The sequence below is a fragment of the Rhododendron vialii genome, chromosome 8a, assembly GCF_030253575.1.
Source record: "Rhododendron vialii isolate Sample 1 chromosome 8a, ASM3025357v1".
In the NCBI taxonomy this organism is placed as follows: domain Eukaryota; kingdom Viridiplantae; phylum Streptophyta; class Magnoliopsida; order Ericales; family Ericaceae; genus Rhododendron; species Rhododendron vialii.
The window spans coordinates 14,290,001-14,349,803 of record NC_080564.1 but is presented as its reverse complement, the minus strand read 5'-3'; the positions used below and the strand labels follow the sequence as shown (position 1 = coordinate 14,349,803).

Here is a 59,803-nt window from a genome sequence, read left to right as displayed (position 1 = left end):
AAGAACACTACATATCTCAAGAATTATGGCTATAGGTCAAAAAATACTAAACACTTACTCTCTCTCTCTCTCTTTTTCAACAAAAAAAATGTAGGGGGGATGAGCTATATTTCTGGAGGGAGGGACGAGACTACATATTTTGATAATAATTTTTTTCCCAATGTAATCGTAATATTTTTTAGAATCATGGGGGACTGTTTACATCCAAAAATATAGCACCCAATAAGAAAATTACACATGGCACCGAACAGTGTGTGGAGCAATCAAAATATGTTATAATTATGCCCGAGATATAGAGAATCGAAGGGTTTAATTACGATGTTATTTTAGTACTATACGGTATCGTTTAGATTGGAAATGACCACGTTTGGCCACAAAGTGACAAATATTAGGATGATAATTAAGCATAACCATTGATTATCCCTTTAAACCATCGAACAGTGTCATTAGAGACTCGTTTTATATGGGGAATCAATTATGTTTTACTCATAAATCATCAGGGTAACCTATTTCGAAGCCTAACCCATGATTGCACAAAAGTAGGAAGCCATTATCCATGTGTTTAGCCATGATCTACAACATCATATCAAACATGGGAAGAAGAAGAGTTTCTGGAGAAGCCAAGTCAACAGTAGTTCGAAGGCAGTTACAACCGTTCTTGGAGGGAATTATGGCGTCTCAAATCAAATTCAAATGCAGACTCAGACATTCAAGGAGAACGTGAAGAGCAAGAGCCATAGACAAACCCTTTGTCTATAAATAGAAGAAGAAAGCGAAGAAGAAGCTCCCTACAAAAATCATCTGACATCCCATACAAAAAAATGGTTGTTTAGAGATCTAAAGTAGTTTAGGACTTAGGAGTTAATATAGTTGTAGTCTAATATTTTGCAAAGTTTGAAGACTTATTTTGAATGTAAGCTTACTTTTGATTAAATTTAAATCATCTTACATCATTCTGTCTTGTTCTTGCTAAAAGAATAATCGCATATAAGCTTGCTTTCGATTAGATTCAAGCGTGCTATATTTTTGTTTTGTTCTTGTCGAAGTCTTAAAAGTAATCGTGTATAAGTTCGCTTTTGATTAAATTCAAGTTTATGTATATTCAATTATCTTTTTTGATTTCCTTATTTGAATCATGTCAATTCAATTTAATTGATCCCTTTAGAAAAATCCTCTTAATTGAGGTAATCGAATGGATAATCGATCACAATCGCTTGATTAAGTTAGTCATTTTGAGTTAATTGGAAAAGGATAATTTCTATTCTTTTCTGGCATGCCTACATACAATCATTTTGCCAAAGGTTAAGCTAATTTAGCATAAACAGGGGCGACCGCCCCTACTAGCCCCTCTCTGATTCCATCCTTAGACTTTGAATTACATTTTAAAAGGCACTTAATTTTTTTAGCAATAAAAAATGTTATTATCAAACCTACTAAATCACTTATTATTTAATTCATTAAGTATTAAGTGCTGAATCTGAGTTATCAAACAACCCCTGTGAAACTCTTCCAAATAGTTGTATATGTTCTTTTGGGTATGTAATGCTCGAGCCTATGTATGATTGTGAGAATTAGAGGTTTGGCTTCGTTATATTTTTCATATTTATGGTCAATATATATAACTTTAATTAATGTTTCAAAGATCAGGGCTTTTCAAAGAAAGAGTCTACAGTCCTGCTGATGATGGTGCTAACGGTGTGCAAGCAGGGGTTTGGGGACACACCTCCCAATTATCCCATTAGTTCTACTATACTTTTTGTTTTGTTTGTAAAAGTCATGAAGATGGCTCCTCCATCACAAGCTAGCCTAAGTCAATTCATGTAGTGTTTTCGTCTAAAATGTATGGTGATATAATTCACTTTAGTCTTTTTAATTAACTAGTGTTTGCCCGTGCCTACGGCACTACCCACTCTATTGGAATTGGAATTTCCCTTTGAATCTTAATAGTGGGGCATTTTTGTAATATATTTGTAAGAATGTGGGTGCTTTCTTAAAAAAGTTGGAGAACACATATCAGCCATTGGTTCAAATCAATCTCAGTTCTTGGATTAACTTATCTTGTGTGGAGGCCCACACCCTTGTGTTTTATAATAGAGATTATTGTATGCAAGCTGAAAATGTACTTCACAATGTTCAATTTTGGTTACTTATTGCATATTTAATCAACTCTTTTTTTTTGTCGGCAACAAAATTTTTATTTAACTCAACAAATGGTACATCAAGAAAGAAGCCAAATCCAGAACCCAAGAGATGAGCCGAGTAGGTGGCCGAACAAAGGTATTCAGCGAAGTGCTGAAAAAGAAAGAGGTAAAGAGAGCTAAACAATGGAGTAATATCTATTTCAATTTCAGTTATTCGTTATTAATTTAGTGATGAGATATTGTTATTAATTTGTGAATACATGTGATTTGGTCCCTCCATATTAAGAATTTTGTGTTCACCACCGACTCCTGCCGAAGTTAAAATGTGCGGACATGCCTGGACTTCGATCAATAGTCTAAACTTGAGAGAATCAGGTGGTGAGCTTTGTAAATCTAACTAACAAAATAGGGAACGGTATGCAACTTAAGGGTGAAGTTGCTTGATCCTTTTTTTTTCTCAAAGGACTAAAGATCTTCACAATTTATCAGGTTTGCGAATGGGAAAACAAATTGCAAGCATCAAAACCACTAGGAATTTTATTGATTAATTGCAGAAGGAAAATATAATATTCCAGTTAGCAACTGAATTGTCAAAGGAACGAAAGACATTAATGTTTGCAAGCTTCGAAATTGGACGAGTGTTTGAGAGTGAAATAAGATTAACACGTTGACTTCATGTTTTTGAAATTGTGTTATTAGTCTAAAAATTTGAACTAGCTAGCTAGGCCAATACAGCCTATTAGTCTGGGTTTTGTTTCTTTTTGACATACTTGTCTATAAATTGACAAGTCCTTACTACTACACAGCAAATTGGCCTAAGGTCCAAAATGACAGGCGCCCAATAAGGCATTTAGTCCACCTTAAGTATTTGTAGAGTCTAAGGTTCTTGAATTGACAAAATTGCTCTAGGGTAGGGTAGGGTAGGGTTTTAGGGTACCCTAGAATTTTAAAGTGCCTTACAATTTTAAGTACCCTAGGGTTTTAGACACTTTTATAGGCTTTTAGAATACCCTATAATCTTAGGGTCTCATAGGATTTTAGGGTACCCTAGGGTTTAGGTACTTTTATAGGGTTTTATGGTGTACTTTCCTATTATAGGATTTTAGTGGTTTAAGCACTTTTATAGGATTTCCTAGGGAGTAGACTTGACACCTTACAAAACTAATAGGTGAACGTGTGAGCTTATAAAATCTCTATAGTGGATCTTTCACCAAATCAATAGGCTTTATTGGCCTAGCTGCCCAGCACAACTTTTTAAACTAACTTCCGCCCCGTTTTTACTAACTAAAAACTTAATATATTTTACTATCTCGTTTTCACTAATAAAAAAATAACTAAAAACTTAATACATTTTATCATATCATTTTCATTAACAAAAAAAGTTTCAGTATTTTACCATATTTTTTTCACTAACAAAAAACACTAAAAACTTAATACATTTTACCATCTCATTTTCACTAACAAAAAAACACTAAAAACTTATTACATTTTACCATCTTGTTTTCACTAACAAAAAAAGTTACAGCATTTTACCATCTCTTTTTCACAAACAAAAAAGTTTTACCAGCAACTTTTTCTCAACAATTTTTTCACTCACATACCCATCAACAATTTATTCACTATCCGAAATAACTTAACAACAATTTATACTTCCAGTTAACGAAGCCTTGGTACAAAAGAAGGTGCCAGTGGAGCTGTTATGTCCAATTTGTGGTTTGGAAATTGGAACAATTTCTCATATGTTGTTTGGTTGCGACAGAGCATGCAGAGTGTGGCTGCTATCCCCTTTTCGGTTCAGACCAGAGAGGTTGAGTACAGCGCAGCTTGGGGGAGGTATGGAAGAATTTAGTAGAGATTGGTTCTCGTGCAAGTGGCCTAGAGTCGTAGGGTCTTTTTGCCATCATTGGGTGGCATATATGGAAAGCACGGAATGATTGGGTTTTCAATAAAGGTTGGATGGGAGAAACTCAGATTATTGCCAATGCGATCGATGAGCGAGTTCACGGAGTATGGATTGGCATTTGGCAATAGAAAAGGGGGAAAGGAATAGTGAGGAATCACAAAGGGCTGAAATTCCAAAATGGCAGCCTCCGGCTCCGGGTTCACTCAAAATCAATGTGGATGGAGCTTTTGATGCTAGCAGAGGTAGAGGTGGAGTGGGGTTAGTGTTGCAGGATGAAATGGGTCAACTTCAGAAAATTGTTGCTATTCCTCCTATAACCAATACTACATCAGCTGAATTAGTAGAAGCTTTGGGTTTTCGCGGGGTAGCAAGCTATGCAAGGGATGGATGGGGAGATGATCTTATTTTGGAAGGAGATGCGCAAGGGATAATTCGGATGCTGCTGGGAGTTCAATGTGCCAAGTCTCAAATAGCCGTTATTATCACAGATATGCTTAATTTTATTAGTTCTTTAACTTTTGTTTGTTCTTTTTTGTTTTCGTTTTCGTTTGTTCGTCGAGATTGTAATTGGATGGCTCATGCTATAGCCAAATATGTCCTATCCATGGAGCTACCTTCGATCTTGGAAGGAGATTTTCCGAACTGGATTCGTAGGGAAGCTTCTTTAGACTTTTTTCAGATTCAGTGATGAATAAAGTATTTGCCGATTGACCCAAAAAAAAAAAATTTATTAACAACTTATTCACTACCAGAAACACCTAACAACTTTTCAACCAAAAATAAAAATTTACAAATTTTTCATTACCGGAAACACCCCTAATAATACAACCATTTGGTATTTGCACATATGTATAGTCTAGACCTTGCAAACTGTAGTATTTGTAGAGCTCCAATGTAATTGTATTGCCGTTCTTCTGTACCATTAGGCCTTTTGCACCATTTCAGCATGACTCCTTGAAATATGACTGTTGATCGAGCCCATGTTCAGCATCCAAAATGCTTGGACTGACACTTGTCTCATGACTAGCTAGCTCAACAACCGACTAATTGAGCTCAAGACCACTACATGTGCCGTGAGGAAATGTTTGGACACTACGTGGCAGGGCCCTTAGAGCATCCCATTGTAATAAACAAATATGTGTGAATAAGTAAATTTAACAACAATGCTTAAAAAATACTCCACATTGTAATAAGCAAAATTATAAGTCTTTTAACAAATAACCAAATTTCACTCATTCCATATCTAAACTTAACAACTTTTACCAATAACAAAAACTCAATAACAAAACTCAAAACTCAATAACTAAAAAACACCCCATATTGAAATCGTCTCATTGAAACGAATAATTCAGTGTGGTCGGGTGCGTAATTGGAACTCGTTTGCGATTGGACAAATGTGCATTGTGTATAGTGGGGATCTAAATGGATAATCAAATGCTGACGTGATATATTTCGGTTATTGGTTTTAATTTTACCATTGCAGATGCTCTTATACCACTAAAAAATTTTCCAAATGTATGGGCTCATGGAAGCACTCTCCAAGTTTTGGGGATTTGTTGTACCAAATACATCCAGTCGCATCATAATATATACAGTATACTAGTTAAGCTATGAAATCACCAATTAGCAAAATGGGCCGCACTAGAATATCCATTAGGTATTGGTTTACTTGGTCTTGAACTTCTGGGCCTATTCGGCCAGCTGGATCCCTATCACATGTCAACCTCTGAAACTCAACACTGTACGTGTTCTCGAGATGTATCCTCTTCATCAAGGCAAAGAATTTTCAACACGATCATCATTTTTCATCATATAAGTTAAGCTTGTATATACCGTTTCATCCGTACAGAACATTAACTTGGCTAGTGTGTGCACTCGCATTTACTATTTCACATCATCGAACCAGGAAAATTTTAAAATAATTGATGAGGGAAGCAAATTCACAGTGCCACTCAGCACAGATCGATGATGCAAAAAGTCTTTTGAGAGTCATTTCTTTTGAGAAGTATTGTACAATAGGTGAAAAAAAATGTTGCAAACTCGTTGAATATTTTGTGTCAAAGACTACTAGTAAATGACATAAAGTATATATGGTTCTCGTTAATTCACAGAGATACTATAATTACAAAAACGATGCTTATAGTAATTCGGCAATGTTAGAGAATACATAAATGGTGATCAGTGGTGCGCTAAAAGGTATCAAAAAAATGTAAATCTAATCAAGTGAAGCGCTCTGTTAGTCCTGCGCGCGATGGAGGGGAATAATGGTGGTGGTGGAGAAAATCGATGATATGCTGCTACTTGAATGTTTAACCAACATACTGTGATTGACATTTAGTTAGCACGTGTGTAGTATATGTGTGCTAACTCTGGTGTGTGTGTGTGTGTATATAAATGGTGTATCTATACATATCTTTAGAATTTTTAGCTCATGACAAATTTTTCCTGTTGGAAATGCAAACAATTTCATTGCAAGCAAGGCAAAAATTATTTGCTACGTACCCAGATAAAATCAAGTAATCTTTAATCGAGAAGAGAAGACCTAACATGAGAGAGAAGAGTCGGTTAGATTAGCCAAGATGACCTGCCTGATAACCAAACAAGGCCTAAATACATGTTGCCACGTACATCTCCTTGGATAGGAAGGAGCAGACAAGTCATTCTTGGCTACCAAACTAGGACTCTTACCTTCATGTAAGACCCCTCTTCTCCTCTTCTAAACAATTCATTTATGCTCCAATCCAGGTGCCAGTGCTATGGCCTGCTTGCCTCTCTAGCTATTTATATGGAGTGGCATACTTGAGAACTATATATATATATATAGCTGCAATTTAGGTTTCCAATTAGCTTGCATGTGGCCAAGAAAGAGGCCTTTTTCTCTCTTATTTTATTTCTTTTTCTCTGCCACCCCAAGACTGAATCAATGCACCCGCCCACTAGGGAATCGATTCTGTTCAAACATGCAACTAATCTGTGTAGATACGGTTCTCTCTCTCTCTCTCTCTCTCTCTCTCTCTCTCTCATAAGCAAAATTTTATTAAAAAACGTGGAGAAGAAAAGGGAAATCGAACAAAGAAAACTCTTTAAAGCCAAGGGGTGATTTGGTGGTCAATATCTAAGAGTCTCGAATTTAGAATTTTTGGGGTGCTATCAATTTTTTTTGGGGTTAGGCCATAAGAATAATTGTTCTGACTTTAATTGGGCTCCTGCAAGTGGGCGGTGGAATTAAGTCCCATGATTAATTAATTGAGATGCGCGTAAGTTGATTCGGACACCTAAATTGTCAGAAAAAGGAAGAAAAGGATACGGTTCTCTTGGCCTTCCATCTAGATGAGGCACATGGAATTTTCATGAATGTCAAAGAAAAGAGATTGGAAGGGTTGATTTTGTCAGATCTTCGCTATGTAAGACATTCATAGAGAGAGAAAAGAAAACGGAGAGAGAGAGAGAGAGAGAGAGAGAGAGAGAGAGGATCAGATCCCGCGCCTCTTGAATGTGTATTTTGTCGTTGTGCTCCACTCTAATGCAATAAAATGAAGGTTTGAGGTCTCCATTTTCTCTTTAGGTAGGGTCAGCTCGCAAATCGCATTAGTCCAACTTGCACCGAAGTCAACTAACTTTGAACTTATTATTCCAACCATGCATGGTCAGCCGCCTCACCGACTTGACTCGTTAAAATGTCTGAAGCAACAGTAGTAGTAGTAGTAGTATAGGAGTACATTTCAATTTAGAAGACACAAAGAGAACATTAGATAGAAACTCATCAATCCACTCAAATCGGGCCGGTCAGTCCCACATTATCACTCATTTGGTTCACATCTGATATCTATATCCCAACATATACCCGGCCATTAGCGTACATGCATGCATGTCTCTTTTGTTGCAGTATTTATTTGCCGACATAGATAGGTGATTTTTTAATGTAATGGATTTTATAAAGAGTAGTGTTAATGGTACCAACGGATACCATACCGATCGGGGACCGACAACTACGCTGGGCCAACTCCAACCACCAGATTGCCGATCCGAGTCGTCCAAAAATTCTATAAAAAAAAAACCCGAGGAGACAAGAATTAATAGCATCCGATGTGTGTCAGTGTTCAATCCAAACACCCCATATCGGATGCCGTTGATTCTCGCATAGGCTCCCTTGTTTTTTTTTTTATAGAATTTTTGGACGGTTCGAATCGACCGTCCGATGGCTGGAATTGGCCCGATGCGGCCGTCGGTCACCAGTTGGTATGGTACCCGTTAGTACCAATAGCTTTAATATTGTTTTATAAATTGCCTAATCTGACAATTGGGCATCTCCTATTCCAAAGAAGGAAAAATAGGCATCTTTTAACCAACAGGAAAAAAAAAAAAGGCATCTAGATCTTATTTTACTTTTTTCTTTTGTTTCTTTGGCCTTCCCTATTCGATTCTTTGACTTTTGACTTCCACAAAAGCCTCCGATAATCAAATAATAACAGAATTGTACAAATTTCTTCCACATGGGCCGGCCAACTGGCAAAAAGTACGAATGACGGGGAGCGGATCAGTGTGAATATTGGAATAATCGTACCCGATTCCCGAAAGTTTTTTTTACCTGAATCCTCCCCGATACCCGTCTGGATCGGACTCGAATTCTCTCCCCATATCTCCCTTCTCACATCTACCACACATTTTCACTAAAACATGCTCCAGATCATCAATGAATCATATGGACGGCCCATATTAACTTGTAACCCCAAGATTTGAGTCCTTAAACGTTACGCGATGTCGTTCTTTGGTATTTCCTCCAAACAGGAGCATTAGGCCGTTTCAGAGGCGGGGGGCTGCTGTCCCCTTGCTGGGCCCAGTTTCTGGGCTCACTCCGGTCTCGTTCCGATGATCGGAATCGTTTACTTTGTAGAGCTTGTCGAGTAAAACAACCATGCAAAAAATCAGCTTAATTGGATATCGTTAAGTGCCTGATCGGAACCTTTTTATCTTGAAAAGAATGGATCCGAAACACTGGATCAAATCCACTATAACCCATGGACCGAGAGTTATATGGGTTTTTTATCTTGAAAAGAATAGATCCAAAACACTGGATCAAATCCACTATAACCCATGGACCGAGAGTTATATGGGCTCTGATCAGGCACTTAACGATATCCAATTAAGCTGATTTTTTACATGGTTGTTCTACTCGACGAGCTCTACAAAGTGAACGATTCCGATCATCGAAGCGAGACCGGACTGGGCCCAGAATCGGACACAGCAGCACCCCGCTGTCCCCAAGGGGACAGCAGGCCCCCCGTTTCCAGGCCGTTTCTTTCTCTTATATTTTGTTTGTATGAGTTTTTAAGAAATTTTGTAGGGTTATGAATGGAGAGAGAAATTAGAGTAATGATTGGAAGTAAAGATAACAATTAGAGAAAGAAATGAAAGTAATGATTGAAAGTAGAGATAATAATTGAAGATAAAGATGAGTAATTATTAGAAGTATGAATAATGAGTGTTTTTTAGTTGAAATTTGTCTTTTAAAAAACAATCCAAACAAAGCATCAGTCTACCAAACTCGACCTTCTTCTTTCTCAAACTCAAAACAAATCTCAACTACTCCATTTGATCAGTCTGGGAAACATCGGTCCAGCCGTGGAGCGAGGCCACGTTGAGCAGGGTCCAGTTGTCATCGTCCCTGGCGTGGACTGTCGACGGATCCACCTCCAGCAGCTTCCGCACCACCACCACGTCGTTCTGGTGGGTGCCAGAGTATCAGCGACGTCTTGCTCACCCTCGCCGTCTCCTCCTTCTTCTCCATCCCTACCGCCGGCTAGGAATCCGCCCCGGCCGAGTGCCCTGAACTCCCTTCCGCTTCGCTGCCACTCATTCCGTACAAACTGATTCACTTGTGCGCAGGAATGAATTCAAAAATATCGTTTAGTGGGGGCACCTTATTAATCATAGGGGCAAAAATTTATTTTTCTAGTTAACCACAATAAGATCGTTACATAATTACGGCATGCAAAACAAACTACAAAAATATATAACACACACTTTCACTTAAATTATATAAAAATAAGCACAAAATCTCAGACAAAATTTGAGAGTATGTTTTATATAAACATCGACAAGTTTTAGAATGATCAATATAGTTTTATTAATGATATTATTTTAAAATATTGCTCTTAGACGGTTAAAAATAAGTATAATTAAGAAAGAATCGATCCAAGTAGATAAATAGTTCGAAAATCAACAAGTATAAATGCACCATATGATAAAATTGAAACATAAAAACTAATTTTATATGTATATTTTCAAGATATATGCACTTGTTTATGTGTAGTAACACACTTAATTTCATAATTATGCAAAATATACAAAAATATAACAAAAATATTTTAATTTCGAGCGGAGGCACGTGCCACCCTTTCCCTCCGTCCCTGCTTGTGCGTGCATTTGTGTGTATTATTACTAGCAGTATGTTTGAATTGGGAATCTACACTGGAATCTGGTTTTACGTTGTCAAAATGAATCTATATATATATATATATATATATATATATATATATATATATATATATATATATATATATATCACATCACCAGCAGTCTCCGCAACATAAAAAAGGGGAAATTGCATATCAGTGGAGAAAGGGGTAAATAATGCCCAAGTGATGAAGAGGTTTTTTCGAAATTGCATAAATATGGAATAGAGGAAAAAAAATTCCCCATACATGAAACGGAGGAAAAAATATTTCCCATACATGGAGTCCGAATCTGGGTTTCCTAAGTTGCCCCTTCTATGAATTTAAATTGCCCATTCTATAGACCTAAGTTGCTCATTCTATGAACCTAAGTTGTCCATTCTATGAACTTTCTGGGTATTCAATTTCTTGAGCATTTTTTCAATCTCCTTACCATTTCCATTATTTTTTGAGAAATTTGGAATCTGGGTGATTTGTAGATTTACATGAAATGGACCAACTGAAATTCTCCATGCATGAAATGGATGAAATTTTTTTTTTTTCAAAACATGAAGTCGGTTTGTAGTCAAATCTGAGTTTGAACCTAAGTAGTCCCTTCTATGAATTTAAGTTCCTCTTCTATGAACTTAAGTTGTTACTTCTATGGACCTAAGTTGTCTCTTAATTAGCTAGTAGCATAACTTCTTCACATTTTCAAGTAAAACCAAACAATAAATTTCAAGTGGCAATTCCTAGAATCTAAAAGCAAAAATATAAAGTGGATGTTAGAAAACATACATCTTATTTTCTCTATCATTTCTCTTTCTAAATAATTATCCAAAATATACTAATCTCAAAATACTTTAAAAACTCAAATCTGCAAGTAACCTAGATCTCAAATTTCTCAGAAAATAAAAGAAATGGTAAGGAGATTAAAGAAATGCTCAAAAAATTAAATACTCAGGAAGTTCATAGAAGAGGCAACTTAGGTTCATAGAAAGGACAACTTAGGTTCATAAAAGGAAAAACTTAAATTCATAAAAGGGGCAACTTAGGTTCAAACTCAGATTTGACTACAAATCAATTTCATGTTTTGGGAATTTTTTTTCCTCCGTTTCATGCATGAAAAATTTCAGTTGGTCCGTTTCATGCAAATCTACAAGTAACCCAGATCCCAAATTTCTCAGAAAATAATAAAAATTGTAAGGAGATTGAAGAAATACTCAAGAAATTGAATACTCAGGAAGTTCATAGAATGGGCAACTTAGATTCATAGAATGTGGCCTTTCAAAAAAAAAAGTTTCATAGAATGGGCAATTTAGGTCCATAGAAGGGGCAACTTAAATTCATAGAGGGGGCAACTTAGGAGATCCAGATTCGGACTCCATGTATGAGGAATATTTTTTCCTCCGTTTCATGCATGGGGAAATTTTTTTCCTCCTTTCCATATTTATGCAATTTCGAAAAAACCTCTCCATCACTTGGGCATTATTTACCCCTTTCTCCGCTTATATGCAATTTCCCCAAAAAAATATATACTTCCTTCGTTCTTAAATAAGTGTCTAATTGCACTTTTTCATATTATTTTTAAATTAATTACTCCCTCCGTCCTTTAAAGTTTGGCACTTTCACTATTCTAGCTAAAAAATTAACTATATCTTTTAATCTGTAATGTTTTTTATAAGTAATATAGATTTTAATTTGTCTATTAAACAAAGTTCAAAAAAGCGCCTAAAATATTACGGATTGAAAGATATATTCAATTTAAAAATGACACTCATTTCTGAAAATGCCAAACTTTATGGAACGGAGGGAATAATTTATACCATTTTTTTATAATTTTCAAAACTTTCTCTAATAGAACCAATTAACATCTATTAAATGAGATATATATTGCAAATAAAAAATAATATATTTTACAAGATATAAATAATTTTTTAAAATATCCAAAATAGTAACATGGACATTTATTAAAGGATGAAAGGAGTAGTATTTTAGAACTAATGAATAGACCATAAATTGTGAAATCCAGCAAACGAGGAAAATCAGAAATTAGATCTATAACAAAAAAGTCACTGCGACAAACACTACGGCAGTAGATCCAGCAACGATGACTCTGTTCAAAAGGGAGAAGAAAGGAGATACATGTTGAGATCATCGCCGCACTTGGCGGAGCTGCGGTTCAAAAGAGAGAAAAAGCAATTGCGTCGAACTTGAAGTTTTCAGAGACGATGTGGTCCGAAGGGTTTAATTGGAGTTGGGCGACGGCAGCGTCTCGATCGGCAATGGAGATGACGCCACCAATGGTTAGGGAGAAAGTATGAAGGTGGTGTTGGTGGAGTGACGGTGAAAAAGGTGAACGAAGTGTCTCAAAATGTGAACTGTGAAGTGAAAAGTAAACACTAAACCCTACTTTCTCTCTAAATCCTATATATATAAACATCAGGAATGACTTGATTTGAGCAGTTTTTTATTGAACCGTTCAATAAAAAAACTATTCAGATGAAGTCTTTTTCGATCATTTTTTTTGTCGATTTCTCGCGGATACCTTTAAAATCACGTTCTGATCACATTGAACGGCTTGGATCATCGAAATTGGATCGGAAGAAGGGAGGTGCGGACCGGAAGAGGTGCGGACTTGATTCAAATTGTGTGTGTGTGTATATATATATATATATATATATATATATATATATATATATATATATATATATATATATATATATATATATATCGGGACGGTTAAAGGAACACCCAAAAAAACACCTAAAAAAAATCCAAAATTTCAATCTCATAGTTCCCGATCGAATTTTTATGATCCGAACTGTTCAATGTATGCAAAATGTGATTTTAAGTGTGCTTGCTAGAAATTAGCAAAAAAAATGACCGAAAAATGATTGATTTGAGCAGTTTTTATTTAAACTGTTCAATAAAAAACTATTCGAAACTGTTCGGATTAAGCCCTTCCCGGGCTTCCTTCTCTCTAAACTTTCTCTCTCTAAACTTTTCAGAAGATAGGGTTTGTGCTTGCGGGGTGGGGCTGCCGCCTCCCACCTCCACCCCCTCCTCCCTCCTCCGGTCACCCACCCTCCTCCACCATACCGCCCCCTCAAAACCCTCTCCTTGGCCGCTTTCCTGCCCTCCGCTTCTACCTCCCTCACTCGTCCTTCGTTTCCCCTCTCAATCCCCCTTTCCCGCTTTCTTCTTCTCTTCCGTGGCTCAGGTTGGGTTCAGATCGGGCGTTGTGGTGTTGCTAGGGTGGCTTGGCTTCTCCTCCAGCGAATAAGTTGCAGGTTCCGTGGCGGCGGCTCCGGCTTCATTTCTGGCTACCAGAGGTTTTTTTTTCTTATTTTTAGTTTTTGTTCTGTTTTTTACTCTCCGATTTCGAAGAGGGTTGTTCCCTGTGTGGAGCTTTTGCTACCCTTTGTGGGTGTTTCTGTTTCCGTTGAGAGTTGGTCGGAGAAGAGGACGGTGAGGCGCATCAAATTACAGTTGCCGTCTTCTTCTCCGTTTGCGTGTACGTCCACTCCCTGCGTGGAACTTTCTCTACCACTTTTGGGTAGTGTTTTCTGTACTCAGAGTATTCCTATTCAAACCATATGGATTACCCTTATCGTGGGTTTGTTCCTATCGATGGGCTCCGATTTGGGGTTTGTAGCCCTTTGGGCGGATTTTGAGTAATCAAAATCTTCTGAGTTTGTTCAAAAAAAAAAAAAAAGCTTTTTCCGGTCATTTTTTTTGTTGATTTCTAGCGGGTATCCTTAAAATCACGTCCTAATCACATTGAGCGGCTCGGATCATCAAAATTTGATCGAAAATTATGAGATATTTTTATAGATGTCCCCGGAACCGCCCTGATATATATATATATATATATATATATATATATATATATATATATATATATACAAATTATCCAATAAGGGATCCCTTACAATTCTACCATGTAGACCTCCCATTTTTCGACCAAATTTTGATGATCCGAGCCGCTCAAAGTGTGCAGACGTGATTTTATGCGTATTTACTAAAAATCAGCAAAAAAAAGAGACCGGCAAGGGCTTGATTTGAACAATTTTTTATTAAACCATTCAATGAAAACTGTTCCAATCAAGCCATTTTCAGTTATTTTTTTTGCCGATTTCTCGCTAGTATTCTTAAAATCACGTTCTGATCACTTTGAGCGGCTCGGATCATCGAAATTTGATCGGAAAAGCGAGGTGTGCACGGTAAAATCGTGCGGGATCCCTCACTGGAATATATATATCGGGGCGGTTCCGGAGAAACTCAAAAAAATACCTCATAGTTCCAAATCAAATTTTGATGATCCGAGCCGCTCAATGTGATCAGAACGTGATTTTAAGGGTATCTGCGATAAATCAGCAAAAAAATGACCGGGAAGGACTTAGTCCGAACAGTTTCGAACAGTTTTTTATTGAATGGTTCAAATAAAAATTGCTCAAATCAAACATTTTTCGGTCATTTTTTTTGCTAATTTCTTGTGGACACCTTTAAAATCACATTCTGCATACATTGAACGGTTCAGATCATAAAAATTTGATGGAAACTATGAGATTAAGATTTGAAATGTTTTTTTGGATGTCTCCGGAACCGTTCCGTATATATAAAGGGAGTGTGAATGTCAATTTCTTATATATGTATATATACTAATGGTGTATTTGTAATTTCACTACTTCGGTTCAGTTCGGGTATTACTCGTTCCGGTAATAGCTAAATCATAACCGAACCGAACCGAACTCGTTCGGTTATACCAACAACTCTATCGTTTTCGCCCACAGGAAAAAATCGGTTACGGTTTGAGGATAGAGTGGTTCGGTTCGGGTACCCATCAATTCGAGACAAATTGTCATCTCTGCATCAAAGTAAATTATGCTACGTCAACACTAAGGGTGAGTTCTTGTAAGCTTAAAAAAAAATTAAGTTGTTTTGTCCTTATTTGAATTTTTTTTGCATTGTTAATTTTGCGCCTAACTTTTGAGGATTATTGATTCGTCTCAACGAGAAGAATCCAAAAAGTAAATTTTGTTTACTCTTACCCAAGTATTTTTATGAAATAACCACTGTTTAGCACCCGATTAATCTAGGGAAAGTTGCCACTATCTCATGCAAAAAGACAAGGGACATGCTGCCTTTGTCTCTTCTGTCCTCCTGCTTCTTCCCTCACCCCTCTAGGTCACTCCTCTTTTTTCTTTACTAATCATTAACTAATCGCACCTCTAGCTCACGTAGATTTCCACGTCAGCTACTCGCGCGAGATTTACAAACCTACACATACTTGTCTATAAATTGGCAAGCCTTTTCTAATAGCTTTGGTGTTCGGACAAATAAGTCAAAGTGACTTATTTTTTATTTTTATTCAAATTTTTTTCGCATTTGTTAGTTTCTCGTTAATTTTTTGGGGATTATTGTTTCTTCATGACAAGAGGAATCTAAAAAATAAAAAATTTCGATCAAGACCTAATTTTTTTGAATAAAGACAAAAAATAAGCCAATAAGCCAATTTTTTCGTCTTTATTCAAAAAAAATTGGATTTTGATCGAAATTTTTTACTTTTTAGATTCCTCTCGTCATGACGAAGCAATAATCCCCAAAAAATTGACGAGAAACTAACAAATGCGAAAAAAATTTGAATAAGAACAAAAAATAAGCCACTTTGACTTATTTATCCAAACACCATTGGCCCAGCTGCCCAGCACAACTTTTTAGACTAATAAAATACAACCATTTAGTATTTGCACATATGTAGTCTAAGCCCTTGCAAACTGGTATTTATAGAGCTCCAATGTAATTGTATTGCCGTTCGATCTTCTGTACCATTAGGCCTTTTGCAGCATTTCAGCATGATCTCCTTGAATATGACTGTTGATCGAGCCCATGTTCAGAATCCAAAACGCTTGGAATTACACTTGTCTCATGACTAGCTCAAAAACCGACTGAAAACCGAACTCTTGAGCTCAAGACCACTAAATGTGCCGTGAGATTGCAATTATGGTTTCTAGTTGATAAAGTTGTAATGGCAGATGGTGTGTATTTTCTTCCTATCTTATTTGCTGTCAATTATTTGTTATTCTCAACTGCAAAACCTGCTACTTTTCACTGTTAGATATTTTTTGGTCTACTGCTAATGTTGAAACTTGAATTAAACATACATATCCAGGAGTAGTTACAGAATATTTCTTCTTAGCATGCATGGGCTGGTGGGATGCGTATCAATCTTACTGCAGCTGATACCTGTTCCACAAGGGTTGGCCAACTGGTATAAAGTAGGGATGACAACGGGACGGATCAAGACGAATATTAGAATAATCGTACCCGATCCCCGAAAGTTTCTCTACCACACTTTTTCACCAAAACATGCCTCCTCATTAATGAATTAATGGATGGCCCAGATTAAATCGTAGCACCAATTTTTGAGTCTTTTTTTTTTTTTTGATAAAACAGACAATTTCATTGCTCAAAAAGAACAAAAAATTGCCCAAAGGCTATAAAATCCCAAGATCCAAAGCCTGTCGTTAGGTACATGGACCTCAACGACTGGGTTACAAGGCGTTGGGTGAGCACTCACCTATGCACATGAGAATAAGCTCCACATAGAGATAATACGCGAAGGATAATGAGGACGGTAGCGATAATTTGACCAGCCTCACTGTCCTCCCTTCATGCAACTCACTGAGAGAACAGAAACACCCACAAAGAGTAGGATAGGTTCCATGCAGGGAACATAACTCTCCGAAATCGGAGAGGATCCAAAACAAACAGAAACTAAAAACAGGAAACTAAAACTCCGGTCACCGTCTATGTCACCAGAAATGCCGCCAACTACTTATTTGCCGGAGGATGAGCCAAGCCACCCTAGCTACATCACTTCGCCAAATCTCTGAGCTGCGAGTAGGTGGTGGAAGAGCCGAAGAGGGGAGGAGGGTTTCACAAGAGGAAGACGGAGGAGGGGGTGTCCGGAGAGCGGTAGTGGAGGAGGTGGGGGTGAGGAAAAAGGGTCGCGAGAGAGGCAGGCTATGTGTGGAGGTTCTGAACCAGTGGGAGGAACAAGGCAGAGGAGAGGGTGAAGAAGAGGCGGCGTGGTGGAGGAGGGTGGCCGGCTAGAGGAGAGAGGGGGAGGTGGAGGTGGGAGGCGGCAGCCCCACCCCCAAACACAAACCCTACTTGGAGAAAAATTTAGAGAGAGAGAGAAGAGAGAAGGCCATTTATTCAGTACCTCAAACGTATATGATACATTCTTAAGTTTTGAGTCTTCACTATTTGCTTTTAACGGAAGCTAACCACCACCGTTTCTCCATTCCCAAACAAGAGAAAAACTTTCCCATGGATTGAGTCAGCCTGGAGAAAACCCTCAAGACAACACAGTCGACATATTTGCATTCCAATAATTCAAACGAAATTCTCATTGGCCAAACTTTTTTGTTTTTTGTTTTTTGTTTTTGAAGTGTTCATATAAAAAACTCGAGAGATGGAGCTGCGGTACAAAAGAGAGAAACGACTACGTCGAGGTTCAAAAGAGAGAAACGACTGCATCGAACTTGGAGTTTCCAGAGACTGTGTTCCCGGAGGGTTTGGAGCTGGGCGACGGCAACGTCTCGATCGGCGATGGAGATGACGCCACCGATGGTCAGGGAGAAAGTATGAAGGTGTCGGTGGAGTGACGGTGAAAAAGGTGAACAAAGTGTTTCAAAGTGAAGTGAAGTAGTGAACACTGAACCCTACTTTCTCTCTAAACCCTATATATATAGTAATGGCATATTTGTAATTTCATTGCTTCAGTTCAGTTCAGGTATTACCCGTTCTGGTAATAGCTAAACCATAACCAAACCGAATTGAACCCGTTCGGTTATCCCTACACCTTTACCAGTATCCGTGCCCATGGGAAAAAAATCGGTTACAATTTGGGAGGAAAAGAGCGGTTCGGTTCGGTTTGGGTACCCATCAGTTTGAGGCAAATTGTCATCCCTACATCAAAGTAAATTATGCTACATCAACAACTCTTTGTTGTGACGTTAAAAAGAAAAAAAAAATCTCTTGATGAGATGAAAACCCAAGGTACAGTCTAATTGCTGGAGAACTGCTCTTTTACCGTGCTTTATATTTGAACCTGACCAGTTTCAAAAGCGAAAAGCTTGTGAGCCTTAATGCACTGCTTTGCCAGATCTTTTCTAATACGTCATCTCCATTTGCACAATGGATACTGGGATATGCAAAATGATCCTCATGGGGTGCATGCCCAACACACAGGTGATCTATTCTGCGATTACTCGAGAATAGCAACAAAATTGGATGCTCGTAGCCTCATATATTTACACTGGAGCTTCAGCTATCTCAAACTCTTTGATCCAAAAACAAAAAGCTATACACAATCAAAATTCAAACTCAAAGACTGATGCTTCTTTTCCTTTTCGCTAACCTCAGAATGCCAAAATCTTGTTCCAATGCAAGTTAAAGAAAATCATTATCTGCAATCTGGTGTGCATAGGACTTGAACTGCACTCTAGCCTCTCCATGCTATATAATGACACCTGATATCGAAAAACAGGCTGAAGTTTTTCTCAAAGAGCAAGATTGTAAGATTAGTATTCGCGTACATTGCCTAAAGAAAGAGGTTATATAGAGAAGAACAGTGTCATGATCAAAATCAGCTTCAGCTGCATTCGTTCTGAAGAAGGAAAAAACACATTTCTGTAAGCAACTTGAATAAGGATAGCACAAGTACTAACACCATATGTCCAAAAAAAAGGGATTCCCGACTTGAGCAAAACTTGGGATGAAGAACAGAGAGTTGAACAAGAGAACCACTCATTAGGGGATAGCCACCAACATGTTCCCTGTATATACACCCCAGAACAAGGAAAGCAGCCAATGAATGGCTAAGAGAGAAAAATGAAACCGATGCCAGAAGGCCACCATCTAATGCTTTGATGATTCAACCCAAAATATCTGGGTTTTTGAAGGCATCACACAAGGAATGAAAAAACCTCATTTTCCTTCCATTAAATAATTCTGAGGCAAAAGACCTAAGCTCCAAACCAATAAGATATTATCGTGCCATGGATGACAACATCAGACCCTGTATAGATGCATATGAAAGCGGATATCTGTCCTTTGCCAACTCCAAGCATTTGATCAACTCCTTTATTTGATGTGCCAACATGAAAACTTCATCAACTTCGTTTTTTGTCACCCATTCTTCTATCATTCTGCATAAATCTCAGATTCCAATTTATCTCATCAAATAGCGTGGACAAAAAATAAATGCTGTATTAGATCAATAGTTCATGAATTTAAGAATTCACACCAGCCACACACTCCCACCAAAATAAAAACACAAAAACAAAAATTAGTCCCTTCCATATTTGGGATGTCCGAAAATGCAAGTCGTCCTTGCAAAGTCAAAAAGAAACTTCTACATTTCCAGTACTTCTTGGCTATGAAGCACCGACACCTCTAGAGGTTGACGTATTGCAGTGTCGGACACGGGGACACGGCTGAGACATATGGGACACGCCACCATAATTTAATTTAAATTTTTGGGAGGGACACAGCTGGGGACACGGGAGGGACACCGATGGGGATGCGCGGGTTCAACTGTAATTTTAAAAAAAATTGGGGGTCAAACTGTATTTTTTTAAATTTGGGGGTTAAACTGCAATTTTTTTGAAAATTTCAGGGGTCAAACTGTAAATTTTGTCCCCGCCCATATCCCCAATGATTGGGGACTAAATGGGTTCTGTTTTTGTTGTTGTTGTAAGGGTCAAACTGTAAATTTTCAATTGGGTTATATTGAACTTATGGATGTCTTGTTTTGTTTGAATGGTATTGGAACTATAGATTTTTCGTTTTGTCCACATTTTGCCTTTTAAACTTGGGTTAAAAATGAAAAACAAATATAAATAAATAAATATACACGTGGCGAGTCCCCCGCCGTTTCCATGTCCTCATTTTTTTAGAATTTCTGTCCTCGTGTCCGTGCATCATAGCTTCCTGGTATTCCCTAGTGATGTGTGTACATCAAAAGCTGGTAAATAAAAGCGTACTATTGGAAATCACTGCATTGCAATTGGATTCGAGTGTAATACTTGCATGTCTCTTTAAAATGTTCAAACTCCCAAAAGGGATTTAACATTACGGGATGAAGGGGAGTAAAATTGAACACACCTGACAATGAAGGAGCGCATTGAGGAAAATATTGAAGAGGCCAAGTAGTGATCAGCTTATTTTACTAAGTTACAAAGAAGGGACAAGTTATATTTTGCCATCTCTACTCTTGAATGAACTACCAATTCATGAAATAACTATGTGATTTCGTTGGATGTATAACAAACAAATTAGGAAATAACAGCATCAAAACACAAGATTAACGACTAAGGAACATGCTCATAATGATGACAAGGTGAGAGACATTTGCTGTCCTAAGAACGAAACAACAAAAAAGATATTCAGAAACGAAATGAATTACGAACGAGAATTTGAGCATAAAACTTCACAAAATCTGAGAACCTCAAGTTAATGAAGTAAAAGCTAATAAGACAGACTTATTGACTCGTAGGTAGATGAGAAAGAAGCTGAATAGATACAAACCTGAATTCTGATTTATTACTGCTGCAACAGTCAGAAAATAGCACCTTGACAGAAGGGAACAAAGCTACCTGTGCAACTGGTTCTGTAGTCTTTTCTGTGCCCAAACAGTATCCACTACAGCACCATGAACTAGGATTTAAGACAATAATCTGCAGCATAGCAGACCTCGTTTGCAAATCCCGCACCACAGTTCGAAATGATAATTCATCTTGTGCATTTTCCAGCAGCTGATTTGTGAACATCCGTTCCAAGGAATATTTCCTGTTCATCGAGACGAACATAGTTTGCATATCAAACCTATGTCTTCTCCCCAAATGCATGTTGAAGCAATAAAAAGAACAATAAGAACAATGCACAGAAAAATTCCTTGTCTTCACTCTTTCTTAAATAAAAAAAAAGAAAGATGAACAGGCCTTAAACTCGTATTGTGCACCCTTTCCTGTGTCCTCCTGAAGCTAAAGCTCCTGTGATATAGCAGATACAAACTACCAACCACCTACAATTGGAACATCAATAGTAGGTCTAAACCACAAACTACTAACCACCAACAATTGAAAACTCTAAAAGTACTTTCAGCTCTCAAACACTAACTCGAGTACTTCAAAAATAAGTTTTTATGTTTCCAAAATGTTTATCATATGAAATAGCACTGCACCTTTTTGTGCTTGACAGCTACACAATAGAGTCCAATGAAGAAGGTAGTCTACAGCAGATAGGCACAGCAAGATGACGAAAAGAAATCTTTCAGACATCGACAGAATGGAAGGTACTGCTGTAGAGAACCTTTTTTTTTACCAGTATGTTTTGTAGGGCATTTTGTGGTTACCTAAATAAATCATTTGATCCACCAACTGGCAGACAAGTCGAAATGTAACACTTGAAGAACCGAACTCCACCATCCAATGGTACATGATCATTACCAGAAGGGTATGCGCCAAGAAGAGATGAACACTGAGGACACAAAACTTCAAACCACTGAACATCTTTTGAGAGATTGGAGGATCTAGCCATGAAAACATCTCCAAGGAAACCATTAACGAAAGATTTCTGATTTTCTAGGAGCTCAACATATGTTGCAGTCTTGTGTTCCTTTGGAAGACTTCCTGACACTTGGGATGAGCAGCAGTCTCCTATCTCATTAGTTAGCTTATGGCCTGTCATATCGACAGAAAATCCAGGTGCAGAAACAAAATCCTTGGAGAATTCTAATGCTTGAAACATGCAGGATAAAGTTTCAACATTAGATTCTTTCTCAGAAACTTGGATTCCTAAATTTACAGCCAGCATACCTTCGTCACGGTCACTGCAGCTTAAATTTTCATCAAAACGAAGCATACTGTCCTTATGATAGTTGTCACAACCTGCCACCCTTTCCTGATTACTTCCGTTATCTAGCATACCTTTTAAACACTTATAAGCAGTGACAACTGTTTCAGACTCATGTTGTTCATTTCTATGAGAGAGAAGAAATTTACAGTCCACCAAGTCATCCTTGCAAAGAAGGACAAAAGTGGTACTTAATAGGCACACGCCTGGTGGAGAGCCGTAGGAAGTTGCATAATTTATCACTAACTTTTCACTTACACCTCCAAATGAACAACAACAAGCCCCAAACCAATTGTCTGCCACCTCACGCCAGTTGGTTGACGGCATTTCTGAAAACAATCTGCATCCACAGAAAACAATCTGAAGTTAATTCCAATAGTTGGATGAACAATAAAAACTCAGAGCAGCATAAGCAAGAGCACTGCCTTGTATTATCCAACAATCCCACTGAAAGGAGGGATATATTAAACTTCACAGTTACGGTATTTGTGGATCAAAAAAAAAAAAAAAACAGTTACGGTATTTTTGTAAGTTTACAGAAAAAGAACAGATTTGTATTACTGATTGAGATACATAATACAATGTTACCAAATGTTTAAATAGAGGAAAACCTAGAAAGCAAAAGATTATATCCAACCTTCAAGAAGATAACCTATCCTAAGAGTTATGATCACGGTACGATTATGATACAATCTATGCCTAAAATAGAAGTTATGAGATCACAATCATATACATTCACAATTTTCCCATACTTTTATTTATGCAACTCCATCATTTTCTTTCCTGAACATCAGAAAGATATTTGTCATATCAGAATGCTGTAGTGACTATGAAACAGGTGTGGGGCGGTAGAGGTGGTATTGTCCTAGTGCAGCCGACTCAAGTTAACAGCAAGGTGATAGTAGCTAGGATTTCGAGCGGTAAAAGTGGCCTCAGTAGTGGTATGGGAGCCAATACCATTAAGGGTCTTTGCGTAGTTACCTAATATTACAGCTAGATTCTCTCCTATCAGTTTAACTTTTTTTGCTCGGCCTCTCCTGTCAGTCGTTATAGTCTTCATCTTAGTCTGCGTTACACGAAGTGTACTTGTTGATGCTTGTTTAGTCTGACAGTCTTCTCTGGTCTTTTGTATAAGTGAATGACCCTCCGGGTTTTGTAATTTCTGCTCTCAATTTGGATGATGATTACGGTCAGGAAAACAGTTTTCCTATTACTCAAACAAGGAGATCATAATTCATGCAAAATCCAAGGAGTACTATGTATTGATTGTCACATGATTATGAATTATTAGAGAATGGATTTTAGAAAACTGGAAGTTGAGATAGTTTTCCAGTAAGGTAACCCTTTCCTTGCAGGTTTAGAAATGATATGGGGCTCGTTTTGCTATAATAATTGTCTAAGAAAGGTGGGCTGTCCAAGAAGGAACATATCTTGGACTCGAGGAATTACCAGCTGCACGATATGTTGCAGACAGCTTGCAATTAGCAGCAAATTTTCCAGGTGTGTGAGTGGCGAGTGCATATGTATCATACAGACCAGTGACCAACCCAATGAAAAGACTACAAGTGGCCCCCATTCACTCTGACAATGCAGCGATTCTGTGACCGACGACCTATGAGAAGGCCATGAGGTGCCATGGCCCCAATGCACTCCAATTTTGTGCCATATGGTTACTCTATAGACAGCCATTTAATTTCCTTTCCACTCACCCGAGAAACAAAATATGTGTATCAGAAATAGCCCCATTGCGTGGGATAAATGTAAAAAATCATTTCCACAACTTGATAGCATATAGAAGTATAGGTAAGGATGATAATGAAAATGAATAGATCCTCGATCTTATCCATGTATGAACTGACTTTTATTGAGTTCACAAGGATAAATACATACTTGTGTAGGAGGGTTATCCCGAAAAGTACGAATTAGAGCCGATCCAATGGCTGAAACGTGAGCAATAGGAGAACACCACATGATGGTTGGACATACCGCCGAACTGGGAATTGGTCGGCGACACCATGAGGAGGTGCGCAGAAACATTACCCAGCACCTGTACTCAGGTATAGCGTGTTTCCCGAACAAAGGGGAAACCCTAGCAATAACTGCCCTAGCGGTAAGGTCATTCTGGAACAATCTAGAACAACTGCACTACGTGATAGCGCAGGATCCCGCGATTATAGGAACTGATTATGTTTCCTAACAGAGATTGGACTACAGTTAATGGAGAGGAATTCCGTAAGAGCTAGGTTTCCAAGACGAGATAGGAAACGTAAGCAGAATGGGTGACTTGGTGAGCAAGTTGGCTAAACATCTATAAATACAACATAAGATCCATGATGTACGGTACACTGTTTATTGCTATCACATTGCTGTCCTATTGATAATTAGGGTTTTCTTTGAGTACGTGAGACTAACTTAGGCATCGGAGGGCCTCTGCTCTGCTGACGAGAGGCAAACGTGCGCTCGCCGTGTTTGTCTTGCAGTCTAGGATTCCGGCGAGGAAGCACGTGAGGTTGATCTGAGAAGTTGTCTAAGCACTACGTGGACTTGTTTTAGTTTGTGTTTATTAATTTAACGTTGAATCTTAGCCCCATTTATTTGCCTGGATTAAACCATCAGATTGAACTATAAATCCATGAGAATCACATTTTCGGCGTCTAGTTGGAACTGGGGCAGTCATGATTAATCGTATATGAAATCTTCCAACCCTAGGAATTAGGGTAACCAATACCTTGAGTATACGGATCATCAATACCTTGCAGATATGGTATTATTAATCCCCTCATTATTAGTTCGATGAGATTACTTATCATATGAGATTATGTATTTGTCCTTGAAGCAGAATATCACAGATTAAGAATTAGTCATGTGTCGGCCCCAGAATCATGGAGTCTAATTTTTCTGCATATCTAACAGCCAAGAAAGCTGCTTCTAATCATGATGCCTGTTCTTATTTTTTTCTTTTCTGATGTAGCTCTCCTCTTTGTGTTAGATGTTTTGGCAAACAATCTAATTGGAATCAGCCTCCACAGATTCTTCTAAGTTCTAATTGATTTACAAGAAGGAATTAGATCCTTTCTGTTACGATTCTAAAGTCCCACATCGCCTAAGCATGAGCTTGGCTTAGTGTATATAAGCTCTTGGGCACCCACCCCTTGTAAGCCGGTTTTCAAGGGTGAGTTCTACCCACGAGTTTGTATCACTTTCTAGTCCCTTTGAGGGGATGGACCATCTTGCCCTTGAAACAAGGGAGATTTTTCTAGTTTCAAGTTTCAACCAAAAAATTCCATGTCTTAGCAATTATAATTCAGCTTCCGCCATGGTGATATTATTTTTCTGTCCTTTTTAACTGAGATGCGATTTCCCCTCCATTTTGTTGTGTTGATTTTCTCCTGTAATGCGATGTATGCCTCCCTTGTCCTTGGTAATTTGAGTGTTATTTCTCTGCTATACTCATATATTGCCATGATAGATAACCTTCCTATTTCTTTTAGAAAAGGTCCACCGGTAGAACACAATAAAAAGACCAAATAAAATCTTTCTAAGCTGAAAAACACTATCATTGTCTGACGCAATAACGCATTCACAGTTACAAAACGATTGGCATCAACAAGAATGTACTTTTCATACCTGAGGGACCGGGTGAGCTGCGTTGAGCAACTCCTGCAGTAGAACTGCACCTCTCCCGCAGACGATAAACTCTCAACATCCGACTCCATCGATAGTGGTCGCGAATAATCCGGAGACGGACTCTCTCGACGACGAGACTCATCGTCAGATAAATTGAGCACGGAATCCAAGCTCGTAAGGATAGGATGGTCAACGGGAAGGAGCAGAACAAGCTTAACTTCGATATGATCATCCAGTGCTCTGCACTGGAGTGGAGATTCGGGGTCGACCAAAACCCTAGGAATCGGAACCCTAAGAGAAACCTCGGCTCCGGCTTCGAACCAAGTAAGTGTGAGTAGAGATTGCTGGAGAAGTAAGTTCACTTTCAAGTCGTGGCATTGAGTCGAGGGTTTGGTGTTGGTGTCGGGGTTGAAGAGGAGTAATTTGAAGGTAGGAATTTGGGATTGGGCTTCCCAGGTGAATCGCCATTTTCTAGGGTTTCCAGCGTCGCCAAGCTCAGACGACATTCTCCCTCCCTCCCCTCCCTCCCGCTCTATGATTTGGAGGCAATATGAAAAAAGGCAAATGCTACAAAGCGCTATATTGCGCTCCATATGTGGGTCCCTTTCGGCAGAGTTTTCCTTCTTTCCAATGCAAAATCCAGAATAATGATATCACAAAAGCACTTTTTGGTGATTTTACAAGTTTATCCTTATTTTTGTAAGTAATAACAAACAAACCATTAGAAAACAATTGGCGGGTCCTTTTTCTACTTTCTGGCGCCATTTCCCCTTTAACTTTTCACAATTTTCACCGCCATTTTCCCTCCACCCTTTCACAGTGCAGATGAAATTTTTGTGTCGCACGTCTAAACTTTTAGAGTGGATGGGCATGTTTGTGTAGCTTTTTTTGGTGGGGTTTAGTTTTTGTTTTGACGCGGGTACATGACTATCATATGTTCTAAACTTGTTTTTTGTTCTTACATTTTGTATAGTCATTGTAATTGCTCATACAATTTGACTTTGTTGATGGGCAACAAAAATAGATCAATGCCCATGTATATTTTTGTAGTTGTGGGTTGTTGAATGATTCTTGATATGAGGTCATAATACCTTGTCTTTTTGGAATTATGTCATATGAAAATGAAACTTAGTAGGAACATGATGGTTTATGAAATTTTTGGCGTTGTTCGAGTTCTTACTTAATTACACACTTACAAGTTGATTTATTTGTGGCTTCAGGTGTTTAGGCATTTCTATGCACTTTTGGAGTTATTAAAGTTCTAAAATATAATATTTGGATTCAGGTGTTTTTCTGATTTGTGTAAATTTAGCTTGGAAACTCTGACTTGGACTTGTCCACTACCTCAAAAAGAAAAGTAGCTGTGCTAGCTTACCACATGGTTTTATTGCACATTTGTACTGCATGGCTAGTGAGATCCCATTTTGGATTTCACAAAAATACAAAAAAATATCCATAAATTTAAAAAAAAATTATGGGGCTTTGTAAAAAATCAGTTCCAATGGATATCAGTAAATATTTTTTTTCTAGATTCGTAGAAGCAAAATTTTTTATATTACTCTTGTCGATACAAATCAATAATTTAAAAAAATTGACACAAAACTTTAAAAGAGAAAAAGCGACGAGGTAATAACGTGCTTGAAAAATGTATCTAAAATATAGTAGCAGGTGAGAATATAAAGAAAAACTAAAAAGAAGGTTAAATTCGTCAATTCAAGTTAGAGTGAGAGACAACAAGAAAATGATTAGTATTAAGTCTGCCAAATACAGCAAAAGCTGATGCAGCTGACAGGAAATATCTGACTTTTTCCTCTCTTGTCCGGCGCTATAGTGCGGTCATTAGCTGGACCGATGAAAAAAAAGGAAGGCAAAATTACCGTAAAAATATACTCCATAATTTATGCACGAAGGAACGGATGAAACATGGACCCACACATTATTATTGTGGACTCCATGTTTGATGTGAAACAGTTTGTGTGGTTATTGTTTTTTAAAAACTATATTATATATAAATATACACATACATATGAATAATATATACAAATACAATATATAATTAATATCCATAAATATGTATCTAGATAATTACATGAATTGTAATAAAAAATTATTGAAAAATATTTTATAGCATTTTATTTAAAGGCAAAATCTAAATCAGTCTTATTGGCTGACTATAAAAGGTCCATAGTGCCTTTCACGCGCTTAAAAGGGAAGTGAGGACAGTCTTTTTTACTGCCAATCTCAATGCAAACAGGCAGCGTTTCTCTCCCCTATGTTGAAGTGATGTATGTTAAGAAGGGAATTGACAAAATTAACCCTACCACCATTTTCCCTAGTCTAAAGTGGGCCTTCACCCCTTCCCCCAAAAATGATTTCCATATATTTTTCTGATAATTCTAACATCACACCTAAATATACACTCAATCAAACATCCACACTTATAATAGGAGTGGGTCTTACTCACGCTGAGTGTGTAGTGTGTGCGGATTTCACTCCTATTATGAGTGTGGTTGTTTAAGTGATTGTGTGTTTAGGGGTAATGATAGAATAATTATTTTTTCTGATGACTTTCAGTTTCCCAAGCTCCCTCACCAAATTCACCACATTTGTTTATCTGATGCGTTTTCTTAAATGTTTATCAAATTCATGCAAAATTTTGAGAATTAATTATTCATTTAATAAATAAAAATAGAAAGTTATTCATTTAAGAGATGGATTTTTAATGTCTTTATCATTGTTTTATATGATTTTCCTGAACCTTAATCCATGTATTTATAGAATTTTTTCATCGAGACATCAACCCAAACAATTAATTCAATAAGAAATAAAAAGCACTGAACCCAATTATACCCACCGTCTTCAATAACTATTCATTTGATCGAAGAAATGAATAGAAAAAACACGGGGCTTATTCGGTTGAATTTTGAGGGAGGTTTTTTGAAATAATCAATGAAGAGAGATAGAAAGAAAAAAATTATTGGAGACTCTGCGCACCAGACTATTCAGAAAAAACTGAATATTTGAGTTTTTCTTGGATATTTTCAAAAAACCTTGAGTAAAATTCATACTCCACTTTTTTATTCTTCCGATTCATCTTGTGTATCGAGATGAATCAATAAACCACAAAAGTTTAATGCAAAACTAACAAATGCAAAAAAAATTGAATAAGAACACCAAAAAAGCACAGAAAGCAAAGGAGTACAATACCTAACTATTGAAAAATTGGATCAACTACTTTCAATTATCCAAACTTAAAAAAAAAATTACGAGGCCACTTAGAAAATAATTTAAAATTTATGAACTGCTTGAATTATTATTAGGGATCCCCAAAGTTACCCCACAAAGCAAGAAGTACGTAATCTGGCCTAGTTTCCTAAAAAAAAAAAATACAACTTGCCTTCTTGTTTTGTCTACGTAATCTGGCCTAGTTTCCTAAAAAAAAAAAAAATACAACTTGCCTTCTTGTTTTGTCCTTATCTTTTTTTTTTTCCGTATTTCTTAGTTTTAAGTCAAGCTTTTGTAGATTATTAATTCGTCTCGAGAAGAAAAATCAGAAATGTAAAAAAAAATTACGAATTTTACAAAATTTAGCTCCAAAAGCCCATCTTTTGGGCTAAATCTTAGATATATCCAAAAAAAAAGGATATAAGTCATATTTTTATTTTTCGATTTTCCTCATCGAGACAAATCAAATTCACAAAAGTTTAACGCAAAATTTAAAAATACGATTTTTTTTTGAATAAGGGCGTTTCCACCAATGAATAAGTTTTGAGAAAAAAATTGTAGCAATCAAGTTGTTAGATTTTTTTGGTAATGAATAAGTTGTTGAGAAACGTCAAGTTATTTCTTGTAGTGAATAAGCTGTAAATGAGTTTGTGAGTAAAATTACTGCAATGTGAATGAGATGATAAAATACTAAAACTTGTTGATTATTACTATATGAACGAGATGAAAAAAACGCTTGAGTTTTTTCCTTTTTTTTGCTGGTGGAAACATAGTCCGCATAGTAGTAGAAAAAAAAATCCCAAAAAGTAAAAACATAAGTAACCAGTAGGAGGCGTGAATTCCCAAGTGCACAGGCCAAAAAATAGTCATTGATTTCTAAGGGCAAAGTAGGCAATTCAGTAAAAATGCTAGGGGACCTCTGACATTTGAAACTAGAAGTACGGTCAACAACAAAAAAAACAAAAAAACGTGACACGTGGAGAAGACATCTGTCAACTTAATGGGCGGACGGTAAATGAACCGTTATTTAAATATAATGGATAGATAATAGGTACATGAACGCATACATAATCAAATAAAAATGTCTATACTATGAACATATAAATTATATGTATGAAATAAACATATAAATTATATGTATGAAATAAACATATATGTATATAAGTAAATATAATAATAAAGTAAATGGTTAAAATATGATGAGTATGTATAGTAATTAAATTTATGTTTACAATTAATAATACTATTACAAAAAAAAGATGATAATAATAATAATAATATAATAATAACAAAATTGGTAGAGTCTGCTGGAGTGCACATTCGATAACTCGATAGCTCATCTTTCAAATTTGTAGAAAAGTGGCAAAGTACAATTTTGAAACTAGTTTTTGTAAATTCTACTGGAGATGTTCTTATATATCTAATTCATATTTAGTCCTAGCCTTAAATATGTCCTGGCACCATCTTGTAGTTCTAATCCTAAATATGACCCGGCACGTACATCTTTTAGTTCTACCCCTAAAAGATGATTTAGGGATATAACTACAAATATGTTCTTGGCTCATTCAGATGGAAAGTAATACGTCCTCGGATTATTCCCTCATCGAGTGTCTGCACAGACTAACCCAACGACCGAACACAATTTACTGCATCTTCTGGACTTAATCCCAAGTCGAGTGTCTGGATGTCATCTCTCACGTTTGGATGCATGCCCCTAAACTAGGCTTTACACTACAACTTTTAAGTGGACTCAGGACTATTCCAGGTATATTAAACCTACATGGTGTGGATCATATGAATACTTCTTAATGGATTGGGCCTGCAAGCATATGGAGAAAATCTTCATGGATTAGACTCTTAACAAGTAGTATCAGAGTTAGGTTGGTGATCCTTGGGCTACTCTCCCAGACCATTGATATTGGTGGGTTGCTAAAAAAGGAACTCGTGAGAGCAGATCCTAGTGACTCTTGATGGAGCAAGTTACATGTGGCATGGTGACACACAGTAAGGTGTCTATCAACGGAGTAAGAGGTGGATTGCTCGGTGGAGTGGGTGCGGTCAGGTTCAAGATTGATTAAATTAGTATGTGAGAGTAAAAAATCATGGATCAAAGGAGAGTGAAGCGAATCAGATTAAGAAGAGTCTGTCCCAATAACTGATTTCCATATGAGGGGGAGATTGTTGGAGTATGCGTGAAAGATTTGAGTCCCACATCCAATAAACAGAAAAAGAATTGAACTTTTAATATACAATTAGGTGGCTCAATACTTAACAAAGCTCAAGCTTTTAAGTGGGCTTGGCTCACTTAATCTATGGTAAATTTTAGATATAGTCCATCTAATTTGTATGGAATCTCAATTTTGTCCCTCTAGTACAAATTGTATCAATTATAACCTCATAGTTAACATTTCGTCTCCATTTGGTCCCTTTCACTGACAGCGTCATTGCAATATACATTATTCACGAAAAAAATTTGTCATTTCTCCTACTAGAAGGACGAATTGAGATTTAATGCAAACTAAAATTTGCCTTTACTTTCATTTTTGCAAAAGAAAATAATCGTATGCAGTATACTTCTCGTCTCAATTTTTTTTTTACTCAATAATCAATTTTTTTCGAGATTGGAATACTCGAAAATTGCAATTGGTTATTTAACATTCCATGGTGCTCCAATTCTTAAAATGATTAGAAGATTTAACTGAATGGCTTTTGGATAATATTTTTTAATCGGGTGAAAAAAATCAAAGAGATTATAAAAATCAAAGACAAAACAATTGAAAAAGAAAATACGATTCAAAACATTTAACCAAGGGTTTGCATATGCAATTTCCTAACATACTAATTTGTAATACATAATAAACTAAAATTTGCAATTTCCTCAAAATAATTTGATTATTAAACTAAAAAAAATTGAGGTGATAACTGTATCGTGTATGGTGGTTGAACGTCAAAAATAAAATTTTAATAATAATTCCTCTAGTTTGCATGAGATCTCAATCTCGTCGCTCTGAAAGAGCAAAAGACAATTTTGCCCATGAATTGCATACGTTCCAACCACACCATCAACAAGAGGAATGAAATTGAGACGGAAGGAAAACTATTGTGTTAAAATTGACACACTATGTACTAAAGTGATGAAATTGTGATATTTCAAGCATACTAGAGGGAATATTTTTAAAATATATTCTCTAACCTAAATTGGGCCCAAACGATGTGGTGTGAATTATGTGGGACACTAACTGATTGAGCCTAAGTGTACATGAGAAAATCATTTGTGGATCACACTCCTAACAAAAGAGACATCTCCAATGGCATAACCAAATTTGGAGAGTCAAAATTTATCACATCATCTTTTGATTATCCATTTAACTGGTTGCTAATATTAACAATATGAAGTCCCATCCATAATCAAAAACTCATTTTTAGTAGAGAGAGATAGGGAGGGTTGAGAATAAATATAAATAGGTGGGTTCATTGATGGGAGGAGGGAGAAAAAGAGAGAATGGAAAGAGAGGGATTGAGGTCCCCATTAAATTTGGTTATCCAAAGGAAAAAAAGTTGCTAGTTTTACTTATCCAAAAACTAAAATTTGGGTTGTTAAGTTTGGTCATACCATCGTGAGCTATATTTTGAACCAACATTGCAAATATTTGAGTTTTGGTAATACCATTGGAAACACTTTAGGAGTTGACACTAGATTGCCATGGCTCTCCGCCTTTCACTAAACTCATTGAAGATAACACCCGCAACTTTGTATACATTCTCACGATAATATGACCAATAAGTATACAATCACAAATACTTGCACACACGAACACACAAACTCTCACACATTAAAGTATGAGGTCCACACACATTTTGTGCGTGCAGCTTGTGTTTGTTTATGTAAGTTTTTGTGATTGTGGCACAACTCTAATATGATTGGCCCGTTCAAACTTTCACCTATCATTTAGGCCCCTTGACGATGAAACCACAGTTCCATCTTTGCAAAGTGTCAATGGGAGAATAGAGTGAACCTCAATACTTGAGGCTTGAGGGATTTGTCCTCTCTTTTAAGTCTTGAGTCAAAATCTCCAAGGCACTATCAACCCTGGTTCGGCCAATTTATAGGTTTTGCCCCGACTTTAAATGGGCTAGTGTTAGTGGATGTTAGAATAAATTTCCACTGGACCCATCACCATACACCAAACAAAAAATCCTAATCAATTGAGTTCGGCTATATGAATCCGTCTTTTCCTCTATTGTTTGGACACCTTGAATTATAAATAAAATGGGAGAAGAGAGTGTTCGAGTAAACTCATTTGCGATGTTATATTGGATTTGTATTAAATAAGTGGAGTGAGTGTCGAATTCCAGACCACTATAATCAAAGTTGGTCACAGGGAACAACCATAAGGGAAGAAATTGAAAACCCGATCTCAAGTTTTTCGCTCCGTAGCAGGACCTCGTGGAAAATGACGCAGACCAATCTAGTTTTTAGGTCATCAGAAATTAAAAAATCAAATTCCCATCTCAAGGTGTTGGCTCTGTCCCAGGAAACTTGAAAATATAGCAGAACAATCTGGTTTCAAGGTGGCCATGCCTCTTGATAATTTTAAGCCCAAACACAAAACTCACACAAAACACAGATCCAGGTTTGAGTGTCCTGTTACACAGGTCCTTCAAAGTGTCAAAACAAACATGGCTCTTCGTTAACCTATTACACTACATAATATATAGAAATTTATGGATACTGTTGAAGTGCTGAGTTTTATTCAAGTTTTATTTGTGTATTGAAGCAAAACCTTGGGCCGGGTACAATGTATATCATACATGCAATCAGAATACATTTGGGTGACCTTGTAGAAAAGGACATCAATGAAGCACGAGCTTGCAGAGCATCCATCATCGTTCACCATCGCTCCCTTTACCAGCTAAACTGCATCCAGAGACATTCAATAAAATTGAGAGGTAATCAGAGAGAATCCAGTGCTAATAAACAAAAAGCGACAATGTTCTGGTCTGAGTAGCATACCAGTTTCTTCTTCTTCTTTTTCTCAATGTAAGCTAGGAGCTCATTTTGTCGGACAAGGGCATCCTCCAGAGCCTACATTAGAAATCGTAGTTAGTAACAGATTAAGTACTCATTTCAAAACGCACTACGCACATCTGGCTTATAAATGACTAAATGATACAAGTTTTTTTTCAAAGGTGAAACAGATCGTGTCGCTTAGCTGAATACATATGAAATACCAAAGGTTACTTAACTTCTTCCTAGAAACGGAAATAGCTCAAAGTTCCTAATTTGTTAGGGGATGAACCCACCAACACATGAACAAACAAAAAAGAAAGATGTTATACTTCCTTTCTGCATAGCTTTAAAGCCCAAGCAAAAAAGTCATCACTATGTTCTGAGCTATACTCTAGACAGAAAGTTGCCACATATAAATTACTGGTGGTGCTTAGTGCTCTCTTTCAATAATTTAAATAAGAAAAAAGAGATCACGAAACTAATGATACCTTCTTGGTTGCCATTAGCTCCTGTTCCAAGACGTCAACCCGGCTTACAGCAGCATTTAGCATTTCCTCCTTCTCAACAGGCATGGCTGCAGGTTTGGCGGTCAGAACAATCACTTTCTCTTCCAATTCAGCCATGCGCCTCATGACTGACATGAACTCTGCACTAGAGACAGCAGGTGCTGGTAACTTTTGTGACTGTACGTGGCCTTTCACCACTGTGTCATCGCAGTGCAATGAGCTGGACAATAAAGAGGCATCAGTGAGCCTCTTGGGCATGTTCCGTGTCACTCTGATCATAGTGACAACGCCCATGACAAAGGTCATGACACCACTGAAGACCTGGTTGCTAAATCCATCAGGAGACTTGCAAGCATCATGCATGGTGAAATAATCTCCCCCTGCCAGATTTGAACTTGAATATCACTTGCCAGATACAGAAGTAACTAATAAAAAGACTTTACAAAACCTTACAACCCTTTGATTTGGTCATCCGTTTCAGTCATAGTACAGAAAAGGTGCAAATGTTTAAGTGGGAAAATTTTGGTACACAGCTTTCTCATCAATATCTCATAGACAACACTAATTAAAGAAGCTGTAGTTTAACACTCAAACTTGTCAAGGATTCCTCCATTAGACCATTTGCCAAGCCACGGCTTCAACCTCTCATGCTTTTAGCCCAAAAGGGGTCCCCCTTAGATATCAGTGGCAGTGCTAACTATATATAAAGAAACTGGAAGATTTGTGGTAGAGCGTAGAACATGTGGTAACCTGTTACCTTTTGGCCATGCATTTGGGGTGCGAATCACAACCTCAAAAAATAAAATAAAATAAAACTCACCAATTATTCTGTGGTGCGAATTACAACTTCAAGAAACGCTTCAATTTTCTCCAAATTTTGGCCATAAGAGGATGTGCTTTAAACTTAAAAGTGTTCGTCTTCATGTATCACAGACTCACAGTTAGTATTTTGTGCCATGAATTGGATCTAAATTGTGAAATTCATGTACCATGACAATTCTATGCCTCAGGATTTGTGTACTTCATTGAAACTTGAATCAGATTGTCTTGTAAATTTTCTATAAAAATATCATGAACTCCCAAATTTTATAAAATCTTTATAAAGGACTAAAAGTCTTAGTTTAGCCCCACTGAGTAACAATCAAGCCTCGGCAATTTGCGCATGCAGACATACAACTGCGAATAAACTACTCTAGATTGAGGAACATGCAAGCAGACCTCAAAGATAAGATACAATCAAACAACCATTAATTAAGATGTCCAATCTAACAAAAACGAGATTTTAGCCCATTGATTTACTTTCTCTGTGGAAATGGATAGGCATACTTTTTTATGTGAAAATTACACAAAGGGAGAACTTAGCCAGATGTACTAGTTACTCCCATTTAGTTACTTATGCATGTGTTTGGCCATGTTTTGCTTTCCAATTCTTTGTCTGCGAAAAACTAAAAGCTGCATTCCGTTTTCGGTAAACAAAATAAACTTTCGGCAATAATTTTTTTGTAAACAGTAAATCAAAAAAGAAAATAAAACAAGTTGGGTATGTTAATTTGTTTTCCTCTTTCAGTAATATTAGAATAAAAAAGCCCCAACCCTTGCTCCCATTGGACCATTTTTATCTGTATGCATTAGAATCTCGATTCATGGATATCTCATATCAAAACCAAAAAAAAAGAAGGAACCGAACCATTTCTTCTGACTCCTTTTCAAATTCGACAAATGTTTGTTGATCATATATTTCAATTTTCATTATTGTTCTATGATTCATAGTTTAAACTATATTGTAAGGAGTATATGATCCTACATTACTTGCATAGGGAATGGGTGATAACTAAATATGCACAACGGACATCTTCACCTAATAGCTTAAGTTTTGGGGTTGGACATAAAGTTCCTTAGTAAAGAGTGTGGCCCATTCCACCCATGGTTAACAAAGAAAAAAGTCCAACAAAAAGGCGACGGGATGTTACACATAAAATAGGCTACAGATAACAACCCTAAAAAGCGGCTACATATAAGGGGCTTGTTAAGAATATGATCCACATTGCTTGGATATCGAATGGATGATCATTTAATATACAATAGAGAACTCTTCACCTTATGGCTTAGGCTTTTCGGTTAGATCTAAAGGTATTCACTATTTCAGTCATATTCACCACCTACCACTACCATTAATAGGGCGGCAAAATAGGTTGTGATGCTATTTCTTGGTGAAACAACCGTAGCTTAATGGTGGTGGTAACTGAAACCGTCAACTTTTCATTTTTTCACTACCTTATTAAAACTGATATGCGTTGTTGTACTCGATAACCAAATTTTTTTAATAGCAGTTTTGTGCATTCTTAGAGATGATCATTTATAATTCTATATGCATTGTCAACTTGACGTCAGTAGTATTTAAAAGTTTTTACCAAGGGTGTTTTTTCCTTACATGATTTTTTTACACTATTGTCCAATTATTTTCTATTTTACGTTACAATATAACATTAATCTATCTTTATGTTTTGAAGCATTGGATAGACAGCAGTCCCATTATGTTTTTTTTATTTTAATATTGAGATCCACATCGCATTATTGCATTTCAAACTGATAGACACATGCACTAAATAACAGAAACTAATATATAACTGATTGTAAGAATCACAAATGTAATGATCATTATTTTATCACATAAACAAAAGTTATATTCTAATAAGTCTATGTTACACCAGTAATCTTAATATAGCTTACAAATTACAACCCAAAATAACATTATTGTAAACTTGCACCCATAGTTGCATAAAGGTCAAAAAGCTCGTTGCAAGCCTTTTACCTACTGGTTGATTGGTTGTAGCAGTTATGCATGTTAAAATTCAGTCTTATTGCTATAGCAGCCAGAGTGACCCATACCGTTACCTAACAGTTGCATGCTTGCAGCCCATAAAGAAGTAAATATTGAAAGCATGCATATGTACGTAATTCTAGAAGCACAAACATACCTTTCGAGGGAGTAAATCTCTCATTATCTACCATTTTCTGCCAAGACGCATCCATTGTCTTGTCAACCACTGGCATGAAGTCTCGATAATCAAATGATTTAGGAATTTTTTTGGTAGTATAAACCTGCCATTTTTGCCAAAAGACATTTGGAGAAAGGATCGATGTGTTAAAATTTTACCTTATATAGACCAAGTAAAGCAAAAGTAGAAAGAAAAGGAAAAATTTCAGGTTACAAGTACAAAGAAGTTGGCGACTGTTCTGTGGCAGGAACACTTTAGTATTTTCTATGAAGAAGTCACATAGACTAGTGGTGTATGAGATAGAATGATAAAAAAGATTGATCTTGTGCACATTTCACAACATTCAAGCACCAATAAAAATTATACTGTCAATGGCATAAGGGAGATTTTTGGCTCAATGACATTGCAAAGCCATGAAACTACACCCTTTTCTAATTCATGAACCAAGATGGAAAATTTATCATATGAATTGGTTATCCATCAAGCAATGTTGACCTGCCAGTCCGCCACAGTTTCAATGAATCAAGAAGCCCACCTCCCACTACTCTAAAGTCTAAACTGTAGCAAAAATCTGCCAATCTTACACATTGTGACCTTTCGACTTCTAACAAGGGCATACAAGATTTGTTTGTGGCTGTGTTGCTAAATTGTACCAGGAAAAATTAAAATGCTTACTTCTTCATGAATAGGAGAAAGTGGATGCTCTATGTCCTTTGGACGTTTTGGGCAGACTGAAGGCACCTCGTCCGCAACTGGAGCTCCATACAGATTTGATGAATCACATCCCTAGTTAATTATGTAGATGTAACTTATGTAAGTACTATTTCAATGACAAGGACAAAACATTAACAAGCATAGTAATTAGGGGAACAAAGAAACAAAAACATCACCTATAGGACATTAAAACATGTACATACATAACCTAAAGGGAAGAAATTTCTTTATCAAAGACTGGTAGGAACCTTTTTGCATGCAGTCTCATCCTCTGATATTGTCTTTTCCTCAGTGCCTTGAGTACTGCATTTCCTTGTACACTTGGCTTCACCATTCTGAACCTTCTGTGAGACATAATAGTAAATAACTCACTAAGACACAGTTGGTCAAGTTGGAACAATAAAAAGATTCAGGTACATCCTCTATAGTGGCCCATTCTCCATAAATTTTTGGTCTGTTTTTTTTTTTCTGTATTTTTTTCTTTTCGTAATTTTTGGTTTAGCTTTTTTGTCGAAATCTTTGGGATTAATGATTCGAGTCTACGAGAGGGATCAAAACAGTGTAAAAATGTAGACCAACGCTGAAAAAAGTTCATAGAAGAAGACGACAGAAATACCAAAGAACAAGCTGTTTAGTATTTTTTCTTTCGTAATTTTTTTTTTGCTTTTGGTTATAATTTGTACTTTTTCGACTCTTCTTGTTGGGCCTGGAGTGTCCCCATAGATTTGGTTACACAATGTCACTCCCTGCGACCACTCTAAAAACAAACTTGTGGGTGCGATGTCGAATGCTAATTATGCTATAAAAAACTTAATTGAAGCCCTTCCTAACACCAATTGGTTTTAGGAGAGATTGTGGAAAAGCGGTCCGACAAGTGGTATCAAAGCCAGGAAGTCATGGGTTCGAGTCGCGGGAGCGTCATCGTGAGGGAGGGATTGTTGGGCCCGGAGTGCCCCCATGGATTTGGTTACACAATGCCACTCCCTGCGACCGCTCTAAAAACAGACTTACAGGTGCGTTATCGAATGCCATAAAAGACTTAATTGAAGCCCTTCATAACACCAATTGATTTTAGGATAGATGGTGGAACAGCGGTCCGACAATTCTCGTTGAGAAAAACGATTAATCCAAAAAAAATAACGTTCAGACAAAATTTGGAAAAGACAAACAAAAATACTAAAACCAAAAATACCAAAAAATTATGAACAATGGCTAGTATGTACTGGAGAAAATACATGAAAGAGTAGCAAAAACCTTCATTATTTCTTGGTCCTTCCATGGCCCCTTATCAGAACGCATGCAGCCTCCTTGGTCAGCACAAGTACAGGTGCCTCCTAGAAATTCTGGCAATTCACTATGAACACAAGTAAAAAGGCAATTAGATGTTTTCCATACACTTGACAGACAAGATCATAATAACTTCGAATTGAGAAGTAAGACAGGAAACCAAAATTGGGAGTGGCCCTAAATTGACTGTTGATTAATTTACCTTGCATCAATTATTTCAAGCAACTTGCTCTGGTACTTGTTACCAAGAACCTAGTAAATAGCACCTCACATATTAACTTTAACTTCTTAAAAATAAAAAAATAGCAGTTTTAGCTATTGACGCAACGTACTTACATTGATCTTTGCAGTGGTCTTAGGGTCAAGGAAACTTTTAACAGTGTTCCACAACAATCTAAATCCAGAACCCGCGTTGATGATGAACATACGATTCAGCGTCTACGGTGAAATAACATGAAGGTTCTGTAAATAAATTCCTACTACAGAAACATAAACAGAAGCTAGCACTGTAAAAGTGCACCTTAATAAAGACATAAATACCTCAGGATAATTGTCGCCGTCAATCTTCTGAAGGCGTTGTACGAGTTCCCTAGCAGCTTTGTTGAAATTTTTAAGTCCCTGCATCAACAATTCTAGTAACAACATTAATGCAGGTTCTCTTCCTTGATGCTTAGACATAATGTTTAATGTCACAAATATATCCATAGCAGTCTACAATGTCTGCACTTGATGTAAGCTAGAAGGATGTGTGGTCTTTAAAATACCCTTTTTAGGGAAATTATCACATACCACTCCCTGCACATCAAGGATGGTTGTACTCTGATCGATGTGCTTCTTTGCTGCAATTGAGCAAGCAGGGAACTTGACATCAAACGTCCTCTCAAACTCCCGTACATGGTATTTCACATAGCGGTCCATGGTAGTTGCCTGCATCAACTTGGTGGCATCTACCTTTCCCAGCATCTCAATGTAGATGGGTCGGCCTTCCTTGTCAACTCCATGGTGTCCTTGGGGATAATGTTCTAAGACTTCATTGATTTCCTTGAATTCAAAGTCCTTGTACGAAAAATAAAAGAGCGAAAACAATCAAATTAAAATTGCATTGCTAACAAATTGCATAGGAGAATTATAGATGATGACCACTTATATCTCCAATGGATACCTCCATGATGGTGTCAGCACCAAATTCCTTCCTCCACTGAAGCATATCGGCCCACATTTGCTTTGTTTTCTCTATGTCAAATTTTCTGGCCTTCAGAAATCTGCATTCTCAGAAGTTAACTAGGGAGTTAATTAGAATTTAGAAGCATACAAATAATGTTCTTGCAGTTTGATTGAAGACAGAATTGAACATATGTGGTCATTCCTACGTGTAAATTCCAAACCATATACAAAGGGGTAAATTTCACCAACCTCCCTTGAGGTTTATGACAAATAAAACCACCTCCCTTTGAGGTTCTGATAAATGCGCTGACCTCCCTTACATTACAAAATATTATTTAGATTCCCCCCTCCTCTAACTTCAGCTAACTTAGCTAACAGAAACTGCTGATGTCATCACTTTTCTCCCCACAAATACCAAGAATACCCTCAGTGCCGGCCCTGACATTTGAGTTGCCCAAGCCCAACTTCATATTGTTTTGCCCACTTAATATTATGTCATACAAAATTAAAAAAAAAACGTACGAGTACGAAAAAAAAAAAAAACCATCAATGTTACATTGTTCATTGAGCTTGAATAACATCAAAAAAAATAATAATAAACATCAAAATGTAACCCCTGTTATAGTACTTTATAATTAACACCATCCAATTCAAAGAAAATGAGTTCACATTTTTTTGTCAATTAAGTCATTGTACTTTACTTATTTAGAGCGCGGAGCCCATGCCGCTAACTTTTGATTATTTGATTTTTGGGGCTTTTTAGTTGATATATGTGACAATAACGCCTGCCTCGAAAAACATAAAAAGTTTAAAAAGTCCCAAATGCCCAAAAATGCTCTTAGTGGAACAGTGCCTCATTTTCAATTGAGTTCATAGTCAATCTATTTGATCTCTCTTGCGAAATGGTAGTTCAAAGGTAAAAACAATAACCATATAATTAGCTCGGTCAATTTTTTTAACTATTGACTTTTCTTTTAATCAAATGTAACAACATATCACTTATACATGACTCCACTATTTTGTTTGTTAAATCGCAAATTTTCAACAAAATAATTTAGTAATTTGATTTTTGTAATATTGTGGATTAGGAGGAAAAGAAAAAGAGGTAGAAAAAAAATAGAGTAATATAGAAAAGATGAGGTTGGGAGGTGTGGGAATTGAACTTAGGCGTGGGAGTAGAACAAAAATGGGGTAACAAATAAAAGATGAGGCAGCTGCAGCTCGTGGGAATCGAACTTGGGCTGCCCAAAACATTGACGGCATCCTAGCGGCCAAAGCACCAAGCATACTCATTGTGCTAGTAATGGAAAACTTTTTTGTATTTATACCTAACTTACATTTTTTTTTTGGTTGCCCTAGCCCGAGGGCTTGCGGGGCTTACCCCGGGGCCGGCCCTGAATACCCTTCTACTACTCATCAACATATATACAAAAGAAAGTAACATTTGCTTAAACACCACAATTTTTATTATTAATGCTATAAGTTGAAACCATTCAATAAACAATTACTATATTAAAATACTACACTACTCCTCCATCCCAAAAAGAATGTCAAGTTTCACTAGTCATACCTTTTATACAATTATCTTTATCTTTATCTTCTAATTCATGATATTTTTTTGTATGCAATATGGATCTTATTTGATAGATCTTAATTAGTTTTATTAAATAAAGTTTTCAAAATTATAAACAATATCGTAACTTTAAAAATAGATATTTTTTGAAATGCGTGAATAGTGAAAATGGGCTATCTTTGTGGAATGTAGTGAGTAGCATTTATCTACCTTGCTGCATTCAGGCTCTCTTGATGTACTGCCCTTGTTTTTTTATTGCCCAAGTCAAACTAAATTTGTCTCATTATTAGGCATGCTAGGTGACTATGTATGAATGTTATGTCACTTTAGTCTAATTTGCATAATTCCCATGGTTATGAATTTTTTTTAGCATTTCTATAACTATATATTTGACTGTGTGTGATGTATACTACTCCCTCCGTCCCTAAATAAATGTCCGGACGGCAAACCTAGGCCTCTAAAAAGATGTATTTTTTTCGTTAAAAATTTCAAATTTTTTCACAAATCAAAAGATATCAATGAGTTCTTTCAAATTGTGAAAAAAATTTAAATTTTTTAATGTAAAAATACATCTTTTTAAAGGCTTAGGTTTGCGGGCCGGACATTTATTTAGGGCCGGAGGGCGTATGTAAGATAGTGAAACATGGCCAATAAAATTAGCCTAATTAAGTGAACTGAATTAGTTGCATGTACATCAGGTGCAACCTATTTGATGGGCTAAAACCTAAATGTGACTGTTTAAAAAACAAAAAGGACTGCATAGAAACTTGACACCTAGGATGTATTCAAACTCCCCTAGTGAACTAATTAATAAGCCTGTCATAGGGTCGGATTTACTCAGGGTGGAGTTTTAAGGATGGAGTTCTCCATAATAGCAAGAAACTTCATATTGATTTTTTTTTATCATCAGCATTTCCTTTCAGGGAACGGTTAAAAAAAAAGCCAACAAAAAAAAGGGTCAAAAAAAGGATATTACGGTATTATCTTATGTATATATATAGTTTATTAATGGTGTGCTTCACTTGTTCTAATTAAGTTACCATGTGGTTATGCTCAATAAATTCATGTAATTAAGTAACAAGGGGTAAAAAATTCCTCAAAGTGACTTGCTTTTTGGAACAATAATGTTCTGACATTTACCAAGGATTGCAACAAATGCAATTCTTGCTATAAGCTTATGTTGGTATCATATGTCCACCGTCTATTTAAAAAAGGATTTATGTAAATTTATGTCAGTTTTCGCTTGAGAAGGAGAGTTTTAGTGTAAGGAGATAAATTACGAGAAAAATGGTAATTTTCAATGAAAATGATAATAATTTTAAAATATGAAATGCAAAAGCAATTATGCAATATTGATTAAAATATAACCTAATTATAATTAGGTTTAACATTTAAATCCAGCCGAAAAATAGAGTTGATCAGTTGAAGTTGAGTTTTACTATAAATGAAAAGGGTAGGTCAGTCATTTGCTAACCAAAAATTTGTTTTAGAAATTTGGTACATCCTATAATTTCAAACCTTCTTGATTCTGGTAACAACCTGAGTAGATTGCTGATCCAAAAAAAAAAAACAACCTCAGTAGATCAATGAGCAGTTTTGTTGTTGTCGTCTTCATGAGTGACTATAAAGTATGTAACAAAAATTTGGTCCATTCTATAAGTTCCAACAACTTGTTGATTCTGGTAGCAACCTAAATAGATGAACAAGGTAGCAATTTTGTGATACTGTTGTAATCAGTAGGAGAGTTACTACGATTGTTGCAATGGTAAGACTCGAACCTAGTCCCATTTTGTAAGGGAGCACCACAACCACCTGTGCCAGTCCGCCTCGTGGTTAGCTCCATTTTGCAGCAGTTTCCTAACTAACAAGTGTGTTTTGATTCTGTATACTAGTCTGTTTATTTTTCATAAGTCAGAAAAGTATACACAAAATCGTGAACAGGTTGGTATATATCTACTACACATATATTCTTTGTGCTTCATATGTTTTCAGGAAATGTAGCCAAGTATCAATACATTTTGCACCATAGTTGCACGAAGCAGGAACAGAAGCGGGAGTGCGAGAGGGGGCATATGTAGAAGATCCTTAGTTGGGAGAGAGTATATACAGTAACTATTTATTATACATAAAAATGAGTGAGAAAAGACAGCATAATATGGCTTTATATCAATTTTATGGACTAGATTACAGACAAGTCAAATACGAGCAGTGCCGCCTTGACATTTGGGTTGCCCTAACTCAACTTCATGCTTTGTTGCCCACGTGCTATAAAATCATACAAAATTTTAAAAAATACAAATATAAAAAAAATCAAAAATTACATTGGTTTTTTTAGCTTGAATTACATAAAGAAAATCAACATTAAAATGTAGACCCCGTTTATAGTGTTTTATGATTAGCATGGTCCGATTTAAAGAAAACAACATTTTCTTGCATTTTTTGAAGCAAATTTCTTAATTGAGTCATCGTACTTTACTTATCCAAAATCTCGGGAGCCCATTTTGCTAACTTTTGTTTTTTTGTTTTTTGGGCTTTTTCGTTGATATATGTGAGGAGAATGGTATGTCTTGAAAAGCATAAGAAGTTAAGAAAGCCCCAAATGCCCAAAAATACTCTTTAGTGGAGTTGCGCCTCATTTACAATTGAGATCCCAGCCAATCTCTTTAATCTCTATTGCAAAATGGAAGTTCGAAGATAAAAATAAAAACCATGTTAGCTCGCTCGATTTATTTTAACTATGACTTTTTTTTAAATCAAATGTAAGAACATAGCATTTAAAGATTATCGTTGGGAGGAAAACAAAAAGAGGTAGAACAAAAATTGTGGACCGGAGGAAAACAAAAGGAGGTAGAAAAAAAATGGAGGAAAATAGGAAAGAGGAAAAAATGGAGGGAAAAAATCGAACGCAAGAGCCATAGAAGTTTTGACAATTGCAGTGACTAAGGGAAACTTTTTAAAATTTATAATCTAACTTGAATTTTTTTTTTCTGGTTGCCCTATAGCCTGGGGGGTTACCCAAGACCGAGGGCTTGCGGGGCTTACCCCCGGGCCGGCCTTGAGTATGAGACGAGAGTCCTAACTCTCTTACTTCTTTTCTCTTTCTTCGTTCTTGCATATGTTTGTAAAGAGAAGTTTAAATTTTTTAGTTTAAATTTTTTCCTTGAGATTAGTGTGGAAGTTCACAAGCCTGCTCCCATCTCAATAGGAGCGAGACGAGATTGTGCTCTCTTACTCGGGATTGCAAATTCGAGCTCCCGTATCGGGAGTGCACCCACTTTGGAAGCTCCCTGCAACAAATTTTTGCACCACAAATGCACTAAATCCAACATTTAAAAGCAAATTTTAGGAATAAGAAAAGAAACCAACCTGAGCATCATGTGATAATCATCGTGTCTTGAGGGTAGTAGTTCCTCCAAGATAAGTGCTTGACGGAATGCATCAACAGCCTGCACCTCCTCAGCATCATGCACATCCTCGATTTCAACAGACATGACTCTACTGCTACTTCTCCTGCCCTTCCTTGTCAAGGAATTTCTGAACTTCGCTGAGGCGTTCATTGCCGCTTTCTTCAAAGACCCAATTCTAGTCTTCCTCTCATCCTCAGAATTCTCAACGTTGAGAGCTATAAAAACAGGATTTAATAACAAGGGCTTAAACACAAGATATACTATAAGAAATCTGAAATGAAAACAAGAAACTGAATGCCACTGCTTGTATTTGGTGGCTTGTTCACAAAACTAAATTACTATTCAACAATAACAAGAAGTTCAAAAATTTGTTCCACACGCTTTCACTGCATGATTCCTTCCAGAATGATGGACGCGGGTATGAGAGATAGTGCGCAATAACTTGGATTTCGTTGCAGCAGAAATGTGGTCGTGGTAATAAACGTTCAAAGCGAATCAAAAGTTTACAGACGGCTTATTTGTACGGATGGTCCCCAAAGTATTAACGAAATGTCAATTTGGTCCCCAATATATAAATTGCGTCTATTGCATCCCCAACGTTTACAATACACGTTTAAATGGTCCCCGGAGCTAACTCCATCCAAAATGGCCATTAAAAGTAGGGGTATTTTTGGAATAGTCACAAATTATCACATCTTCAACCTCCCTCTATTGAATCCCACCACCACCAGTAAACCCTCACCCACCTCCTCTCCCTTGTCGCCTCCACCTCCACCTCTGCCCACCCCTTCCCTCCCAAACCCCCTCCCTTGAACTCACCTCTCCTCCACCTTTCTCTCATCCCCCTTCAAACTCCTCCCACCCCTTGCTCGTTCCACCACGTCCTCTCCTCCTCCAACTACGATATCTAACTTAGTCTCATCTCTAAACTCTTAACCAATCAAATTTCATCTCCTCCCTGAAATTTCTTGCCCATTAATTTCTCAAACCAAAAAAAAATTAGGGATTTTTTGTGTTTGAGTGTTACTCCAAAAAAATAGGGAAGTTTGATTTTGGGGTTTCAATGTGCTTTATGGTTTCTGTAAACACTAGAAAATAATAGAAGCATGGCAGAAAAGATAATTGCTGAAGGATGAAGAACAAAAGATGATTAGAGTACAGAACCATTGGCGTCGTCATCGGAGTTGGCTATGAAATTGGTATTGTTGTCTCTATCTCTTCGCAATGTGAAGCATGCTAGAGAGCCTGGGAGCCGTCAGCGTTGGCAGAGATGGGATCTTCCATCGGCAAAAAGGTTATCATAGAAGCTAGAATTAGGGAAATGCAATTTTTATTTTTATTTTCAAAAGAGTAATGCTACAACCAGTAATACTTTCGCACAAAACTCTCTCAATTAAGTGTGGGGCTCCACTAACAAGGGTGTATTAAAATTTTTTCCTGTGCGTGTCAAAAGTTATTAATATGTAATATATAGATAATGGCACTGTTTTTTTTTAGATATAATTAGAATCATCTAAAAAAAGTATTTAAGATTTTTGGTAGGGTAAGAGTAGAGGTTTGGAGGTTGAAGATGGGATGATTTGTAGCTAAGTTCCAATAATACCCTTGCTTTTAACATCCAATTTTGATGGAGTTAGCTCCGGGGACCATTTAAACACTCATTGTAAACGTTGGGGATACAATAGACGCAATTTGTATATTGGGGACCAAATTGACATTTCGCATATACTTTGGGGACCATAGGTACAAATAAGCCATTTACAGACCTTAACTTAAATGTATTCCATTTGACTTGTAACCTTCATGTCCAATAACAAGTTTCATACAGAACTTAAGCAAAAATGAAGAAAATCATAAAGACGATAAAATAAAAGATATCTACCTGGTTTGGGAGATAGGGGTCCAGACATGATTGATATCACCTACGTGATAGTCTTTTGCCAACAAAACGAATTGGACAATGGGTCGAAAGAGCAGAAGAATCAAACACTCCTATCACGATGCTAGAAAAAAGGCCACAACCAAATGCCTGCATATTTCACCATAATTACAAGAAAGTCAGTCCCAACATCACATAATTTCAATAATCCTTTCTCTCACCATCCTAGTTAGACATCAGAAGAATAATATCTCCATTCTCTTGTTGCCATGGTTAAAAACACAAAACTACAACAGAAAGCCTAACAACGCATGCAATAAAGCCATCGTCCCAAAAGACAAATCCTACACTAAATATGTTTATTCCTGAGTGAACTCAAATTCCTAGATGAAAACTGCAAGGAATCCTAGCGAAGACAACTAATAAAGCTGGCGACCCAAAAATGGGAATCCGAATATTCAACAAAAAATGTTCGGCCCGGATATGGTACACCACACCAAATGTTCAATTTTGTTTGCCGTCACCACAATGATACATAACTAAACACTGCAAAGCACCACAAATTAAAATTTTTATAAAAAAAAGTACAACAAAATTTAACCACAAACTTCATAACTTCTCTAATAAAATTTCCTGACAGAAAAACCAAATACATGGCAACATTCTTAACATCTTATAACATGATCACAAACTCTGGATTTCGTTACATTCGCCACGAGATTCATAACTTTTTGAGATTATGTGCGCATGATAAACAATGAAATTCCTAAGCATTACAGAATTACTGAATCTCGAACAAAATCAGAGATTATGTGTTCATGATAAACAATGGAATTCCTAAGCATCACACTTACACAAGGAAATTGATGAAAATGGAGGAGAGAGAAAGTGAGAGAGAGTACCTCTTGGAAATGAGGGGGAGAGGTAAAGATAAGTGTATAAATCACCGAATAATCCTCAATCGAGCTGAGAAAACGGAGGAGAGAGAAAAAAAGTTGTAGAGAGAGAATGTGTTGTTCTAGGTTTGATCCGTTACATTGACGGAGTCTCCTCTCCATTGCCCTTTCGAGCTCCCCTCACAACTAATTTTGGAGAGAGGAGGTTGCGAAATGCAAGCAAGTCCCTTCAAATCCCTACCGATCTTCCCAATTTCAACTGAATCTCCCAAAACGTCCCTCTCTCTCTCTCTCTCTCTCTCTCTCTCTCTCCTTCCTTTCACGGCAAAATGACAAGTGTGTGCATTGCACGATAAATTTTTCAGTGCCGGGTGGGTACCATTTGATGCCCACCTGGCACATTCGAGCCGTTCTATGCGATTTTGGACGGTTCAAATTTTGAGAGAGAAAAATGAGAGAGAAAAAGGAGGGATGAGAGGGGAGAAAAGATTTTAATTTGAGCCTTCCAAAAGTGCATCAGGCGGCTCGGGAGTGCCGAGCGGACACCACGTGGGATATACCCGCTCGGCACTGAAAAATTTCTCGCATTGCACAGCACAAGTGCCCGCATTATGGAGCCCATCCCTGGTCCCGCTATTTGATCTAAACCATTCATTTTGTTCTTCTTCTAAGAGCATTCACATTGTGATAAACAAATAGATGTGGATAAGCAAACTTAAAAACAATGCTCAAAAAATATCCCCACATTGTAATAAACAAAATTACAAGTATTTAAACAAATAACCAAATTACACCTATTCCATAATCAAACTTAACAACTTTTACTAATAATCAAACTCAATAACCAAATTCGGATTTTTTGTAAACGAGTTTCAAGCTAGTTTTAAATTTAATCTTCTTGTTGTGTTCATTGTTTTCATTTGAACAGTTCTATACGATCATGTTTGTGTTCTTTGGCTTTAGGAGCAAAAAGAGAAAAAATCAGGCAAAGAAGCAAGGTTCAACTACGGGAAATTTGCACAAAGATTGCCATTTGGATCGTTTTACTGAAGTAGTGTAGGAACTCTTGACTCTTTTATGCAATTTGTGTTGGAAATTTGCTTTACAATCTGATGTAATGAATGTTATGCAATGGATGATTATATTGACAACATTTAGCTTTTGGATACTATTGGCGTTGATGGAATACAAAATTTTCATTTATAGATGTCAATTTACAACTTAATTGTTGGAAAAAGCTAGGAAAACCGGTATTTATAGCATGCAAAAGCGGGAAAAAAAAAAAAACCCCAACAAAAGGTGTGTCTGGACAGAACTTTTTGTGACAATTGTTTCAATGATATTGTGACTACTATTTCTTTTTTGTTATAATGGGTATTTTGTCACCACAAGTTTATAGTGACGAAATTAGAATACCAATTGCAACAATTTTGTTTCACCTTAACAATTTTCTAGTGACGAAACTTGAGTTTTTGCAACAAACTTGTTTGTCACCATAATATTTTTATATCTTGTGGATATAATTTATTGTGACAAAAGTCAATCTAATGACAACAAAATAATTATCTTTTGTGACAAAATATTTTGTCACTACGATTGAAACCTTTTGTGACAAACTCTTGTCGTCACCTTAACTTTTGGTTTCTTGCGACGAGTTTGAGTTTTTGTCACAACGAACTTATTGCTATGGGCTTGTTGTGACGAAAAACTATCATGTAGTGACGAAATTTTTTGTAGCAAAACCTAGAATTTGTTGTAGTATATACTTACCATATATTTATGATAGTGGTTGTAAATTGTAATGATAGTAGTGGTGGACCGGTGAAGTGGAGGTGGGGTGGAAATGAGGTGGGGACGGTTGTAATGGTACAATAATTAAGTACAGATGTTGCACAGCAGTGCACGTGGCTATCCAAGTGTAAAAAGAGTGGGTTCCATCTCTCCCCTCAATTCTATGGCAAATTGAACCTCACTCGCAGACCCATTTCATTTTAAATTGGGAGAAAAAGTGGGCCCAATCTCTCCAAATCCAATTTCAATTCCCGTCTCTTTTCCCCCAAAATTGATAACAGGGGAGAGGAATAAAGAACTTTTTCCAAATTTACATTCCCAATTTTGCCACCAAACTCACCTCTCCTCTCAAGTGTTCCTTCCAGCTTGTGGAGATCTTTTCCGGCAACTTCTCTGACCTCTTCTCCAGCTACTTCTTCGGCGTCTTTTCCGGCTCTTTTGGGTATAGTTTGTTCAAACCTTCAAATTTGCTCATAATTTATTGTTGTTGTCTTCTCTATGCTTTCGCTGGTAGCTCCCCATGAGAGAGACTTATGGAAAAATCAACGATGGGCAGTTGACGAATTACAAGGCCAATACCAGGTCAACAATGGCAAAATCTACCTGTTAAAAGTTAGTTTACAGAAACCAATATTCTTTTTAATTTGAACAAAAACCAAACTCTCAACAGTAATTTGTGAAAAGCCCCAACTTTTTTCAAAAAAAACCCTAATTTGTACTTCCTCCGTCCTCATTCTTTTGTCCCTCGTCCTATTCCAACCGGATAAAAAATTAATTATAACTTTTAATTGGTAATACAATTTATATGTAATATGGATTTTGTTTGTTAGATCTCAATGAATCCTTTTAAAACAATGTTTTCAAAATCACCTAAAAAATTATAGATTGTAAGATATAATCGATTGAATAGTGGCACGCACCCCCCAAAAAGTACTAAAAAATGGGGACGGAGGGAGTAATTAAAAAGAAAATCCAATTTCCCTAATTTTAGACACCGACCGAAGTTAAGGTCTAACACGAAGAGAGAGAAATGCATAACATCTGATTTGGTGTGCCGTCGATGGTGGGGGTTCCGGGTAGCCATGGCTACCTTCGTATGGGAGAGAGAGATAGAGAAGCCTTGAGAGATATGGAAGTCGGAGAGCAAAGGTTTGGTGGTTTGCGGCAGCGTCAGTGGTCGGACAATCCAAAAGAGACGACGCAATCGGAGAGCGAAGGTTTGGTGGTTTGTGGCGGCGTTAGTGGTCGGACAATCCAAAAGAGGGTCGTCGTTGTGGAGAGAGAGAGAGAGAGAGAGAGAGAGAGGCGATTTGGGGAAGAGTTTCCGCTGTTCTAATTTTCTCCCAAATGGGTCTGAGCGTGAGTTAAATTTGCCGTAGAATTGAGGGGAGAGATGGGACCCACTTTTTTTATACTAGATAGCCACGTGCACTGCTGTGCAACTTATGTTTTTAATTGCTGGACCATTATTGTTTTCTTCCGTCATGATTAGAATGGATGGAGAGATCTGTGAAATAATTATTGGTTAATTAATTAGCAAGGCTTATGATTAAACAAGGCTGATGTGGAATCCCACTGCACTCTATTGATTTAGCGTCTGACACATCGTTTCTTATTGAGTGATCTATGAAATTATTATTGATTAATCAGCAAATTTAGTACTAATAATTCCGCATATATTTCTAAGAGTTTGTAAAATTTTACTAGCTATCTTTTGAATATTTTAAACGAGATTAAATTTTATACTCGTGCAACGTAGGAGTTAGCAAATGAAGTTATTGACTTTTGGGAGAACATTGCTCAGGGTGGTATAGTCCTAAAGCTTGATTTTAAGAGGGCTTATGATTGTGTAAATTGGGACTTCTTGATGAATATGCTAACGAAGGTCGGTTGTCGGAACAAATGGTGTCAATGGGTAAAGGAGTGTATTTCAACTGTGTCCATGTCAGTTCTTGTAGGTTTTGCTTCAAAAGAATTTAGAACGTTTAAAGGCCTTAGACAAGGGGATCCTCTATCCCCTTTCCTCTTCAATTTGATTGTGGAAGCTTTAAATATTTTGTTGGAAAGGGCAACGAAACCAAAGTTGGTAGAAATAGGGAGATTGCATGCTTCTCACTTACAATTTGTAGATGACACTCTCATTTTCTGTCAGAATAAGTTGGAGGAAATGGTTGTTCTAAAAAGAATTCTTAGGCTATTTCAACTCATGTCGGGCCTGAAAATTAACTTCTCAAAGAGTGTGATGTGTGGGGTTAAATGCCAAGATCAGGATGTCATTAGTCTAGTTAAGGTGATGGGGTGTCAAATTGGTTCACTTCCTATAAACTATCTCAGACTCCCACTTGAAGCTAATCCTAGAAGAGTTCAAACTTGGCAACCTGTGATAGATAGGTTCGAGTGTTAGTTGTTCCCAATGTCAGTGTGGCCCACTAGCCTCCACATTTTGTGCATGTGGGACTCCGCTATCAGATAAGCCAATGAAGTGATATGATTCATTACGATAACCAATTAGAATTAGAGAGCTTCGGTCAGGGGTCCATAGTACAGGGGTTTATATCATAATAAGGACATCAAATTTCTTTATCCAGGCCCCAGGACATTTGGCTTCCACCTTCCAAAAATACCCTCGTAAAAAACGGGAGGATAACCAGTTGGTCAAAAGAGTGCATTTTCCTTCACCAAAAAAAAAACAGTACATCTTGTCCCAAGGACGGAGTCATTCAGAACCGCTCATGATCGACGACGAGGCAGAACGCGAAGAAGGCGAAGGCAAACTTGTTCTTATCGGGGTGGAGGAGGAGTGCTAACCACCGGAACTAATGAGATCGAGGTCGTCGGAGCGCCAATCAAGCAGTCTCGCCGGTGGCTGCTTCTTCTCCGACGATATGTCGGTCTTCTCCAACCCCCCGCCTCTCTCTCTCTCTCTCTCTCTCTCTCTCTCTCTCTCTCTCGCGGATCTGAAGCTGGGCCGGCTCTCTCTCGCGGATCTGAAGCTGGGCCGGCGCCGGTGACAATTCAAGCTCTCTCAAAGCTTAGGTCTTGCATTGCCTCCTCGAAGCTTCAACGCCGACGATCTGAGATCGGCTATCTCCTGACTTGTTGTGTTGTTCAATGGGGCAACTCCTCTATTGGGGTCTTGTCCCAATTCTCTCAGTTGCAAAACAAGAATCCTAGCACTAGAATATGTATATCCGATCAATGTTGATGTTCAGTTCATTTTGTTAATTGATTCATTTTTGATGTTCTTTAGCTGATTTTTTTGTGCTTATGGAATAAATACATTTAAGTCTACCTATTGGAAATTTTTTTTTTAAAAAGTTGGACAAATAACCTTATTTATTTTAAAATGTTCCAACATGTAAGTTTATCGGTTCTCAAAAAAATTCTGTGATTGGAAATAACCTTATCTGTGCTAATTTATTTTCTGTATCTACAATAATAATAAAACAAATAACCTTATCTGTGTTAATTTATTTTCTGTATCTTCAAAACAAATAAACAAATAACATTATTTGTGCTAATTTATTTTTGGGTTTCCTGAAAAAAAAAAAGAAGCAACAAACAAAGTTAATATCTCTAACAGATACTTGGAGTTATCATTATCTGTCAACATCTATTCTCATTAAAACCAAAAATACCAACAGATAAGGTTATTTTTGCGAAATTTGTTCTCTGTATAACTGCAACAAAACTAATAGATGTGGTTATTTTTCCAAATCTATATTGTTTATGATACCAAAAATATCAACAGATAAGGTTATATTTGCAAAATCTCTACTCTGAATAATTGCAATAAATCAGATATGGTTATTTGTCGAAATATTCCAAAACTACCTATAGATAAGGTTATCTTCCAAAATATTTGCACTTTGTATAATTGCAAAATTAAAACCAACAGATATGATTATCTTTAAAATTGGTGCATCACTTGCATTTAAACAAATAAGATTATATATCTATGCAATATTTCAACTTTTCAAAATTGCAACAAAACCAACAAACATGGTTATCTTTATTGAACAATTTTTTTGTCACTCCAAATAAAGCAACAAATAATATTATATGTGCTAATTTATTATCTATATCTTTGAAAATAAAAAAACTAATACTTTCCCCGTCCCATAAAGTTTATCTGATTCGCAAAACGACAACTAAAAATAATGCATTTCCTTCAACAAAAAAAAAGTCAAACTTATAGAATACTGATTTAAAACTTATAGATTTGGACAAATACCCATATCTGAGATAATGAGTATAGATATGATTATTTGTCCAAATTTATATTCTACTCCCTCCGTCCCGCAATGTTTGGCACTTTTGTGCTTTTCCTTGTCCCATAATATTTGGCTGCTTTGAAAAGTCAATAGCAAATTTAGGTGAATTTCCCATTTTACCCTTTTTTTGCACTCTAAACAACAATCTATTCAAAATTCAAAGAAACAAAAGTACACTTTTCAATTTGGGAGCCACAATTGCCGCCAAAACTTTTTGGTATCCAGCCCAAATTTGAAAATTTTCAAATAGTGTTGAAATTACATAAGGGTAAAATTGAAAAGTTAGCTCATCAATTGTACATCAAAAATTTTCTCTTAAAAGTGGGAATTCCCAAAAGTGCCAAATATTGCGGGACGGAGGGAGTATATTATTTCAAAACGACCAACATATAGGGTTATCTGCAAAATATGTTCTCCGTATAATTGCAATAAAACTAACAGATATGGTTATCTGCACAATCTATATTTTGTAAGTTATCTGTCTAAATTTTATACCATGTATCACAAATAACATAATTTGTATTATCATAATAAAACAAACAGATATAGTTATCGATCCAAATTTATACTTGAATATTCATTGGTTGGGTTTAGTTACAAGCATAATAGAACCATAGCAAGGCATAACCAAAACCATAGCAAGGCATAACTTATTTGTTATGCCTTGGTTGGGTTTAGTTACGCCTTGGTTGGTTTTTTGAATATTCCTTGGTTATGCCTTGTTTAGGTTTTTTTATGCTTGTAATTGATTTTAGTTATGCTCTTAATGGTAAAGTTATGCCAAAAATCACAGTGTTTTCAAAATGACCGGGGACATCATAAGTAACACAAATAACATTACCTTTTTGCTTTATTTTGCAAAGATAAAATAGAATCAATTACATAGATAACTTTATCTTTTTTAGATGATACAGAGAATAAAGACAGATAACCTTATCTATTTGTCATAGATACAGTTATCTGTTGTTTTATTTTAAAAAGAGAATGAATTGTTTGACAAAGATAAAGTTATCTATTTCTCTTTTAGAACATACAAAGAATAAATTAACACAGATAACATTAGCTATTATAGATACACTTATTTGTTATTTTGGACACATATAAGCTTATCTGTTTGTGTTTTGGACTTTGTTTGACGTGAAATACAAATACATTAATAAACTTATAGTAAATGAAATTTCTCAAGACATATAAAATCATCTATTTGAACTTTTGACGACACATAAGCTAATCTTTTCAATGCAATGAAATTCACCTAATGTTGAATACATAACAATTCAAAATATAATGTTATCTGTTTGTGTTATTTGTGAATTTTTACATAAGAGAAAATATTTTTAAAAATAGAACAATTGAAAGGACAATATTATATAATTTTTTTTCATAAACAAAGCCAAAAAAGATTGTTAATATAAATAAGAATAGTGTGAAAATCACTATCCTTTAGTTTCTAAGTAAACATATTTAATTCAATTAATTAAGCTGGTGTCAAAACTTTCAGTCTGGAAACCATGTGCCCAAGTAATACCACCACACAATTATTTGCTTCAGTAATCTAAATATTTCTCTATACACATGTTGTCTTTTAGTGAATCCTATTCTTCCTTGTCTACGTGTGCTAATTTGGCCCACTACCCACTTTTGTATTCTTATAAGGTTACACAGAAAATTGACCTCATTTTTTTTATTTTATCAACTGTGCGCTGCTGCTGTCTCGTAGGGGTGGTTTTCTGATGGTATACGTATGGCAACCATGGCCGCCAGGTTCCATCTCCGCCACCACCTCACCTCGCCTCTCCTTCCGTCCTTCTCTCTCCTACCCTCTTTGCCTTCCCTGCCCTTCTCCTTCTTCCCCGACCGAACCTGTCGCCGCCGCCGTCGCGGCACAACTGTGCGCTGCTGTCACTCTCTGTCTCTCTCTCTCTCTACTTGCTGTCCTCTCACAGGCAGATTGAGACTGGCTAGAGCTAGATCAACGAGATTGTTTCTGAATTCTGACAACGAGTAGGTGGGCGATTGGTGGTTTTCTGGTGGTAATGGTGTTTGAGGTGGGGTCTGAGTATGGTGCGGCTACCATTTTTGCCAGGAACAGAGAAAGAAATCGAGATAGCGGGAGAGAACAATGTTCGATCGTGGTTCCCGAGGGGTATTTCTGTCCATTAAAGGACTCTAAACAGGAGCACTTTTAAAATGATGGACTCTAGGTCTTATAAAAACCTAAGCTGGGCTAAATGGACCAATTGTCTCTACTTAAGGAGTTTAGACCAATTTTCTGTTAGAATTATAGATGAAGGAAAACTCTTGATAATAAAAGAAACCTTGATGGACTAGATGTCTTTTAATAATTATCTCTAAAACCCTCTTCTCTCCTCTATAAAAGGTAGAATACTCACCCCTTATTCTTACGGTTTTTCCATCAATTAAAGTTATTGATGTATTCTAGAAAAGTAGAGACAGAGAGAAGAAGGTGAGCCAAGAATTAAGATATTTCTAATTAAGGGGTTTGTTCATTTTAATCTCAATGGCCAACAAAGGTATGTGATTTATAATTCTTGTGATGTGTTGAATTCAAGATCCTTGTTATATCTGTTTTCCGCATATTAGATTAAATACAGATATACAGATTTACAGTTGGTATCAGAGTAAAGTTTGGGATCTCGTTGAATTGCCAACTAATTGTAAGAAAGTCGGTTGTAAGTGGGTCTTTAAGACTAAACGCGATGCAAAAGGCAATATCGAACGATTTAAGGCCAGACTTATGGCCAAGGGTTTCACTCAGAAAGAATGTGTTGACTATAAGGAGACCTTCTCTCCTGTGTCAAAGAAGGACTCACTTAGAATCATCTTGACACTAGTAGCTCATTATGACTTGGAGCTGCATCAGAAACTGTAAATCTATATATCTGTATTTAATCTATTATGCGGAAAATAGATATAACAAGGATCTTGAATTCAACACATCTCAAGAATTATAAATAATATACCTTTGTTGGCCATCGAGATTAGAATTAACAAACCCCTTAATTAGAAACACCTTAATTCTTGGCTCACCTTCTTCTCTCTGTCTCTACTTTTCTAGAATACCCCAGTAATTTTAATTGATGGAAAAACCGTAGGAATAAGAGGAGGGTATTCTACCTTTTAATAGATGAGAAGATGGCCTTAGAGATAATTATTAAAAGACACCTAGTCCATCAAGGTCTCTTTTATTATCAAGAGTTTTCCTTCATCTATAATTCTAATTAGTTATCGTAATGAACCATATCACTTCATTGGCTTATCTGATAGTGGAGTCCCACATGCACAAAACGTGAAGGCTAGTTGGCCACACTAATGGGAAAAAACTAACATTCTCCCACTTGGCCCATCAAGCCGATTGTGATGCAAAGTGTATTTCTTCAAAATATGCATTTTGTTTAAAATGACTCGAGTGGGCTCCACACTAAAAACTTTGACACGTGATCACAAATTTAAAACAACCAATAGGTTCAAACCAATTAGAAACTTTAATACTGTGATTAATTTAGATCACCAATATGAGTCATAGCGGTTGTATAGCATCATGTCATATTCCCTTCTATGCATCACACCATTGATAACTTTCACTAACCAAGTCCATAATAGGAAAAATATCATTATTTAGGGTGTAATGCCTAAAGCCCTTGTAATTTGTCTTGTCAAGACATTTCCTGTTGGACATAATCCAAAATAATATGTGCACGCATAATTGGAAACAGAAAATCGGAAACAAACTTTTATTTGCGCTAAATAATGTCAATAACAATAAGCACTCAACTACTAATATCAAGGATTGCTCAAAAGACCCATCCTAATAACATGTTCTTTGTATGTCTTTGGAGGCAATCCCTTTGTCAACGGATCAGCAATCATAAAAGTGGTGCTTATATTTTCAATAGACACTTGTTGTTTCTAGACTCGTTCTCTAACAACCAAGTACTTTACTTCCATGTGTTTCGAACCACTAGAGTACTTTCCATTCTTAGAGAAGAAAACTGCAGCGGAATTATCACAATAAATCTTCATCGGTCTGGCAATTGAGTCAACAAAAACAAGACCAGAAATGAACTTCCGCAACCATAACGCATGACCTATGGCCTCAAAGCATGCCACAAACTCGGCGTCCATTGTAGATGAAGCAATAATGGATTGCTTCACACTCTTCCATGACACTGCCTGTAACACTCCGATTTTCCGGAAGCAATATAAAATAAAATCTTGATAAAATTTGCTAAATAAATATAATTTTCCAAAATAAAATTTAGTTATTACAGTCACAAGATAAATTTACTGATTTAAAATACATTAATTTCAGAGCTGACTCTAGGCTTTATACAAATCGGACGCATACTTGATCTTCGTTCCTGATATTCTTTCCGTGTCGAACTGCACCATCTTTGAATCCTCTCCAGTGAATCTTGCGCCCTCTGGCAAATTGATCGCCGAAGCAAACGATTTGCCAGGATACAGACGTATCCGTAAGTGATAAATCACCTAGTAGAATAATCCAACCCAACTACCCCCCTTACTTTACAGTTAACAAGCAACAAGATAATAATAATGCGAAAAGCAAAATAAGGATTTACAAACACCAATTTATTACTATTCATTATTCTAATGTGAAATCTAAGATCTCTCCGCGAGATTCTTTCCTCCCCCAACCGCTAGCCATGCTCGATCCCATGAGGTCACTTCCCTTTGCTGTCGCAGGTACACTTAAGTTATATACCGAGTGTGCACCCCAATAACTACAACAAGGGGAAAGCTTATCATGCCTGAATCAGGACTAGGGTTCGCCTATCTTATATACCACTTCACAAATTACTTCACAATCATCACTGGACTCCCGCTAGTCTATCACATCACAAATCTCATCACATCTCAAAATCACGCCTGCAAGCAATCTAAAAGCAAAACTTTCCAATTCATCCATTACCTAACATCGACTAGATGAATTCTATTTGCATACCGCCCCATGTCTCTAGGGTCCAATCTAGCATTCAAATCAAGTATTTGTGCAATATAC

The 59,803-nt window shown here is 36.7% G+C and overlaps 2 protein-coding genes across 4 annotated transcripts; both read right to left on the bottom strand.

Moving 5' to 3' along the window:
- Positions 1 to 19,088: 19,088 nt before the first annotated feature.
- Positions 19,089 to 26,591, bottom strand: LOC131336142 (uncharacterized). Of its 2 annotated transcripts, XM_058371856.1 has the most exons (5): positions 26,034 to 26,591; positions 22,370 to 22,746; positions 21,907 to 22,234; positions 21,081 to 21,341; positions 19,089 to 19,699 (listed from the first exon to the last, which is right to left on the bottom strand). In XM_058371856.1, exons 1-5 carry the CDS (start codon positions 26,537 to 26,539, stop codon positions 19,540 to 19,542), a joined length of 1,632 nt encoding a protein of 543 aa, XP_058227839.1. In that variant the 5' UTR covers positions 26,540 to 26,591; the 3' UTR covers positions 19,089 to 19,539. The 2 variants fall into 2 exon arrangements, with proteins under 2 accessions (XP_058227839.1, XP_058227838.1); XM_058371855.1 differs by having other exon boundaries at positions 21,907 to 22,746.
- Positions 26,592 to 33,820: 7,229 nt separating this feature from the next.
- On the bottom strand, positions 33,821 to 49,043 carry LOC131336141 (phosphatidylinositol/phosphatidylcholine transfer protein SFH12). 2 transcript variants are annotated; one of them, XM_058371854.1, is made up of 15 exons: positions 48,701 to 49,043; positions 47,802 to 47,948; positions 45,879 to 46,134; positions 40,938 to 41,037; positions 40,565 to 40,831; positions 40,316 to 40,393; positions 40,112 to 40,213; positions 39,978 to 40,027; positions 39,743 to 39,842; positions 38,737 to 38,832; positions 38,450 to 38,560; positions 37,754 to 37,877; positions 34,758 to 35,155; positions 34,273 to 34,344; positions 33,821 to 34,176 (listed from the first exon to the last, which is right to left on the bottom strand). In XM_058371854.1, exons 2-15 carry the CDS (start codon positions 47,827 to 47,829, stop codon positions 34,165 to 34,167), a joined length of 1,794 nt encoding a protein of 597 aa, XP_058227837.1. In that variant the 5' UTR covers positions 47,830 to 47,948; positions 48,701 to 49,043; the 3' UTR covers positions 33,821 to 34,164. The 2 variants fall into 2 exon arrangements, with proteins under 2 accessions (XP_058227837.1, XP_058227835.1); XM_058371852.1 differs by having other exon boundaries at positions 48,653 to 49,014.
- Between the last annotated feature and the right edge of the window lie 10,760 nt (positions 49,044 to 59,803).

Excerpts from the sequence above, each read along its gene's own strand:
- LOC131336142 (XM_058371855.1), bottom strand. The coding sequence starts at position 26,539 with ATGTCGTCTGAGCTTGGCGACGCTGGAAACCCTAGAAAATGGCGATTC. Across the intron at positions 21,342-21,906 it reads GGATCAAATGATTTATTTAG|GAAATATTCCTTGGAACGGA; the intron begins GTAACCACAAAA and ends CTCGATGAACAG. Across the intron at positions 19,700-21,080 it reads AGTAATAAATCAGAATTCAG|AATGATAGAAGAATGGGTGA; the intron begins GTTTGTATCTAT and ends AGATTTATGCAG.
- LOC131336141 (XM_058371854.1), bottom strand. The coding sequence starts at position 47,829 with ATGTCTGGACCCCTATCTCCCAAACCAG. Across the intron at positions 41,038-45,878 it reads GATTATCACATGATGCTCAG|ATTTCTGAAGGCCAGAAAAT; the intron begins GTTGGTTTCTTT and ends CTGAGAATGCAG. Across the intron at positions 40,214-40,315 it reads ACGGCGACAATTATCCTGAG|ACGCTGAATCGTATGTTCAT; the intron begins GTATTTATGTCT and ends ATTTCACCGTAG.